The sequence below is a fragment of the Staurois parvus genome, unplaced genomic scaffold, assembly GCF_062004578.1.
Source record: "Staurois parvus isolate SC_StPar_1 unplaced genomic scaffold, SC_StPar_1.0 ptg001980l, whole genome shotgun sequence".
Taxonomy (NCBI): Eukaryota; Metazoa; Chordata; class Amphibia; order Anura; family Ranidae; genus Staurois; species Staurois parvus.
This window is the reverse complement of record NW_028319776.1, coordinates 105,209-157,085: the sequence shown is the minus strand read 5'-3', so window position 1 is coordinate 157,085 and position 51,877 is coordinate 105,209. Positions and strand designations below refer to the sequence as shown.

The 51,877-nt window shown below is 42.2% G+C and overlaps 1 protein-coding gene and 1 pseudogene across 1 annotated transcript; both read left to right on the top strand.

The window, feature by feature from the left end:
* Positions 1 to 12,028: 12,028 nt before the first annotated feature.
* LOC149433088 (uncharacterized) lies at positions 12,029 to 40,356 on the top strand. Its single transcript, XM_089664667.1, is given in 9 exon segments — positions 12,029 to 12,131; positions 14,290 to 14,502; positions 19,183 to 19,446; positions 22,096 to 22,181; positions 23,941 to 23,991; positions 34,325 to 35,146; positions 35,225 to 35,448; positions 35,512 to 38,699; positions 40,340 to 40,356. Coding segments are annotated over 9 exon segments (4,968 nt in total).
* An 18-nt stretch (positions 40,357 to 40,374) lies between these two features.
* Positions 40,375 to 44,952, top strand: LOC149433087 (uncharacterized; annotated as a pseudogene).
* The last annotated feature ends 6,925 nt before the right edge of the window (positions 44,953 to 51,877 follow it).

The window sequence follows — 51,877 nt, the reverse complement described above, 5'->3', positions numbered from 1 at the left end:
ACTCCTGTTGAACTTCACTGGTTTTTTTATGCTCAGAACACCTTAGATTGTAGTATGCTCCCACGTCCCCTTGTATGTGTCCCCTACGTGGGTGATGTGGAGCTTCCTACAAACACATAGGGCATATCATAATCATTGTCTCAGGGGTGTACTCTCCACATGGAATTATTTGTGCAGAACATTTAATACCTTTGTGTGGTTATCAATTTTTGAGGGTTTACTTCAACTCATTATGTTTTTCTGATCCAGTTGAGTGGTCTTCAAATCTGTTTGTTCCCTGTGGGAGGCCTGGGCCGGGATCTGCTTTATGTACCTTTCACATTACCCCACCGAGGCTTCTCGGTGCCACTGTTATGCACTGTTAGATGTTTAGACTGATCTTTGTCTTTTGGTTACCAGTTATATGTATTCCTTACGGGCACCTAGTGGCTCTCTCTTTTTATTTTTCTGGTGGATCCCATCTGTGTTACTGTTGCCATCCATGACCAACCCTGCACACAGTTGGTGGTCCTACCCTCTCTTTACTCTGTCTCTCTGTCCTTTGTTCCTTTTCTCTTCATCTGTTCTACTCATTTCTGATCTCTGCTCGGTCTGTATCTTTCTCTCCCTCCTTTTTTTTTTTGCATGAGAATCGGGACCGGGATTAGATGATGCTACATGAGACCCCTTCTCCCTCTTTTTCGTCTTGTCATGGTGGTTTATAGCCAAATAAGACTTTCCTCCAAAAACTGTAGGGGGTTCAACACCTCTGAGAAATGGAGCAAACGGAGCCAAATTTGGATATCCATTTATTTGTGAAGGTACTGGCGACTCGCTTATCCCCACTCCTACCCTCTCTCATTTACAAAGACCTGGTGGGCTTTGTTCCCTGGCAGGGAAGCCAGAGACAACACCACCAAAACTATTCATCTCAGCTCCTATATTCATCAACACAATTTAAAGGCATACCTTCTCTCATTTGACGGTGAGAAGGCTTTCAACTGAGTTGACTGGCGATTTCTATGTCTTATCTTAGAACAGGTAAGCCTGGGGCCTGGCTTTGTAGCTAAAATCATGTCCCTCTATTCCCAACCCACAGCCTCCATGCTGGTAAAAAGCACGTCCTCTTTGCCATTTTCCATATTGAATGGCACCAGGCAGGGATGCCCCCTCTCCCCACTGCTCTTCATTTTAGTTATGCAACACCTTGCCCATGCCATACAGAACAATGACTTCATCACTGGTATCCAAACCCCTCCTTTCCATCACACTTTCCCTCTATACGGACAATCGTTTAGTCTATATCCAACAACCACATACCTCACTCCCCTGTCTACTACTTGAATTCCGTAGGTTTGGAACTTATAGCAACTTTAAATTGAATATAGCTAAAACTGAGGCAGTGAATATTTCTTTTTCCGTAGCAACGATGTCACACTTACAATCCAAGTTTTTATTTCAATAGAAACCTAAGGGCATCTCTTACTAGGCGTTACCATGTCTTCTAATCTCTCATATTTATATACACTTAATTATACCGCATCTGCAAAGATTTACCATCCTGGAGCGCATTCTCCATACCCTTTTTTGGACATATTAACACCCTAAAAATGGACTTCCAAAATTGCTGTATGTTTTCCAGACTGTCCCTGTTTCAGTACCTAGGAGTGTCTTCCTCACGTTACGTTCCATGTCTATTCGTTTTATTTGGCACCATGATTTTTTGAGACTTAAACACAAATTACTTACCTATCCGAAACTTCAAAGGTGGACCAGACTTTTAATTTTACTATAAAGCCGCCTTCATGGTGCGCATGCTTGAATGGTTCCCCGACCCTTCAGCAAGGCAGATCTCTGTTGACCTCAGGGCCCTTCCATAGGGCTATAAGCAGGACTTGCACCGACTTCACTCCCTCTCGCCCTTAATGGTGGCTGCCCGTGGTATAAGCATGGACTTAATGCTATCTTGTCTTCAGACCTTGCCCCTTTTGACACCTTTTTTCAATAATTCGGCTTTCCAACAAGGCTTGGGGTCTTCTGCGATTGATCTCCTTTTGCGCATTACATGGCTGGTAGCTTGTTCTTTTATTCAATCTCATTCGGGTCTACCTAACCTTCCAGGTGATTCGGGTGACTGGCTTACTGCTCTTCATCTGTCATCGTTCTGTAGATAATCACACACTACTTCTCGAGTCCATCGGCTACTCACTGAATACGAGCGGATGTGCTCCCTTTCTGTGTTGCCCAGACATCTTGCCTCACCCTATACAGTATTGCATTCCTCAACACATGCTGATCTTACAATTTACACCAGAACGTGGTCCGTGGATGTGGGGAAAGGGTTGTCTGCTGCTGACTGGCAGACTTCCTTCCATTTTACACATAAATCCTCCATTTCCTGATATGCACAGGAGAAATATTTTTAGCTTCTCCCACAATAGTCCAGGAATCCCTCTCCTTACATAGGATATTTCCTTCCACATCCAACATTTGTTGGCGATGTGGCATTGCGGAGGATACTCACTTGCATATCTGCTGGGGTTGCGATCAAATCCAGCCCTTCTGGTCCCAAGTTTTTGATATATATAACAAAATCTATGATGAGTCCTCGACCCCCATCTCCAGATATTACTCTCCTGTCCATGCTCCTGGGCTCAATAACTGCCCAGAAAAAAATGCTTATTGTGTTTTTTTCCTTTCTGCTGCGTGACAACTGATACCGCTTTTTTGGAAAACAACTACCACCCCGCCCCTGTCTTTGTGGGTTTCCATGATGAATGATATTATGCGCATGGAAGAGATGTAAACACTTGATAATGATACTTATGAGAAATATAAAATGCTATGGTTTATTTGGCTCCATTTCTCCTCCTCCGCCGCTCTCAAGGAGATGCTACCATCTGAGGTAAGCTGTTGAGGCCTCGTCTTCATCAATAGATGAGCTAGTTGCAGACAGTGTTTTATAACTCTCATCGCCCCCTAAGTGGTTTCATCCTGTTCCATTCCCCTAACATCTGGTTTACATGTCCACGAGGAATGATATTATGCGCATGGAAGAGATGTTAACACTTGATAGTGATACTTATGAGAAATATAAAATGCTATGGTTTATTTGGCTCCGTTTCTCCTCCTCCGCCGCTCTCAAGGAGATGCTACCACCTGAGGTAAGCTGTTGAGGCCTCATCTTCATCAATAGATGACTAGTTACGGACAGTTTTTGGCACCTCTTATCACCCCCTAAGTGGTTTCATCCTGTTCCATTCCCCTAACATCTGGTTTACATGTCCACGAGGAATGATATTATGCACATGGGAGAGATGTTAACACTTGATAATGATACTTATGAGAAATATAAAATGCTATGGTTTATTTGGCTCAGTTTCTCCTCCTCCGCCACTCTCAAGGAGATGCTACCACCTGAGGTAAGCTGTTGAGGCCTCATCTTCATCAATAGATGACTAGTTACGGACAGTTTTTGGCACCTCTCATCGCCCCCTAAGTGGTTTCATCCTGTTCCATTCCCCTAACATCTGGTTTACATGTCCATGTATGCTCAAACCCTTTGTTTCGATTTTCCTCAATTTAGCACTTCTCGTATTGGTCCTGACTCTCGCCCCACCACCCCACTCCAACCCCCCCCACCCCCCTTTTATTTTTTCTTCTTTCTCCTCTTCTTTAGCCTTCTCTGACTAGCTCTCTTGTTCCTGCTTAGGTTTTTTCCCCTACAATCTCCTCTTTTGCTATTGTGCCATCTGATGTTCCCAGCCAGTGGACTCTTATGGGCGTTGTCTTGCTGTTTTTGGACACGGATCATCCACATGGACTTCATATGTTATACTCTCTGCTTTTGCCTCTGAGTCACGTAGATTTTAAATATACACATTGTTTGTGCTCTGTCACATTGGCATTGGCACAACATGTATGTATATTTTTCTTCTTTTATGATACATCTAATAAAAATACATATTTACCTCTAAATTCAGTCTCAGCCTGTGTTCAGACAAAACCCGGAGCTCATCCATATCCACCATTGGGTTGTGACCTCCATCGGCCAGATTTGTCCAGAGCGACCCATCATTTCACCCCTTCTAGGCAGAGCGGCAAGTATTGGACATCACAGAGGGCTTAGCATATAACACACAGATTAGTCTCAGGTATCTTGTCACAACTGTCGCCCCCTTTTGTACAGCACAGGTGTCATTATTTATGGGGTAACTCCACTTTTGTGGGAAAAAATAGCAAGTAAAAAAAATTGCTACACAAGCCATATTGTAATTGAAATAAAATTATTAAAAATTGACCTTTCCTTATCTAGTTGCAGCTGCCATAATCTTCTGTAAAGTTCAATGCAATATGGCTACCTGGAGGTCTGTACACAGCTGTCATTTCCTGCTTGTGTGATTGGTTCACTGAATTTCCCAGAAGTTTGCATTATGATACAAGTCAGATTTTGGGCATCCCCTGCAACAGAATGTTCAGTTTTGGTGAGATACTCCCAATAGGAAATCACATCCAAAGAGATGCAGACCCTGCCACTTTCCTCAATAGAACCCTGAAAGTGCAGCAGCTGATTGATAATTAGAAAGTCGCCCCCATTCACATTCACTCTGCACATGAATACAGACAAACAAATATTTCTTTAGAATAACAAAAGGTAGGAATCTGAAACAACATTTGTTAAAATCTCTGCAATGTACATCGATCACCCGGGGGGTGGGGGGTTCTCAACAAAAGTGGAGTTATTCTTTAATTTTGCTTTGACAAACAGAATGGTCGAAGAGAGGTCACCCCACTTTAGGGATGGGGACAATGCTGGAAACGTTTGTCTGCTCTCCGCTGTCTCGAATGCAAGTCTCATTGCACTTCCAACGATGACATTTCCCTTCATGTCTCTCTGCCATGAACTGAACTTTGGATTTATAAAAAGCATTTTATTGACTGCAGATGATAACCTACAAAGATATTCCTGTCATGTGAAAGATTCCAGACTTCCATGATAAACAAACTGCTGTGTTGCAGAATTGTATACATAGAATGTGGACATGGACACCAATACCCATCCAATGTCAGGCATAGGAGATGATAAAGTGAACCTGTCAGTCACAGCCATGTGATCACAATACAGTCGGAGTGCAGGCAATCTATGCTGTTCACATTTATATTCCTCCTGTCAGTGTCTGTAGGAAGGCAACGGAACCCTGGACCACACTATAGGCATCAACTGTCAGCTCATGGGGTTCCAAGCCACGCCCCCTGTCAGCACTATTCATACCTCTATGTTTTATGAAAGCAATGCTCAGGGATGTAGACATGGGGGGATAATGGGGGTCCCCTCAAAGTATCATTTTCTGCACCAGAGGAGCTTACACTCCAATTTCATTATTTTTGCTCAGCAGGTTTGATGCTGACATTTTCTTTTTGCAAGAGACCAGGTTGTCCAGTTTGGGGGATGTTCATATGGCGAAGAAGGAGTGGAGGCGCGGCCCCTCCTTCTGGTCTCTTGCGGCCGAGCCTTACACTGGAGTTGCGGTACTTTTTTCCGGCATGGTAACCTGTCGGCGGATTATTGAGGTAGAAATGGGGAGATGCATGGTCTTAGATGTCTCCATGGGGGGGCAGGACCTGCGCCTGATTAACATCTATGGGCCCCAGACAAAATGGGACAGGAAATGCCTCTTCATGAAGATCAAGCCTTTCCTTTTTACAGCCCAGCAAGTTGTCTTCGGTGGTGACTTTAACACCGTCACTAGGACTAAGGACAGGAGAGGGACCGGAGTCAGGCTGGACTGTGACGGGTTTTTTTTTTAAACAAAATAGCTAGAGAGGCAGGTCTGGTTGATGTGCACATTCATTGCTGCCCAGACGACACGGGATTCACTTTTCAGCGAGGTTCCAGTCAGAGTAGAATAGATAGGTTTTTTTTAAAGGGGAACTCCGCCTTCTCGGCACCAGTGTGTCAGGCGGTGGAGTTTTCCGATCACTGTATTCTGTCTGTGACTCTGAGTGGCCCCGATACACCACCTAAGGGGAGGGGTACCTGGAAGCTGAATTCGGCACTCCTGGACGATGAGAAGGTGAGTCAATCCTTTGAGGATTTTTTTCAGGCACAGGTATCAATCATGGACGTTTGCAGTAGTAAGTCCGAGTGGTGGGAGCTTACAAAACGAAGGATCGTTGGGTTTTTCAAGGCCATAGGAAGGAATAAACAGCTTGATAAGTATGTCACCTACCAGCGTCTGCGGAGGAAGCTCGATCGGCTTGTCTCGAATAATGGGGATCCAGAAACGATCTCTGAGGTCAAACTCTTGCTCAGGCAGTGTCAATATGACAGGCATGCCTCTTTGGTTCTGGAAAGGGATTATGGGAAATATCACTCGCCCGACCCTTACCAGAACTGCAAACAAGGTAGAGCAGTTAAGTCAGTTGTAGGCCTGGTTGACAGTACGGGTTCCCTGACAAAGTCCAAGTCAGGGATCCTGGAAACCTCCAGGTCATATTATGCTGACCTCCTGGGTAGGAGGGACCTCGATCGGGCGAGCATGTCGGGTTTTCTGGACTCTACTCCAGGACTGGGAAATGGCAGTTCTCTTGTGAGTTTGACAGAGGACATCACGGCAGATGAGGTGGTGAAAGCTATTGATCAGCTTGCCATGAAGAAGTCGCCTGGGCCAGACGGATTGACAGCCGAGTTTTATAAGCACTTTAAGGTGACTCTGGCCCCATATTTGGTGGAGGTGTTTAATGGCTGTCTGAGAGAGGGTTCGCTCTCTCCCTCCATGCGACAATCTGCAGTGATTCTTCTGTCAAAGGGTAAGGATTCCTCGAGAATTGAGAATTGGCGGCCCATTAGCCTTCTCAATGTTGATAGGAAGATATTGGCAAAAATTATTTTCTGGCGTTTATCGTCTGTTGCGGGCAATTTACTTTCTCGCCATCAGCACTGTTCGGTTCAGGGAAGAAGCACTTTTTCAGCGGTGTTAGCTGTCCGGGAGGCCCTGGAGCGGTGCAGGGCTGCAGGCTGGGGAAAGTTCCTGCTGGCATTGGATCAGGCCAAAGCTTTTGATCGAGTCAATCATGAGTATCTATGGCTGCTTCTTGGCAAGTATGGCCTGGAGGGGGGCTTTATCGATTGGCTAAAGACCTTATACAGAGGGGCTGAAAGCTTCATGCTTGTGAATGGTTGGATTGGACGACCCTTTGAGGTTGGCTCAGGTGTGCGTCAGGGGTGTCCTTTGAGTCCTCTGCTATATGCGTTTGTAATCGATCCCTTCATTCGGAGGTTAGAGAGCGGACCGTTGTGTGGAGTTCCTTTGGGCATTCCTGGGGAGCCCCCTCTGAGGGTCGTGGCCTATGCTGATGACGTGTCTGTTTTCATCTCCGGGACGCAGGAGGCGGAGGAGGTGGTCTCGGTGATGGAACAGTATGCTGAGGCATCTGGCTCAAAGATCAATCAGGATAAGAGTGAGGTTTTCTGGATGGGAGAGGAAGGCGAAGGCTTTACCCTTCCGGACGCCTTCCCAGAGCCCCAGCAGGAAATTAAAGTTTTAGGCATCAGATTTGGTCCCGGTGATTACGGCCTTGCAAATTGGGTAAGCAGGCTACAAGATGCCGATGACAAGGTGGCCAGCTGGAAGGATTGGAAACTCTCTTACAGGGAAAGGATTGACCTGATTAAAACTTACCTGATCCCGGTATTTCTGTATGTCAGCTTTGTCTGTGTTTTGCCAGTGTCTCTCTATGCGAGGATCTACAGTTGTTTCTTCCAGCTGTTATGGGGGCACAAACTGAACCTCATTAAGAGGTCTGTAACCTACCTTCCCAGGCGGATGGGTGGCCTAGGTATGGTCAACCCGGTGGTTTTCTTTTCTCTGATGTTTTTGAAACATAATTTTGGTAGCATGCTGGCAGAGGAACCGCCTGGGTGGGTTGGTATTTTTCAGTCCTGGTTTAGGCCTTTTCTACGGAGCTGGGAGAATGGTGGGCCAGTGAAAAGCCTGAGGGTCCAACATGGTAAGCTCCCGGCTTATGTTGCCCCGTGTCTGAAAATGCTTCGGCAATGGCGAGTGACGGCGGAGGAAATTAAATCTCTTCCTAGGAAGGCCCTGGAGAGGAGGGTTGTTGAATCTGCCTTTAGCGAGCCATTGGCCTTGAGGGATTGCCCAGGCCCGGTTATGAGGGAGGGTCTGCGTTTGATGAATCTGGAGAGAATCCCTTTAAAGTTTCGGGATTTGGCCTGGCTCTCGTTCCATGGCAGACTCTATGTGAAGGGCAACCTGAAGCATCGCTCTGCGGAGAACCGTGGTTGTCCAAGAGTGGAGTGCGGTGGGGTGGAGGAGACGATGGACCATTTCTTGCTTCAGTGCCCCTTCAATATAGAAGTCTACAAGCGGGTGGGTGGGGCTCTGGGGATCCCTTTCCTTTCCCGCTTGAGTTATGCGGAGTGGTCTTACGGAGCCTTTCAGACTCACCGGGATTTTGATTTTGAGACACTTTTTCTAGTTAGCTTAGTAGTCCGTTACCACACGTGGAATGCACGGTGTCAGGTTTCCATTCGCAAAAAAGTCCTTCCTGTCGAGGTGGTGGTGAACAACATTCTGGGTGAGGTTGGGAAGATTCGGGGTCTTGAGAAGGACAGGTGGCGGCCGGGAGCCTGGACAAAGGCGTGGAGGAATGTCAGGTCCCCGTAGCTGCTGTCTGTCAGTCTCTGGGGGCGTGGCTTCTCTTTCTGTCCTTTCACGTCCCCTAGATTTTGTAACATCAGATTTTTGAAGAAAGGCTGCATGCATGGGATTGATGTATGGGATCAATGTGTGGGATCAATGTATGGGGTGAATGTTTAATCGTTTCTTAGCCTGAGGGGGTGTTTAGGTGACGGTCAGGATTTGTTATTTTGCTGAAGTAAGCTGGTTTTGTTTAAAAATACATATTTTTATTCTGTATATATGTAAATATGATTTTTATGATGTTTTTTGTTTGCAAGATTTTAATAAACAAAAAATTTACACTCCAATTTCACACCACAGTCATGCAGTATGATTATTATACATTTATATAGCTCTGACATATACCGCAGTGCTGTACAGAGAACACTGAGCCAGTCACATCAGTCTCTGTACCAGAGGAGCTTACGCTCTAATGTCCCCTCCCCCGCAGTCACATCAGTCTCTGTACCAGAGGAGCTTACGCTCTAATGTCCCCTCCCCCGCAGTCACATCAGTCTCTGTACCAGAGGAGCTTACACTCTAAAGCCCCCTCCCCCACAGTCACATCAGTCTCTGTACCCGAGGAGCTTACGCTCTAATGTCCCCTCCCCCACAGTCACATCAGTCTTTGTACCAGAGGAGCTTACGCTCTAATGTCCCCTCCCCCACAGTCACATCAGTCTCTGAACCAGAGGAGCTTACGCTCTAATGTCCCCTCCCCCACAGTCACATCAGTCTCTGTACCAGAGGAGCTTACACTGTAATGTCCCCTCCTCCACAGTCCCATCAGTCTCTGTACCAGATGAGCTTACACTCTAATGTCCCCTCCCCCACAGTCACATCAGTCTCTGTACCAGAGGAGCTTACGCTCTAATGTCCCCTCCCCCACAGTCACATCAGTCTCTGTACCAGATGAGCTTACAGTCTAATGTCCCCTCCCCCACAGTCCTATCAGTCTCTGTACCAGAGGAGCTTACACTCTAGTGCCCCCTCCCCCACAGTCACACACTGTACATAATTAGCAGTGAGTGGTAATGAAGGTGGATTTCCCCATCCCTGCCTGATTGGTTCATCAGATTACTCTGGAAAGGACTTTGAGATGAAAAATTCCAGCGTTAGATAATGTCAGTTAGTCAGTAGTAAAGCTCCCCGCAGTGTGCGATGTGCGCCACAAGCCTGGTGAGTACAACACACCTTTTATTATTACTTTTATCCCAATATAATGTCACATCTGTCCTCCGGAATTGTGTTTGGTGAATCTATGAATGTGTCTGTCTGTCTCTGTGGAGTTCTGTGCCTGCGGAGTTCTGTCCCTGCGGAGTTCTGTCCCTGTGGAGTTCTGTGCCTGCGGAGTTCTGTCCCTGCGGAGTTCTGTCCCTGCTGAGTTCTGTCCCTGCGGAGTTCTGTCCCTGCGGAGTTCTGTCCCTGCGGAGTTCTGTCCCTGCAGAGTTCTGTCCCTGCGGAGTTTTGTCCCAGCGAAGTTCTGTCCCAGCGAAGTTCTGTCCCAGCGAAGTTCTGTCCCAGCGAAGTTCTGTCCCAGCGAAGTTCTGTCCCTGTGGAGTTCTGTGCCTGTGGAGTTCTGTCCCTGCGGAGTTCTGTCCCTGCGGAGTTCTGTCCCTGTGGAGTTCTGTCCCTGTGGAGTTCTGTCCCTGCGGAGTTCTGTCCCTGTGGAGTTCTGTCCCTGCGGTGTCACTATTGGAATATAGCAGTATAGGTAAGGTGGAGAGTGTCCTTTGCTACTTTGTGCACTAAACTTGGAATATCCCAAAACTCACCTTGCACCCCATCCATGTTCAACAAGCACTAGATCTTAAAAAGGTACATGCTGCCTGGCTATGGAGTTATGAGACTTGTTGTGCTCCTGTGTGCCTGGCTGCCTCAAACCCACACAGGGAGAGACCCTGGGACAGATTTATGGGGCTTGTCAGGGGTCTGCACTACATGTAGAAAGATCAGGCCCAAGCATAAGCCCCTCTTTAGCACAGCCTCCCAAGGCAGCACGCCTGGACAGTACAGGAACACACAGTACACGGCCTCATCCAGATGACGTCTGGAAGGGAAGAGAGCTCCCAGAAGATTCACCCACATACATATACACTTCTCGAGCCCCAACCCCCACCAATGTACCTCCTAGTGCTTAGCCAGAAATATTCATAACCCAGGCTCTTCCTTCTCCCACACTATTGCCAGGAACACTCCCCAACAGTACGCAGACGCTAACAATACCACAGAGATTAGGAAAAACTGGAAGAAAACGGGACTTTCAATTGGAGGTCAGACTGACTACAGCCAAGAAACTTGAATCAGAGACACCACTGCCCAGGGCAAGGCCCTCACAGCTCATTTCTAAATGTCTAATCATCTTCTTTCTTGCCTGCTTTCACCTGTGCTTGTGCTTTTTAAAGCAGACAGAATAAACTCTTATGAAATACTGCGCCGTAAATAAGTGAAATAAATGATATCTTCTGAGCTCCTCACCTACCTAATTCCAGGAAAAGTTTACAACACTTTGATAATTAACTTATTACTTATAATCACATCTAACAATATTTATTCCCTAAGAAAGTGAAAAACGTTATCAATTAATCAACTGCAATAGTAAGCGACAGGAATCTTTTATCAGCTGAAGAAAAGCTGCCTTCATTTTAAATTCTTAAAGGGGAACTAAGGTCTGCAATACTTGCCTCTGCCCCTCCCCAGCACTGCCATCTTCTTCTTGGTGTCTTTTTGGGTGCTGCTCTTCAGCCATCTTGATGTGCAGAAGTTTATTCATCCTGGCGCACACTAGTTCTACAGCTCAGTGTACCTTCTACCAGGGGCAGACTGACAACTCATGGGGCCCTTGGGCAATAGGGGATCATGGGGCCCCTGTGTCCTTGCCCACACTCAAAAAAGTCTATAAAAAAGGTACCAGGGGCATTTCATGGGGCCCCCTACGGACCCCGGGCCCTCGGGCAGTGCCCGAGTGCTTGAATGGTCAGTCCGCCCCTGCCTTCTACAGAGAGATGCACTCAGGTAGGTAGACTTATCTTATTGCACGTCTCTTCTGCAGTAAAGAACCTACCTGTTTGCAGTTTTGTAATTTGAGATTTTAGTTCCACTTTAAGCTGCCTGAGGACCACAAAATGACCAGAGGACCACATGTGACCCCCAAATATAGTTGTGATATTTTCTACATGCTCTTTTCTGTAGATGAAACATAAGACTTGGAGATCTTTCATGGGACAAAGACTAGTGGGTGATTTTTTACATGTTCTGTATTGTGGTGGAACATAAGAGCTAAAGCTCCATCCTGGGAAAAGAGACTGGTGTGAGATGTTCTACATGCTCTGTATTGTGGTCAGAACATGAGAGTGGAAGCTCCTTCATGGGACAGAGATGTGAGATGTTCTACATGCTCTGTATTGTGGTCAGAACATGATAGTGGAAGCTCCTTCATGGGACAGAGATGTGAGATGTTCTACATGCTCTGTACTCTGATAGGAACATGAGATTGAGAGCTTCTTCTTGGGACAGGCATGTGAGATATTCTACATGCTTGATATTGTGGTAGAAACGTGAGATTGGGAGCTACCTCCTGCAATACAGACTGGTGTGAAATGTTCTGCATGCTTTGTATTTTGGTGGGAACTGGAGCTCTTCCATGGATAAAGAACTGGTGTGAAACGTTTTACATGTTCTGTTCTATGCTGGGAACATAAGATTGGGGGCTTCTTCATGGGGCAGAGATTGTATGAGATATTCTACATGCTCTGGACTGTGGTTGGAACATGAGATTGGGATATCCATCCCTGGTGTGAGATGTCTACATGCTCTGTATTGTAGTCAGAACATGAGAGTGGAAGCTCCTTCATGGGACAGAGATGTGAGATGTTCTACATGCTCTGTACTATGGTGGGAACATGAGATTGAGAGCTTCTTCTTGGGACAGGCATGTGAGATATTCTACATGCTTTATATTGTGGTAGAAACATGAGATTGGGAGCTACCTCCTGCAATACATGTTCTGTTCTGTGCTGGGAACATAAGATTGGGGGCTTCTTCATGGGGCAGAGATTGTATGAGATATTCTACATGCTCTGGACTGTGGTTGGAACATGAGATTGGGATATCCATCCCTGGTGTGAGATGTTCTACATGCTCTGTATTGTGGTCAGAACATGAGAGTGGAAGCTCCTTCATGGGACAGAGATGTGAGATGTTCTACATGCTCTGTACTCTGATAGGAACATGAGATTGAGAGCTTCTTCTTGGGACAGGCATGTGAGATATTCTACATGCTTGATATTGTGCTGGAAACATGAGATTGGGAGCTACCTCCTGCAATACAGACTGGTGGGAAATGTTCTGCATGCTTTGTATTTTGGTTGGAACTGGAGCTCTTCCATGGATAAAGAACTGGTGTGAAACGTTTTACATGTTCTGTTCTGTGCTGGGAACATAAGATTGGGGGCTTCTTCATGGGGCAGAGATTGTATGAGATATTCTACATGCTCTAGACTGTGGTTGGAACATGAGATTGGGATATCCATCCCTGGTGTGAGATTTTTTTTTTTTAAGTCCGCAAACGTGCGAAATAACGAAAAACCCGTAAGTGTTCACAAAAAAAGTGCAAGTGCAAAACACCACACGAAAAAGTGCACTTAGGGGTGTGCTTTGTCCTTCCCCCGAAGGGGATGCACCACTACCCTGATCCCCCCGGGCACGAAGCTCCTGACAGGGACAAGGTTACCATTTGGTCCACCTGGCCAAAAGGCCTGGCGGACCACCGTTCCTTGTGGCCAGCCGAAGCCAGCCACCCAGTACTTGGTCAGGGGGCTCTCCCGAAGAGAAAACTCCCCAGGGACAGGCGAGGAAGGAACCAAAAGGCCACACATCCTCCCCCTAGACTTCAGGGCAGGCCCGAGGACCCACACCCTCCCTGGTGTGAGATGTCTACATGCTCTGTATTGTGGTCAGAACATGAGAGTGGAAGCTCCTTCATGGGACAGGGATGTGAGATAGTCTACATGCTCTGTGTTGTGGTGGGAACATAGGCTGGGAGCTCCTTCATGGGACAGGGATGTGAGATAGTCTACATGCTCTGTATTGTGGAGGGAACATAGGCTGGGAGCTCCTTCTTGGGACAGAGACTGATGTGAAATGTTCAACATACTCTGTAAATGACTGCACACTAGAAGAACCTTCAATTAGTACTTTTTTTTTCTTAATCAAATGTATTTTATATGTTGCATGATTTTGTTTTCCATTTTTTTTCCTCTTTTTATCATTTGAATGTTTGGAAATTTACCTCAAATTAACGAGAGAAAATCACCTCTTCCCTCGTGTTTTTAAACCAAACTTTAATGGAAAATGAAAGGCCTAAATATATTTCTTTTATTTATATTTATTTATATTATTTCTTTTCTGTTTGACAATGCGGTGTAGGCAGCTTGCAGACAATTATTTATGATACATTTGCTATATGAATTGATGCTGTGATTTTGAAAGCACATTTTCTTTATCTGTTTTTAGTTTCTGCTCTTGGGAAATGGTGCCTGTGAAGCCGGTAGTTGGGATCATTTCTAGAGAACTTCTAGAAACACTTTCCTGTCATCTCTACCTGAAGTGAAAGATGTCCTCTGCACTCACCTTCCTGGGAACAAATCCCCGCACTTCAGAGAAGAAGTGTCTCAGTACGACTTTGTAGTTTTCTACACATCAAAGGACATGGAAGAGGAGAGCAGAGAAGAGGAATTGCAGAGTGGACAGGACTTTGTCATTATCGCTGAGACCGATCCACCTTGTGATGAAGATCTGACACTTGTTTCAGACGTGATAGGTAGGATGAAAGAGGGACGTCCTAGCTGAGAATGAAACACTCCTCGTAGACCAGTGCCCCACTTTTTTTTTTCATTTAGTTTTTAACCATTAGCCGCCAGTCCAATGGCCGTTTGGCGGCTTCAAAAGTGCTTCGGCATTCCGGGTGCACGCCATTTGGCGTGCTCCCGCACATGCGCAGTTTGCGCTAATGCAGAGCCCCGCAGCGGCGCGATCTGTCACCGGCCGTGTACCTCGGACAGGGCCGATGACAGATCTGAGTACCGGCCCCTGTTGCTGGTACCATGTGACCTGCTGTGACCAATCACAGCAGGTCACATGACAGTTGTATACAATGGATGGCTTCATTCATGCCATCCATTGTATACAAGTGCCTAGCTGTGAATGGTCACAGCTAATCACATGCACATGTCATGTGATTAGCTGTGACCAAATCACAGCTAAGCACAAAAAAAAAAAAAACCTGAATGAATCGATGTCATTCAGGTAAATGCTTGCTTATAGCAAAGTAATTCTTTGCTATAAGCAAATTGTGTAAAAAAAAAAAAAAAATACTGATCACTTCCCCAAAGTAGTACAATGTTACTATGGTAACATTGTACTACTTTGGTCATAGTAAAATATGAAAAAAAAATCTTAAAAAAAAATAAAAAAATGTAATAAAAAATTTAAAATAATAAAAAAAATAAATAAAAAAAAAAAAAATATATATATTTTTTTTTTCATACTGTCACCAGTCAGTGTCCCTGTTCACCGCCATGCCAGTTATATGATGACGCTGTACTGCACTGGTGACAGTATGTAAAAAAAAAATAGTGAAAATACTTTTTTTTATTTTTTCATTTTCCGAAAAATTATGACAAACAAAATACAACTTCAAAAAACTCGCCATGCCTCTTATGAAGTACGTCGGACTGTCTACTCTGCAAAAAGGGGTCATTTGGGGATATCTGTCCTGTTCTGACATTTGGCGGATATCTGTACTGTCCTGACATTTGGGGGATATCTGTACTATCCTGACATTTGGGGGATATCTGTACTGTCCTGACATTTGGGGGATATCTGTACTGTCCTGACATTTGGGGGATATCTGTACCGTTCTGACATTTGGGGGATATCTGTACCGTCCTGACATTTGGGGGATATCTGTACTGTTCTGACATTTGGGGGATATCTGTACCGTCCTGACATTTGGGGGATATCTGTACTGTCCTGACATTTGGGGGATATCTGTACTGTCCTGACATTTGGGGGATATCTGTACTATCCTGACATTTGGGGGATATCTGTACCGTTCTGACATTTGGGGGATATCTGTACCGTCCTGACATTTGGGGGATATCTGTACCGTCCTGACATTTGGGGGATATCTGTACTGTCCTGACATTTGGGGGATATCTGTACTGTTCTGACATTGTTGGACCTCAAGAAATTAGATTGGCCGTCAGTACTTCAGGATTGATCAATATTCAGATCTATACCATAGTTTGTGAACTCTATAACTTTCCTACAAACTAAATATTACATCCTAATTTGGGTTATTTTCACCAAAGACATGTAGCAGAATACATCTCGGCCTAAATTTATGAAGAACAATTATTTATTTGTAAACTTTTATAACAGAAAGAAAGAAAAATTTGTTTTTTTTTCAAAATTTTTGGTCTTTTTTTGTTAATTTAGCAAAAAATAAAAACCCTGGTGGTGATTAAATACCACCAAAAGAAAGCTCTAGTTGTGTGAAGAAAATGATAAAATTTTAGTTTGGGTACAATGTTGTATGACCGCGCAATTGTCATTCAAAGTGTGAGAGCGCTGAAACGTGATAAATGGCCTGGGCAGGAAGGGGTAAAATTGCCCGGTATTGAAATGGTTAACTGGGTCCAATCCCTTTCTAGGCATTAGTTACAGTATTTATATCAGGAAATCTTTGATTTTTCTGGGGATAAACCTTTCATTGGCCTAGTTATGAACAGCTAGTATGGACTTACTGTGGCCATACTGCTGGTATAAAAAAAGTACATTTAGAATGCACAGCGGTCTTTACAGATTTCCTTAGGACTTTTCTTTCTACAGATTCTGAAACAAGCCTGTATCTTTTTTTATTTTAACTAATCGAAGTTAAAATACTCCTAAAATGCATGTATATGAAAAAACAAAAAAGCATGCATATTTCTCATGATTTATCCCTTTAAAGACTCTGAAAGTACAGAAAAATACCCGTGGATCTGTGAGCTTCCAAGCCCTTTTCTGGGCTGACAACATACAGCTTTTCTGTGGACTAAGTGGTGTCATCCTCAGTCCTCTTTTGCTCCCATGTTCCGATCTCTGCAACATAAAGGCTTATCGTTCTGTAGTCCAAAAACTAACAGGGATCTCCAGATATCACAGGACGTGAGCAGAGAACAAAGGCCATAGCTTGTGCCCCAACCTTCAAACACATTTACTCTGGCACTCTTCAGAGCAAGGATACCCATGTGCCTGAGTGCCGGATTGTTTGGAGCACACACGTATCCCTGGCAAACAGTCTCTGACCAGCTTCCATATTTGTGGTTCTGACTAGCCCCCTCCTGCTTCTCCACCTTACAATTGGCTATTGGAGCTTCCAATCAAAGCCATTAGGCTGGTAGAAGAAATAGAGGGTATGGACCAGTATATGAAGCGATAGACTCCAAATAATGGTTACATTACAGAGTAGAAAATCTGGAAAATTTAAACTTTGACCTTCATAAATAAATTCCTTCTATTATTTAAAAATCTGGAAAATTAAAATTTTGACCTTCATAAATAAATTCCTTCTATTATATAGAAATCTGGAAAATGTAAACTTTGACCTTCATAAATAAATTCCTTCTATTATATAGAAATCTGGAAGATTTAAACTTTGACCTTCATAAATAAATTCCTTCTATTATATAGAAATCTGGAAAATGTAAACTTTGACCTTCATAAATAAATTCCTTCTATTATATAAAAATCTGGAAAATTTAAACTTTGACCTTCATAAATTCCTTCCATTATTTAAAAATCTGGAAAATTTAAACTTTGACCTTCATAAATAAATTCCTTCTATTATATAAAAATCTGGAAAATTTAAACTTTGACCTTCATAAATAAATTCCTTCTATTATATAGAAATCTGGAAGATTTAAACTTTGACCTTCATAAATAAATTCCTTATATTATATACAAATCTGGAAAATTTAAACTTTGACCTTCATAAATAAATTCCTTCTATTATATATAAATCTGGAAAATTTAAACTTTGACCTTCATAAATAAATTCCTTATATTATATAAAAATCTGGAAAATTTAAACTTTGACCTTCATAAATAAATTCCTTCTATTATATAAAATCTGGAAAATTTAAACTTTGACCTTCATAAATTCCTTCTATTATTTAAAAATCTGGAAAATTTAAACTTTGACCTTCATAAATAAATTCCTTCTATTATATAAAAATCTGGAAAATTTAAACTTTGACCTTCATAAATAAATTCCTTCTATTATATAAAAATCTGGAAAATTTAAACTTTGACCTTCATAAATAAATTCCTTCTATTATATATAAATCTGGAAAATTTAAACTTTGACCTTCATAAATTCCTTCTATTATATAAAAATCTGGAAGATTTCAACTTTGACCTTCATAAATAAATTCCTTCTATTATATAAAAATCTGGAAAATTTAAACTTTGACCTTCATAAATAAATTCCTTCTATTATATAAAAATCTGAAAAATTTAAACTTTGACCTTCATAAATTCCTTCCATTATTTAAAAATCTGGAAAATTTAAACTTTGACCTTCATAAATAAATTCCTTCTATTATATAAAAATCTGGAAAATTTAAACTTTGACCTTCATAAATAAATTCCTTCTATTATATAAAAATCTGGAAAATTTAAACTTTGACCTTCATAAATAAATTCCTTATATTATATAAAAATCTGGAAAATTTAAACTTTGACCTTCATAAATTCCTTCTATTATATAAAAATCTGGAAGATTTAAACTTTGACCTTCATAAATAAATTCCTTATATTATATAAAAATCTGGAAAATTTAAACTTTGACCTTCATAAATTCCTTCTATTATATAAAAATCTGGAAGATTTCAACTTTGACCTTCATAAATAAATTCCTTCTATTATATAAAAATCTGGAAAATTTAAACTTTGACCTTCATAAATAAATTCCTTCTATTATATAAAAATCTGGAAAATTTAAACTTTGACCTTCATAAATAAATTCCTTCTATTATATAAAAATCTGAAAAATTTAAACTTTGACCTTCATAAATTCCTTCTATTATTTAAAAATCTGGAAAATTTAAACTTTGACCTTCATAAATAAATTCCTTCTATTATATAGAAATCTGGAAGATTTAAACTTTGACCTTCATAAATAAATTCCTTCTATTATATAAAAATCTGGAAAATGTAAACTTTGACCTTCATAAATTCCTTCTATTATATATAAATCTGGAAAATTTAAACTTTGACCTTCTATTTTCTCAGTCCTTGCAGGCCTTACTCTTCTCACTGATGTTTTTTTATATAAGGTTAGCTGGGCTCACATCAATATTACTCAGTAATTTGGTTATTGGGCAGACGAGGACGTGAAAAAAGAGCATTCATAAATCCTAAAACCAATACAAGTTCTGTCTTGGCCCGCTTCTAGGAAAGAAAGATATTCTGATGACCGATGACCCGGAGAGGAGAACCTCTGAGGAGAAGATCCAGAACCTCCAGAACCAGGACAATTATAAACATGGGGCGCAAGAACTCTTCCAAATCACTGGACCAGATACAACGTCTTTCCTTGATTCAAGGCACTCTAATGGGATGCCGACAACTGATCCACAAAACAAAGATCTGTCCGGAATACAAATCCCAAATGAATCATTAAAGGACGATGGGGGTGACATGGATTCCGTTGTAAAAGGTCCGTAGTCGACACGTGCAATTCCTTTAGTTTTAAAATTGAAATTTGGATGACATTTTTCATTATTTTTTATTATTCAGATGTATCCAAATTTCCGAATAACAATAGTAATACATTTCAACAAATCCTAAATACATTTTAGGAAAACGCTTTTTTTTTCAGATTTGAAAATGAATTTGAATTTGAAAAGGAATTTGAAATTAATTTGAATTTAAAAATTACTTTGAGTTTGAAATGGAAACATATTGCTATAGATACAGTAAGGTATAAATGTGAAATGAGATGATGATTTCTTAGGCTGCGTTATAGAATAAAATAGGAAAAAATAGAAAAGAACAAAACAGAAAAGAATAGAAATATAAGAATCGAATAGACCAGATAAGAATAAACCAAAATAGAAAAGAATAGAATAAAAAATAAAGGAATAGAATAGAAATAAAGTAAAAAAGAATAGAATAAAATAGAATAGAAAAATTAGAATAGAATAAAATAGAATAGAAAAATTAGAATAGAATAAAATAGAATAGAATAATTATAGCAGTCTTTTGAAAATTCAGATTTTGAAAATAAAAAATATATGAAACAAATCCAAATATACAAAGCTAATCCTGAAAACGAATCATTCTAATGCAGGCCATATATGGGTTTAAATATCAACAAATTAATTTTGAATTCTGACCAACCAATTCTTCATATTTACCCTATGTTGCAACTAAAAAGAATTTTCATGGCTGGAAATCGTCTTTTCTTTCCAGCTCATGCTCATTTCTTTTTCGATTATATTTTAAAAAATTTCCATCATGTCCAATCACTCAAATCTGAAGGCCGCAAGAAATTGCTGCAGCCCACTGCAAAATTCAAATGAAAATTCCTAGTAAGCGCTGAGCAAACTGTTGGCGCTATATAAATCCTGTATTATAATAATAATATATAAATCCTGTATTATAATAATAATATATAAATCCTGTATTATAATAATATATAAATCCTGTATTATAATAATATATAAATCCTGTATTATAATAATAATATATAAATCCTGTATTATAATAATATATAAATCCTGTATAATAATAATAATAATATATAAATCCTGTATTATAATAATAATAATATATAAATCCTGTATTATAATAATATATAAATCCTGTATTATAATAATAATAATATATAAATCCTGTATTATAATAATAATATATAAATCCTGTATTATAATATTATATAAATCCTGTATTATAATAATAATATATAAATCCTGTATTATAATAATATATAAATCCTGTATTATTATAATAATAATATATAAATCCTGTATTATAATAATAATATATAAATCCTGTATTATTATAATAATAATATATAAATCCTGTATTATAATATTATATAAATCCTGTATTATAATAATAATAATATATAAATCCTGTATTATAATAATAATATATAAATCCTGTATTATAATAATATATAAATCCTGTATTATAATAATAATAATATGTAAATCCTGTATTATAATATTATATAAATCCTGTATTATAATAATATATAAATCCTGTATTATAATAATAATAATATATAAATCCTGTATTATAATAATAATATATAAATCCTGTATTATAATAATATATAAATCCTGTATTATAATAATATATAAATCCTGTATTATAATAATAATATATAAATCCTGTATTATAATAATAATATATAAATCCTGTATTATAATAATAATAATAATATATAAATCCTGTATTATAATAATATATAAATCCTGTATCATAATAATAATAATAATATATAAATCCTGTATTATAATAATAATAATAATATATAAATCCTGTATTATAATAATATATAAATCCTGTATTATAATAATAATATATAAATCCTATATTAAAATAATAATATATAAATCCTGTATAATAATAATATATAAATCCTGTATTATAATAATAATATATAAATCCTGTATTATAATAATATATAAATCCTGTATTATAATAATATATAAATCCTGTATTATAATAATAATAATATATAAATCCTGTATTATAATAATAATATATAAATTCTGTATTATAATAATAATAATATATAAATCCTGTATTATAATAATATATAAATCCTGTATTATAATAATATATAAATCCTGTATTATAATAATAATAATATATAAATCCTGTATTATAATAATATATAAATCCTGTATTATAATAATAATATATAAATCCTGTATTATAATAATATATAAATCCTGTATTATAATAATAATATATAAATCCTGTAATATAATAATAATAATAATAATAATATATAAATCCTGTATTATAATAATAATATATAAATCCTGTATTATAATAATAATAATAATAATAATAGTTCTGATTTTTGAAAGAAAATTCTTTTAGAATGCGTGTGGCCTTCACAACACAACAAACAGGATGAAACAAAATGATTAGCTTGACATCTCCAGTCTGCAGTGAATATTGTTTCAGCTTTAGTGGATGGATACATAGAAGCAATGTTAGATACAAAAGAATTACAAATATATCTACTATATAAAATTGACCCCCAAAAAACAGAGTTGACCAGCTATTACATTTTCCATGTAAACCCCTTGCATGTATGAAGTTTTATTTCTATTTCTCTGGACAGGTGATGGTGAAGGTACTTCAAGTTCATCGGGAGATGTTGAGACAATATGGAGCAGCAGGGGGCGCCCTGACACCACCACAACGAATGTAAATCTGATCTGTGCAGCTGATACATATACATTATTATATACATTATATTATCTACGTTCCTTGTATTCCCAATCAAAGGGCTACACATACCGCACTCAAAATGCCTTATAAACCTTATTTTATTTATGATTTATTGGTTTGGACCAGCAAATAAAAAATGCTGTTTGAGGTTTTTATCTCAATCACCTATTGAGACTCAGAAAAAAAAAAAATTCACAGGAGAACAAAGAATATCGTGACAGAAAAACTTGGGTTCCTGGGTTTGGGCAGGGTTCTGTGAACATGAGAAAAGTTCAGGTGTAGCATCTGAATCCCATCAAATTCAATGGGGATACAAATGGTTAAAATAAATTCTGGCCATTTTGTACACTAATAGGCAAGGGGTAGACAAATAAATAGCATGGGGGGGGGGGGGGGCAAATGCATTAAAAAAATAAATAAATGACATTTTAGTATGGCTTAAAGCGAACCTTTAAAAATGCAAAAAATCCATTAAAGACCATGCCTGGGGGATGCCCTGACCCTGCCTGTGAAGTGGTGTATCTGTACGATGTACACAGTCTACTACAGTAGCATGACAGCCATGAATTACCATAATCTTACCAATGACTAAGTTTGGTGGGCGGAGTGAAATGTATTGGGGGTGTGGCCTGGTTGGAACCACACCTTCTTACAGGGTTTTGCACGACTTGTGTGACTTCCAGGTCTTTTCCCTTTTCCATGACCTTAATCTATACCAGACTCTTATCTTCGATGAGGGTCTGATACAGATGTCAATAGGGAAATCCACTCCAGAAAAAAGTAGTATGGGGGTTCCCCAATAGGTCCTTTAGGCCTGGTATGAACTTTAAGGAGGAACCCATGCAAAAAAACTGGTCCCCCTCAAGTTCCATACCAGCTCTGCAAGCTGTCATCAGCTTAGAAAAGGCCAGGACAGTGGTGATATTATTCACCAAATATGACCTTTGGCCATATTTGGGAAGTGATGTCACCACTGCCCCGGCCCTTTTACATACCTGGCTGGGGATTCCCAGCAATGTAAGTCAATGTGCTTTTGATGGCGGTTGCTATGGAAGGTGTGCTTTTGATGGTGGTTGCTGGGGGAGCAGTGGGTGCCAGCACCCCGCTGCTTCCTTAGGAGCCATTGACAGCAGGAAGCTGTCATATATACAAGCAGTAGAAATACCACCAGCTATGATCTCCCTGCATTGCATAGTGAAGAGCAGAGATCACTGGGTCTAAAAAAAGGTATGTAATGAGAATAGAAAGGCTGTATCTAAAATGGTCATTAGCATGTCAATAAGGAGGAACCTGGGATGGCAAATTAAACTTCAGCTTTATGTCTTCCATCTGGAGCAGTGACTTCAGTCAAATTGCTATACACTGTTAACAGTTGCACTGACTGAGCATGCTCAGAAGTGAAGATCTCGCGCCCTCACACCCGTAATGCCTCCTCAAGCTTTGACGTCCACCAGATCCCTCTGCTGGTGCAGAGTATCTACAAGGACTAATGAATGCTTTATCTATTGTGGTAAGAAAGCAAAAAGGTGCAACTTGAGATTTTTTTTCAATATATCAGAAAAATCTACTGAAAATATAGAGGGCGGAGCCAAAGGGGAGAGGGGGGGGTCAGAATCAACAAAATAAATAGACAACGATTAAATCTGTAATATTTTATTTTTTCTTTTCTCTTTCCTTTTATGTAAACCATAAATCAGTCCTTTGCAGCTCCTGACACTTCTGTTGTATTTTTCAGGAGGACAGTGAAGGCTTTTCTGAGAATACCGGCAAGAAGAGTACATTCCAGGTTGGTGATCCCCTTAAGAGGACCAGTTGTGATCTAATACCAGAAGCTGAAGGTTCAGTCTGACTTTATAACAGTGGCCAGTGGAGATTTAAAGCCCCACTCCAGGCTTACCCTTGTAGTGTTGTCTGATATGGGCTTTGGGAGGGACCCCATGACCCCTTTTTGTTTTTTGCCCGGGGTCCCTCTCAAAATCCTTACAAGACCCTTATCAAGACCTCACACTGTTTTCTTTCTTGTTTTACTTTAGGGCATGTGGTCTGGTATTGTTCAGAATGTGCTGCTTCCCCTCCTTTCCTGGCCACCAAGACTGTATATCTAGATAAGGGTTCGGTATAGATTTTCAGGGTCCCCCATAAAAGCTAATTTAAAAAAAAAAAGTGTGGGGTCCCCCTTATAATCTATAGCATACCCTTAAAGTAGAAATATAGGCAATTTATTTTTTTTGGATAGAGAAAGAAAGGGTTATAACCCTGGTCAATTGTTATCGCCATCTGGGTCCCATTGCAGAGATTTCCCTTCACTTCCTGTCTCATAGCCAAACAGGAAGTTAAAAAAAATCCCTGCAAATTAAGGGAATTTTTTGGGGACTTCCAGGTCCCCAGAACTAGCGTCCCCATTGGAAGATTTGCCCTCTATTACTTTTCTGAGGACAACCCAAAATTTTTAATTTTCATTTACTTTCACTTTAAATGAAATTGGTAAACAGGACTAATAGAGATGGTGAATCTCTCTAATGGGGACTAACCGGTGTTCTAATCCCCCTCCACTGTATCCAAAAATAAAAAACAAATGTATTCCCGTTAGTTATACTTTTAGATAGGGAAGTTAAATGACATGGGTTCCCTTCAAAATCCATACCCTCCCCCTTCCCAACATGGCACTTTACCCCATTTAGAAGGGACAAGAACCTCTTTCCCATAAGCCTGGCTCATGGATCTTGTGGTCTCTGAGGTGGACCTATCAGAATCTGGAAATACCCTTTAGAACAAAGGGGCGCTCAGATATCTGAAAGCCCCCCCTTACCTGAAGACAAGGTACATATTATCCTTTGTATCATAAAAATAATCTGTGCCACTGACCACTCAATACTTCGAGGTGTGTATGAAGGTGCAGCTGCTATCGGTAAGATGTATGAAAAACACCCAAGAATAACCAAATGTCTAAACCAGCAATGGGCAAACTACGGCCCGGCGGACCTTTTAATCCGGCCCGCGGAGCGTGATACTGTCAGGATGGCTGTCAGGATGTGTGTAGGCGGGGCAGCGTGACGAACGCGAGGGGAGCTAGGCTCCTCTCACAGTCCGCCCTGAAGACCGGTGTAGCATGAAAATCTGTCTCCTATGAGGATCTGTCCCCCTCGACGTATCTGCGCATGTGCCGGAGATCGCCGATCGGCTGCTAATGCCTGAAACTGGCACATGCGCAGATACGTCGAGGGGGACAGATCCTCATAGGAGACAGATTTTCATGCTACACCGGAACGGCGCGGGCACACGGCGAGAGGAACGCACGGAGCAACGGTAAGTGAATTGACACAGGGGGGACTTAATATGGGGGATGAATTACTATATGGGGGATGAATTACTATGGGGGATGAATTACTATGGGGGATGAATTACTATAGGGGGGATGAATTACTATATGGGGGATGAATTACTATAGGGGGGATGAATTACTATATGGGGGATGAATTACTATGGGGGATGAATTACTATATGGGGGATGAATTACTATGGGGGATGAATTACTATATGGAAGATGAATTACTATATGGGGGATGAATTACTATATGGAAGATGAATTACTATATGGGGGATGAATTACTATATGGAGGATGAATTACTATGGGGGATGAATTACTATGGGGGATTAATTACTATATGGGGGATGAATTACTATGGGGGATGAATTACTATATGGGGGATGAATTACTATATGGGGGATGAATTACTATATGGGGGATGAATTACTATATGGGGGATGAATTACTATATGGGGGATGAATTACTATGGGGGATTAATTACTATATGGGGGATTAATTACTATGCTTACTATGGGGGAATATTACTATACTTACTATGGATGACACATACACATCATTCATCTACTCTTGGTCCGGCCCCCGGGTCCAATATATGAACCCATTGCGGCCCTCAAGTCAAAAAGTTTGCCCACCCCTGGTCTAAACAGTGCTATCACCAAGAGATATACACAATAACTAATAATGCATCACAATGAACAAATAATATGTCTTCAAAAAATTCATCCAAAATAATGCTGTGTCAAGTAATAAATATTATAAAACATATAAGAAATGAACAATTAAATTGTCCAATACATAATGTGCATATTCCGAAGGGGCCCTTTGAAGATGTCAGGAGATAAAACGCGTGGGAAGGGCTTCTGTGAACGTGAGGTCAACATGCACACAAAATTCGAGCTCGCAGTAGGAAGTGCAGCTGAAACTTGATTAAAGAGAGATTTTTTGTGTGTGTCGGTTGCAGCCGAGGAATATGAAGCAATGTGAGCATTTCCTGAGGTTGCTGTTGTGAGGTTGTGATGTTCTTAAGAAGGCAATAGTGGCTCCAAAAAGTGGCTTTTCCAGTGATGTTTCTTGAGGATGCTCTTTAGCTAGTGTTCCACGCTTCCAGCAAATAATTCCGGTGAATGATTATATTTAGAGATGAGCGAATTTCTCAAAAATTCGATTCGGCTGATTCGGCGAATTCCAGTGTGAAATTCGATTCGATGCGAATTTCTTCGCTACGAAGATGACTTATAAAAAGGGTTTCTAGGCTTCAGAGAGCCTTTAAATTAGTGCAGAACACTGTACCTTTAATTTAAATGCCCTTGGAGATGAGGAAAGAGAAGGAGAAGGAGAAGGAGAAGGATGAGGAGAAGGAGAAGGAGAAGGATGAGGAGAAGGAGAAGGAGAAGGATGAGGAGAAGGAGAAGGAGAAGGATGAGAAGAAGGAGAAGGAGAAGGATGAGAAGAAGGAGAAGGAGAAGGATGAGAAGAAGGAGAAGGAGAAGGATGAGAAGAAGGAGAAGGAGAAGGATGAGAAGAAGGAGAAGGATGAGAAGAAGGAGAAGGAGAAGGATGAGAAGATGGAGAAGGAGAAGGATGAGAAGAAGGAGAAGGATGAGGAGAAGGAGAAGGATGAGAAGAAGAAGGAGAAGGATGAGAAGAAGAAGGAGAAGGATGAGAAGAAGGAGAAGGAGAAGGATGAGAAGAAGGAGAAGGATGAGAAGAAGGAGAAGGATGAGAAGAAGGAGAAGGATGAGAAGAAGGAGAAGGATGAGAAGAAGGAGAAGGAGAAGGAGAAGCAGAAGGAGAAGGATGAGAAGAAGGAAAAGGAGAAGGATGAGAAGATGGAGAAGGAGAAGGATGAGAAGAAGGAGAAGGATGAGAAGATGGAGAAGGAGAAGGATGAGAAGAAGGAGAAGGATGAGAAGAAGGAGAAGGAGAAGGATGAGAAGAAGGAGAAGGAGAAGGATGAGAAGAAGGAGAAGGAGAAGGATGAGAAGAAGGAGAAGGAGAAGGATGAGAAGAAGGAGAAGGAGAAGGATGAGAAGAAGGAGAAGGATGAGAAGAAGGAGAAGGAGAAGGATGAGAAGAAGGAGAAGGAGAAGGATGAGAAGAAGGAGAAGGATGAGAAGAAGGAGAAGGATGAGAAGAAGGATGAGAAGAAGGATGAGAAGAAGGAGAAGGATGAGAAGAAGGATGAGAAGAAGGATGAGAAGAAGGAGAAGGATGAGAAGAAGGACAGTTCTGTGACAGTTTCTGTCTATTTCTGACAGTTCTGGGACATTCACTCCATACAGCTGTTTCAACCGCTGTATGGAGGGAATGTCATAGAACTGTCAGAAATAGACTATTTATGACAGTTCTGGGACTGTCCTTCCATACAGCGGTTGAAACATTGTATGTATTTGTTTCCATAAATGGATCCAGGAACTCTGCACATACACTTTTTGCCGGCTTGGAATTATTCTTCTTTTCATCCTACTTCTTCTTCTTCTTCTTCATCCTCATCCTCATCCTCTTCTTCTGAGGATGAAGATGAAGAAGAAGAAGAAGTAGGATGAAAAGAAGAATAATTCCAAGCCGGCAAAAAGTGTATGTGCAGAGTTCCTCTATTTCTGACAGTTCTCTCACAGCTTCTTCACATGTACAGCGGTTGAAACATCTGTATCCTAAATGTAAACTAATAGATACAATGTTTCAACCGCTAAACATGTGTTCCTTCTGTCAGAGAACTGTCAGAAATAGCGGAGCTCATTGCAGGGACACTTTTGCCGGCTGATCGGGAAATGTTCGATTCGCGCACCCGAAGTAGGCAAAATTTCGGTTTCGCCGCGAATCGAATATTTCCTGAAATTCGACTCGAATTCCGGTTCGCCTGGTTCGATTCGCTCATCTCTAATTATATTGATTGTTGTTGGATGGCACATCTGTGGTGGACACTGAAATCATTTGTGGATTGTGGGAGCTCATGCACTTATCAAGCTTTTAAAGTTTCATTTTTCTGCATTGGACACTGTTCTGAGGGAAAATTCATACTGGCACAGGGAAGATTCTTTTAGCACAATTGTCTGGGACGTTTGTAGAAATATCTCTAGCATGGGGCACTTTAACCTCCCTGGCACTCTGATTATGTCACTATATTTAAATGTTAAAACAGTACATTGTTTTTCATGGAAATTTGTTGTTTTTTATTGTCGGCCTGTAATTTTTAGGAATAACTCATTGAAATCTGTCTGAACAAGAGTCTAGTAAACATCGCGGGGAGGATAAAGTTTGAAACACGAAATCATAAATTATAATATAATAAATATTTATAAAAAATAATAATATAATAATAATAAATGTAATTCAATAATATAATCAAACCAAAAACACTGAAATGTGAAATATAGCGCCAAGTTCGCACATCGCTGAGCTCAGTCGCAGAATCATTTTCAGTGTCTGATGAGGAATTTCCCCCACCAATCATTATCACTCAATTCTGCAAGTGGTTCTGATTTACTATCGCTGTTCTCTAGCCGGTCTAAAACCGCTTTTGACCTAAAGGGACGCTTTTTGGATGCCATGGACGTTTCTCAGTTTCCAGGCAAAAAGAACAGTAAAAATGCAGGCAGGGCTCAGAACAATGCACTCGGGACAAAACTGAGGGGAAATGGTTTGATACAGTAATGTCATCCTAACAGATTACAATGTATTGTGTGTAGGTTATGTTTTTACTTTTTTTGAATCTCCCACCGCTTCTTCCACCCTGCATCGAGATGCTCGCAGGGAAGGGAACCCGGAAGACGAATGCCAGAGGACATCAGCCGGAGGACATCAGCCGGAGGACATCAGCCGGAGGACATCAGCCGGAGGACAACAGCGGGAGGACACAGCGGGAGGACACAGCAGGAAGACATCGGCTGGAGGACACAGTGGGAAGGCACAACGAGATGACATCGGCAGGAGGACACAGTGGGAAATCATCGTCCGGAGGACACAGCAGGAGGACATTGACCGTTGGACACAGCAGGAGGACACAGCGGGAAGACATTGGCCGGAGGACACAGCCGGAACACATCAGCCAGAGGACACAGCGGGAGGACACAGCAGGAAGACATCGGCCGGAGGACACAGCGGGAGGACACAGCAGGAAGACATCGGCTGGAGGACACAACGGGAGGACACAGCAGGAAGACATCGGCTGGAGGACACAGTGGGAGGACACAGCGAGAAGACATCGGCAGGAGGACACAGTGGGAAATCATCGTCCGGAGGACACAGCAGGAGGACATTGACCGTTGGACACAGCAGGAGGACACAGCGGGAAGACATTGGCCGGAGGACACAGCGGGAAGACATCGGCCAGAGGACACAGCGGGAAGACATCTGCAGGAGGACACAGCGGGAAGACATCGGCAGGAGGACACAGTGGGAAGACATCGGCAGGAGGACACAGTGGGAAGACATCGGCTGGAGGACACAGCGGGAGGACATTGACCGGAAGACACAGCAGGAGGACACAGCAGGAAGACATCGGCCAGAGGACACAGCTGGAGGACACAGCGGGAAGACATCGGCCAGAGGACACAGCAGGAGGACATTGACCGGAGGACACAGCGGGAAGACATCGGCCGGAGGACACAGCAGGAGGACATTGACCGGAAGACACAGCAGGAGGACACAGAGGGAAGACATCGGCCAGAGGACACAGCAGGAAGACATCGGCCGGAGGACACAGCGGGAAGACATTGGCCGGAGGACACAGCGGGAAGACATCGGCCGGAGGACACAGCGGGAAGACATCGGCCGGAAGACACAGCAGGAAGGCATTGACCGGAAGACACAGCAGGAGGACACAGAGGGAAGACATCGGCCAGAGGACACAGCAGGAGGACATTGACTGGAAGACACAGCAGGAGGACACAGCGGGAAGACATTGGCCGGAGGACACAGCAGGAAGACATCGGCCGGAGGACACAGCGGGAAGACATCGGCCGGAGGACACAGCGGGAAGACATCGGCCGGAGGACACAGCAGGAGGACATCGGGGGATCTCAGGACAAAGTAAGTTACACTACAGTGTAATCCTGAGGGTTACCACTTTTGGTACTGAAAACTAACCTCAAGCCACACTCGGGAGTACCGCCAGGGAGGATAATTTAGTTTTTCTCTTTACTTTGCAGCTTTGGAATTTGCACATTATGTATTGAACACTTTATTTATTTAATATGTTTTACATTATTTATTACAATACTTTGATGAATTGACACAGCATATTGTAGATTAATTTTTTTTTTAAGAAGTATTGTTTTTTCGTTGTGATACATTATCATTTATTGTATGTATCTCTTGGTGAAAGCGCTGTCTAGACAATTGGTTACATATTACCCGTGTTACCTGTTCATAAAAAAAAGAAAAAAAAAAATCACATTGTACATAAACACAGAGACACTGTTGTAAAACTCATTTAGCAAATAAATAAATACATAAATAAATAAATAAATAAATAAATGTCACTCAATGACTAAAATTGATAAAGAACATGAGCTACTTTTGAAGCAGTATGAGGCATTTTTGGCTCCATTGACTTCAACAGAAATGGGAAAAATGCACAAAAGTTTTCATTTTGTGCATTTTTTTCAGAGGCTCTCTAGCCTCCCTTGGGCCCAAAACGTATGATCCTACCCCAAATAAGCTCTTGAATGGGACTTTACACTTAAATAAATGTGCAAAAAAGGCCTCAAGATCGCTTACATACACAACGCTTAAATGTGAATGGAGGTTCAATACAATGTCAAGGACACAATTGGGTAATATGGATTATTATTATTATACAGGATTTATATAGCACCAACAGGTTGCACATCGCTTTACAAAATGAAGGGAGACAATACAATTACAACACAATTTGGTACAGGAAGAAACAGAGGGCTTTCATTATCAAACACGATGATTGACTCCCCAATGGGCCCCAAATACGATGACCACTGCTATAACTAACCTTGCCCACCATTACGACTATTGCAAATGAGCTGCCATCTTTGATCATACAGAGTCAATGACTTCTCTGGAATCTCCACTTCTTTGCTTACAATGTGATACAAGCCGGCAGGAAGCTGTCATTTACTGCCTTTAGTGATATTGCCTCTAAATGAATGACTTGGCTTCTGGAGGTTTGGGTGGACTAATCCAGATATATTCCAGATATATACTTTATATGTTACTAAAGTATAACTAAAAGCAAAACTTTATTTTTTTTTAGTTTTGTATTCAATGGAAATGGATTAGAACACCTATCAGGTTTCTATTGCTGTCTGTGTCTCCGTTAGGTAGATTCACCCTCTATTTGTCCTGTTTACCATTATCATTGAAAGTGAAAGTAAAAGAAAACCCCCAAAGTTTGGGTTCTCCCCAGAAAAGTGTCAATGGGGACACTGGTTCTGGTGGCCTGGGGGTCCCCAAGGTATTCCATGAATTTGCAGGGATGTTCCCTCATTTCCTGTTGGCTATGAGACTAGGATGTAAAGGGAAATCTCCCCAATGGGACACAGATGACAACAAATAATCTGAGAGGGGTTATAACCTTCCCTTATGCTATACAAAATGACAACAAAAAACAAGTTTTGCCTGTAGTTCTACTTTCAGTTTGTTGTATATTGGTGGATAGTGTGATATACAAAGCCAACCCTAATGAAAATCCTAAAGTTGGTAATCTCACCCCTTTGCTTACCAACAAAGCCGTGTAGATTAGTGTTATACTATATGTATGCAGGCCATATGTCAGGAATGGACTCGCCAATAGTAGTGGGACTCACCTGCCTTGTGGGCTGCAGTACCAGGGCTGGCCAGCAGGTGCTCTCAGCAACCAGAAGCTCACTCCTGCAATCAGCCAAACACCTGAGGCTGATTGCAGGAGGTGTATTTAAGGAATGGCCAGACCTGCAGTCAGTGCTTGGTGTATGTTTCCCATGAGCCCCTGTACCTGCATCCTGTCTGCTTCCTGCCTGATCCAGATTCTGCTTTGATCCCTGACTCTGAATGAACTCCGCCTGTCCTGACCTCGGCTATTCCTGACTACTCTTCCGCCTGCTCCTTGTGCCCTGCCTGCCCGTTTGCTACCGACCCGGCCCACCCGACTACGCTTAGTATTGTTCCTATTGTTATCTGTTGGAGGTTTGGTTTCTTTGCACTGTGTTTATGTTTAGTCTTGCACTGCGTTTATGTTTTGTTTAGTCTTAATAAATTGTCTTATTCACGCTATACCTGAAGTCTGCGTTTCCCTGTGTCAGTCCACACATTTCTGGTCATACCCAGAGCCCTGACACCATAGACGAGTCGAAAAACAAACAAAGATTTTTAGTTGTTTGTTTTCTACATCATTAGTGTGCCAGCTGCAACACGGAATCTTCTTGTCGCAATCAAAAGTGCCTCATCTAATCCAGCTGGATTTTGTTTCGAGAAATTAAAAAAATTATGGCACAATCGTATGCAACATTTTCATCTTTTGATCGACAGAACATTTGGTTTTCGACTCGTCTATGACCTGCCTTAGAGCTAGCTTTAGGTTTAGTGTTAGGCCAGACATAGATGGATCTACATTTGTCTGGTTCAGAATGAACAGGATGAATTAAAATCCATCTATGGCCAGGCTGGGTGTATTGACCTTCAGGGCTGCTGGTAGAAACCAAGGGGCCCCATACAGCCAACATGACAGGCCCTCCTTCAAATGAATACAGTTTACTATGCTTCCGTTATGAATGAACACAGTGAGTGATCGGTACCGATCACTCATTGTATTCATTCAGGAAAGAAAGGGGCTGGTAAATATACAAATTTACGGGACCCTTCACCCACTCTACATCCTGAAGGATCTTATTGTGTGCTTGCAGCTGCCGGTGGGAAGGAGAGGAGGGAAGCCGGCAGGACTACAGGACTGGGGCACTGAGTGGGGGCCTGGGCACAATCGTTGGGAAATGTATGGTGCACAGGGACCGTGATGAGATTGGTGGTGGTGGGGTGCAGTCACTGGAACCAGTCCCTTGTATGGCTCTCCCTGCAGCAGCTGAAAGCCAGCCAGAGGGAGAGGAGAAGAATCCAGCTTTCAGTTGCTTCAGAGAGAGGCATATAGGGGATTGGTTCCAGGAATTACCCCCTCTGCCTTCCTATGCGATCACCCTCCCTGCCCATATTCGATTCACCCAGCTGCTTGGGCCCACCTGCTGTCCTGGGCCCTGTACAGGAGGACTGGTGGTCCCCCATTATGCACAGCCCTGCTGACACTGATCTATCAATCGACTTCAGTGCAGCCAGCCTGTTGTTTTTTGTTTTTTTCGCTATAGTCGGCAGCAGTAATCATTGTATTCTGATGGTGGGGAACCTCCCGCTATCAGAATACAATAGCTCAGGGGGAAGGATTCCCCCATCAACACTGGCTGTGATGATGGGGGAATAAAATTATTCTGCATAATTGCATAATCTATGGACAGCCTTAGGCATTCTGTGTTCTGTAATATTTTACCTGATGTTCCTGAGAGGCTTATTTTGGCACAAGATCAGGTTTGGCATGGCTGAAAGAAGCCTCCTCTACCCTAAGGAGAGATGAAAAGCACAGAATCCCTAAAAGTAAAAACCACCAACATTAATTTACCCTTCCCCATTGACTTTTGAATTTTGCCAAATGCTTTGATTTTTTTTAATGAAACTTCAATGAAGTTCTCAATGTTTCAGATTTATATTGCTTTTATGGTCTCTTAGTATTACACAATGAGGAATGCCATCATCTCTGTATAACAGATTCGTCAAATGCTCTTTATGTCTTTCAGAAATACTTCTATTGGATAACTATCTCTGTTCTTTTAATTATTATGATTGTTATCATCGGACTGGGAATAAATGAAGCAAACAAAGAAAATCCAAAAAACACCACAGCCACGCCCGAAAATCTCACCTACACCACCATAGCAACTTCAATGGATATTGTAACCAGAACTACTGCTTCTCTTTCTTTATATACAACGCAAAATGCCACTTCTCCAAGGAACTATACTACAGAATATACAACACATAATGCCACAACGACAAAAGGTTACACTAGTGATTATATCACAAAAAATACCACAGCGTTACCAACTAACACGACTACTCCTCTAAACACAACAACGAGCCCAGGAATCTCTACTGACTATCCAGGAGAGACCACCATTGCAACATCAGGGAACAACATAAATGAAAGTTCCACCTCTCCTGTATATACAACACCAAAGAATGATACTACAGAGTATACAACATATAATATCACAGCCACGGGAGGCTATAGTGATAATGTCACAGACATTACCACAACACCAACCACTAACACAACTACTCTTGGAGCCATCACCACAACAAGCCCAGGAATCTCTACTGACTATCCAGATGTTCCCACCGAAACAACATTGGGGAGCAGCATGAATGAAAGTACCACCTCAACTTTTGTAGATATTACATCAAAGAATTATACTACAGAATATATAACGTATAATGTCACAACCACGGGAGGCTACACTAGTGATAATGTCACAAGCATTACCACAGAAACTACTCTTCTAAACACAACCACGACGAGCCCAGGAATCTCTACTGGCTATCCAGAAGACACCACCAATGTAACATCAGGGAGCAGCATAAATGAAAGTTCTACCTCTCCTTCTGTATATACAACACCAAAGAATGATACTACAGAGTATACAACATATAATGTCACAACCACGGGAGGCTACACTAGTGATAATGCCACAAGCATTACCACAGAAACTACTCTTCTAAACACAACCACAATGAGCCCAGGAATCTCTACTGGCTATCCAGAAGACACCACCAATGTAACATCAGGGAGCAGCATAAATGAAAGTTCTACCTCTCCTTCAGTAGATACAACACCAAAGAATGATACTACAGAGTATACAACATATAATGTCACAACCACAGGAGGCTACACTAGTGATAATGCCACAAGCAATACTACAGAAACTGCTCTTCTAAACACAACCACAACGAGCCAAGGAATCTCTACTGGCTATCCAGAAGACAACACCAATGCAACATCAGGGAGCAGCATAAATGAAAGTTCTACCTCTCCTTCTGTATATACAACACCAAAGAATGATACTACAGAGTATACAACATATAATATCACAGCCACGGGAGGCTATAGTGATAATGTCACAGACATCACCACAACACCGACCACAAACACAACTACTCTTGCAGCCATCACCACAACAAGCCCAGGAATCTCTACTGACTATCCAGATGTTCCCACCGGAACAACATTGGGGAGCAGCATGAATGAAAGTACCACCTCAACTTTTGTAGATATTACATCAAAGAATTATACTTCAGAATATATAACGTATAATGTCACAACCACAGGAGGCTACACTAGTGATAATGCCACAAGCATTACCACAGAAACTACTCTTCTAAACACAACCATGACGAGCCCAGGAATCTCTACTGACTATCCAGAAGACACCACCAATGCAACATCAGGGAGCAGCATAAATGAAAGTTCTACCACTGCTTCTTTAGATGCAACAAAGAATTACACTACAGAATATACAACATATATAACCACAGAAGGCTACACTAGTGGTAATGTCACAAACATTACTACAACACCAACCACTAACACAATTACTTTTCCAACCATGGCTGCAGCAAGCCCAGGAATCTCTACTGACTATCCAGAAGACACCACCAATACAACATTGGGGAACAACATAAATGAAAGTACCATCTCTCCTTCAGTAGATACAACACCAAAGAATTATACTACAGAGTATACAACATATAATGTCACAACCACAGGAGGCTACACTAGTCATAATGCCACAAGCATTACCACAGAAACTGCTCTTCTAAACACAACCACAACGAGCCCAGGAATCTCTACTGACTATCCAGAAGACACCACCAATGCAACATCAGGGAGCAGCATAAATGAAAGTTCTACCACTCCTTTAGATGCACCAACGAATCACACTATTGAGTATACAACATATATAACCACAGGAGGCTACACTAGTGATAATGCCACAAGCATTACCACAGCAACTGCTGTTCTAAACACAACCACAATGAGCCCAGGAATCTCTACTGACTATCCAGAAGACACCACCAATGCAACATCAGGGAGCAGCATAAATGAAAGTTCTACCTCTCCTTCTTTAGATACACCAACAAATTACACTACAGAATATACAACATATATAACCACAGAAAGCAACACTAGTGATAATGTCACAAGCATTACTACAAAAACTGCTCTTCTAAACACAACCACAATGAGCCCAGGAATCTCTACTGACTATCCAGAAGACACCACCAATGAAACATCAGGGAGCAGCATAAATGAAAGTTCTACCTCTCCTTCTTTAGATACACCAACAAATTACACTACAGAATATACAACATATATAACCACAGAAGGCTACACTAGTGATAATGTCACAAACATTACTACAACACCAACCACTAACACAACTACCTTTCCAACCATGACTGCAGCAAGTCCAGGAATCTCTACTGACTATCCAGAAGACACCACCAATACAACATTGGGGAACGATATAAATGAAAATATCACCTCTCCTTCCGTAGATACAACACCAAAGAATTATACTACAGAGTATACAACATATAATATCACAACCACAGGAGGCTACACTAGTGATAATGTCACAAGCATTACCACAGCAACTGCTCTTCTAAACATAACCACAGCAAGCCCAGGAATCTCTACTGGCTATCCAGAAGACACCACCAATGCAACACCAGGGAGCAGCATAAATGAAAGTTCTACCTCTCCTTCTTTAGATGCACCAACAAATTACACTACAGAATATACAACATATATAACCACAGAAGGCTACACTAGTGATAATGTCACAAACATTACTACAACACCAACCAACACAACTACCTTTCCAACCATGGCTGCAGCAAGTCCAGGACTCTCTACTGACTATCCAGAAGACACCACCAATACAACATTGGGGAACAACATAAATGAAAGTACCACCTCTCCTTCAGTAGATACAACACCAAAGAATGATACTACAGAGTATACAAGATATAATGTCACAACCACAGGAGGCTACACTAGTGATAATGACACAAGCATTACCACAGCAACTGCTCTTCTAAACACAACCACAATGAGCCCAGGAATCTCTACTGACTATCCAGAAGACACCACCAATGCAACATCAGGGAGTAGCATACATGAAAGTTCTACCTCTCCTTCTTTAGATACATCAACAAGTTACACTACAGAATATACAACATATATAACCACAGAAGGCTACACTAGTGATAATTTCACAAACATTACTACAACACCAACCACTAACACAACTACCTATCCAACCATGACTGCAGCAAGTCCAGGACTCTCTACTGACTATCCAGAAGACACCACCAATACAACATTGGGGAGTGACATAAATGAAAGTACCACCTCTCCTTCAGTAGATACAACACCAAAGAATGATACTACAGAGTATACAACATATAATGTCACAACCACAGGAGGCTACACTAGTGATAATTTCACAAGCATTACCACAGCAACTGCTCTTCTAAACACAACCACAACGAGCCCAGGAATCTCTACTGGCTATCCAGAAGACACCACCAATACAACATTGAGGAACAACATAAATGAAAGCACCATCTCTCCTTCTATGCATTCAACACAGAATGCTGCCACACCGAGGAATTATACTGCAGAATATACAACATATATAACCACAGAAGGCTACACTAGTGATAATGTCACAAACATTACTACAACACCAACCACTAACACAACTACCTATCCAACCATGACTGCAGCAAGTCCAGGACTCTCTACTGACTATCCAGAAGACACCACCAATACAACATTGGGGAACAACATAAATTAAAGTACCACCTCTCCTTTGGTAGATACAACACTAAAGAATTATACTACAGAGTATACAACATATAATGTCACAACCACAGGAGGCTATACTAGTGATAATGTCACAACCACAGGAGGCTACACTAGCGATAATGCCACAAGCATTACCACAGCAACTACTCTTCTAAGCACAACCACAACGAGCCCAGGAATCTCTACTGGCTATCCAGAAGACACCACCAATCCAACATCAGGGAGCAGCATAAATGAAAGTTCTACCTCTCCTTTAGATACACCAACAAATTACACTACAGAATATACAACATACAGTTGTGTCCAAAATTATTCAACCCCCACTGAAATTGAGTGTTTTGGCCAGTTTGACATTGCTTTTGATCATTCAGTCATCTTGCTTACATTTACATTAAAGAGGCACTTGTAGGTCAGACAAATATAACATAACAGTTATAATGAAATAACCACAAATGTCTTTTCTGTGCTCACAGCATTATCAGTTTTATTCAACCCCCAAGTGACATTCAATCTTAGTACTTAGTACAGCATCCTTTTACAGTTATAACAGCTTTTAAACGTGAAGCATAGCTTGACACAAGTGTCTTGCAGCGATCTACGGGTATCTTCGCCCATTCTTCATGGGCAAAGGCCTCCAGTTCAGTCACATTCTTAGGCTTGCGCACTGCAACTGCTTTCTTTAAGTCCCACCAGAGGTTCTCAATCGGATTTAAGTCTGGTGACTGCGATGGCCACTCCAAAATGTTCCAGCCTTTCCTCTGCAACCATGCTCTAGTGGACTTGGAGGTATGCTTGGGATCATTGTCCTGTTGAAAGGTCCAACGTCTCCCAAGCCTCAGGTGTGTGACGGACTGCATCACGTTTCCATCCAATATCTCCTGGTACTGAAGAGAATTCATGGTACCTTGCACACGCTGAAGCTTCCCTGTACCTGCAGAAGCAAAACAGCCCCAAAGCATGATTGACCCTCCACCATGCTTCACAGTAGGCAAGGTGTTCTTTTCATCATAGGCCTTGTTCTTCCTCCTCCAAACATAGCGTTGATCCATGGGCCCAAACAGTTCTAATTTTGTTTCATCAGTCCACAGAACACTATCCCACAACTTTTGTGGTTTGTCCACATGGCTTTTGGCATACTGCAGTCGACTCTTCTTATTCTTTGGAGACAGCAAGGGGGTACGCCTGGGAGTTCTGGCACGGAGGCCTTCATTACGCAGTGTGCGTCTTATTGTCTGGGCTGAAACTTCTGTACCCACATCTGACAAATCTTTTCTCAGTTCCTCAGCAGTCACACGGGGACTTCTCTCCACTCTACGCTTCAGGTAGCGCACAGCAGTCGAAGTCAGCATCTTCTTTCTGCCACGACCAGGTAGCGTTTCAACAGTGCCCTTTGCCTTGAATTTGCGAATGATGCTTCCTAAGGTGTCTCTTGGTATGTTTAACATCTTTGCAATCTTCTTATAGCCATTGCCCTTCCTGTGAAGAGAAATCACCTCTTCTCTTGTCTTCCTGGACCATTCTCTTGCCTTCACCATGTTTGTAACCACACCAGTAAATGTCTAGAAGGAGCTGAGTATCACAGTCATTTTAAAGCTGCCTAATTGGTGCTTATTATGCTTGATTGCTGCTCGGTGACATCCACAGGTGTTTTCAATACCTGATGGAAAGCACCTGTATGAACCTCTGTTCTTCAGAGTGGTAGTCTTTAAGGGGTTGAATAATTGTGGCAATGAAGAAACCACATAAGAACCATTTACTACTGTATTACATAAACAATTGATGTCATTTTAGTTGCATTTGGGTAGTTACAACGTCCTTGTAGGATTTGATTCTGAATACAATTCCAAATGTACACTATAGTCCCTAAACCCCTTTACAGCATTGGGGGTTGAATAATTTTGGACACAACTGTATATAACCACAGAAGGCTACACTAGTGATAATGTCACAAACATTACTACAACACCAACCACTAACACAACTACCTATCCAACCATGACTGCAGCAAGTCCAGGACTCTCTACTGACTATCCAGAAGACACCACCAATACAACATTAGGGAACAACATAAATGAGAGCACCATCTCTCCTTCAATGCATACAACACAGAATGCTACAACACCAAGGAATTATATTACAGATGACACTACAGATAATGCCAGAACATCAGGAGGCTACACTAGTGATAATGTCACAAACATTACCCCAACACTAACCACTAACACAACTACTCTTCCAACCATGACTGCAGCAAGTCCAGGAATCTCTACTGACTATCCAGAAGACACAAACAATGCAACATCGGGGAACAACATAAATTAAAGTTCCACCTCCATGTCTATACATACAGCACAAAATGCCACAATGCCAAGCAGTTATATTACAAGAGGATACACAAGTGATAAAGTCATAAGCATTATTACAACTCCAACTACTAACACAACTGCTCTTCTAAACACAACCACAACAAGCTCAGGACTTTCTATCAACTATCTAGAAGACACCACCAATACAAAATAGGGAAGCAGCACAAATGAAAGCACCACCTCTCCTTCTGTATATACAACACCACATAATGATACTACAGAGTACACAACATATAATGTCACAACCACAGGAGGTTATAGTGATAATATCACAAACGTTACCACAACACCAACTGCTAACACGATTACTCTTCCAACCTAGAGCCACAACAAGTCCAGCAATCTCTACTGACTATCAAGAAGACAACGCCAATGCAACATCAGGGAACAACATAGATAAAAGTACCACCTCCCCTTCTATGCATACAACACAGAATTTAATAACACCAAGCAAATATACTACAGAATATACAACATATAATACCACAATGACAAGTGAATACACTAGCGATAAAGTCACAAACATTATCACAAAATCAACAACTAACACAACTACTCTTCTAAACACAACCACAATCCCAAGAATCTCTACTGACTATCCAAAAGACACCACCAATACAACATTGAGGAACAACATACAGTAAATGAGAGCACCAGCTCTCCAATGCATACAACACCGAATGCTGCCACACCGAGGAATTATACTGCAGAATATACAACATATAATGTCACAATGCTCTTAGGTTCCACTAGTGATAAAGTCACAAACATTATCACAACGCTAACAACTAACACAACTATTCTTCTAAACACAAACACAAGTCCAGAAATCTCTACTGACTATCCAAGGGACACCACCAATGCAAGATTAGAGAACAACATAGATAAAAGTACCACCTCCCCTTCTGCACATATGTAATGACAATGCTGGGTGCAAAAACTAAAAGCAAATCATATAAACACACACACACACAATCGACAGGTAGTCACACGGGTACTTTTAATCAGCATTTACACCATTACATATTCTATGCATGTAAAGGACCCTCTACCAAATGAATACCTGCCGTGGCACATCATAGCATTCACTCGGCACTCCAAGAAATAACAGGATCCAACTGCAATATTCTTGCACTGTCAAAACCTCCACTTTTATTATCACATGACACACAGGAGGATATATCTTATAGTCATCACAATCTGCATAATTACACACCAATAATAATGTGAGCATTACAGCATGAAATAGACACATTGTTTGATAGCGTCACAGCATAGAATTAATACATTACCAAAGCTATGTGAAGGGCGGAAGGAACAGATCCCATCTAAACCATACTGCACATGGGGTCATGGGGAAGTTGTAAACGTGACCAATCGATGAGCCCATATAGGCTTGGCAAGAGTCCCAGCATCAGTGTCCCCTGTCACTAGGAGGCTTTCCAATCGATCCCGTTCAGACTCCCAGCTTTTAAACCATTTTCCTGGCAGCTTTTCCGAAGTGGGCGGGCACCACACCCACTATAGGAGGAGCTAGCAGAAAGGTTCCGTGAGGATAACAGAGTTGCGCCCAGCCACCATATTGAGTCTACATCTTTATCTAGAAAGTCACACTTTTCTTCAGATCAGCTTCTTATCTACCCTAAACGTCTTCTCATCTACCCTAAATTTAAATATTTCTAACTTCTCAAGCAAATAGACATCTTTAAACAGGTTCTTATTTTCTAATGTGACATTACTACATGTTAGAAACACGTTTAATTCCATAAACAAGTTCATATCTTGCTATAAGCAGAATATCTCGTGACTCTGTTCCTTCAGCTTAAAGAAATTACATCAGTCACCTCTCATGCTCCTGGCATTTGGGAATCAATGCTTTATTGTAAAAATTACCCAAGAAACAAAGGGTCCAAGGCCAACACATTTCATAGACATTATAACATACAACACAGAATACCACAACACAAAGCAATTATACTACAGAGTATACAATATATAGTATCACAATGACAAGAGGATACAGCAACAATAATGTCGCAGGCATTATCACAACACTAACAACTAACACATCTACTCTTCAAGTCACGAGCACAACAAGCCCAGGAATCTCTTCTGACTATCCAGAAGATACCACCAATACAACATTGAGGAAAAACATAAAAGTACCACCTCCCCTTCTGTACATGCAACACAGAATACCACAATGCCAAGCAAATATACAAAAGGATATACAACATATAATGCCACTAGCAATAATGTTACAAATTTTATCACAGCACTAAAAACTAACACAACTACTCTTCCAGTCATGGTCACAACAAGCCCAGGAATCTCTACTGACTATCCACAAGACACCACCAATTAGGAAATAACATAAATAAAAGCATCACCTCCCCTTCTGAATACAGAATACCACAATGCCAACTAATGACTCAATTGATTACAGCACTCATGTTATCACTACTCTGGGAAATGTCACCAAGGGTACAACACCTGGAACATTTACTCCAGCTATAACCAGTTCTAACATATGCACCCTAATTTTAGGAAATATTCCCCACATCTCAACTACACCACCTAGGAATCCCTCTTAATTGATCCTGAATCAAAAGCAGGACTGACGGTTCCCACAGCCACAATGACAAGTCTTGGACCTCCTTCATGCGTTCCAGTACAAACAATCCTTTATAGCATAGTGACATCATAAAATATTGCACCAACCACAAAGGACACATCCCTCCAATCAGAAAACACTACAGAATACACTGTAACCTTCACACCAGCTACAAGCTCAGTTCCAGGATATTTACGCTCACCGGCCACTTTATTAGGTCCACCTGTTCAATTACTTGGTAACACAAACTGATAATCAGCAAATCACATGGCAGCAACTCAATGCATTTAGGCATGTAGATGTAGTGAAGACAACTTGCTGAAGTTCAAACTGAGCATCAGAATGGGGAAAAAAAGGGGATTTAAGTGACTTTGAATGTGGCATGGTTGTTAGTGCCAGACAGTCTGGTCTGAGTATTTCAAAAACTGCTGATCTACTGGGATTTTCACACACAACCAGGGGCAGACTGACCATTTGAGAACTCGGGCACTGCCCGAGGGCCTGGGGTTAGTAGGGGCCCCATGAGATGTCCCTGGTATCTTTCATAGGCTTTTTTGGGTGTGGTTTGAGTGTGAGTGAGGACACAGGGGCCCCATGATCCCCTATTGCCCGGGGGCCCCATGAGTTGTCATTCCGCCCCTGCATAAAACCATCTCTAGGGTTTGAATGGTCAAAAAAAGAGAAAATATCCAGTAAGCGGCAGTTGTGTGGAGGAAAATGCCTTGTAGATATCAGAGGAGAATGGGCAGACTGATTGCCATGACATTCAGATTGTAGGATCAGAATTTGGTGTAAACAACATTAAAGCATGGATCCATCTTGCCTTGTATCAACAGTTCAAGCTGGTGGTGGTGGTATCATGGTGTGGGGATATTTTCTTGGCACTAGCAAGGTGTGACCAATAAAGTGGCCGGCGAGTGTAAGTCTTAATACTGCTAACAAATTCTGATATACCTACACCTTGAGAGACATCTCTATCAACAGAAGACCCCATCTTGCCTAATTCTGAAGCTATACTGACAGTTCCTGTACATGTCTCCACCATGACAGCCACAGAAATAACTAATATTTTGTTTATAGTGGATATACTGTATCTGCAGATGTGGAGCTTACTAATTAAGAGGACATTGACAGCAATACTGCAATAGTACCTTCAATTCCAGGCCATGAACCTGACCTGGAAACTAGTTGGACTTTACTTATGTGGACTATAGGTTGGACTTACTAAAAACTGTATTTTATCACCTTTTTATAATTTTCTTACACATTGTTTAACTGAACCCCCCTCAGTGCACCACATTTCCCTGTTGTAAAAAGGCAGTTCTGAAAGGCTCACCTCTGAACACACAGACCCATCTACAACCATAACTAGTTGTAAGATAACCACATTAACTCCCACTTCACCGTATTCATAGTGCAGTGTAAGCTCAGCTGCCCTATCTGGTTGTATAATGACTACCCTATTTCCACCATTTGTGAAAGACAGTACCACAAATAAAGCAATTCTTACCAGTTCTGAGAAAGACATATTCTTTGATTATATAGTAAGAACAACACCCAGTCCGGGAGCTGAAAACCAAGAGTCCACTACAACACTTCAAATAATCACAATAAATGCTTCCGAAACACTTGGCCTTGAGGATGTCACCTCTGATCCCCAGACTGGAACACTTGGACTTGAGGATGTCACCTCTGAACCCCAGACTGGAACACTTGGCCCTGAAGATGTCACCTCTGATACCCAGACTGGGACTCTTGTAACTGAAGATTTCACCTCTGATACCCGGACTGGGACTCTTGTCCCTGAAGATGTCACCTCTGATTCCCAGACTGTAATTAGTCTTCACCCTATTAATGTGACTTCAGTCCTCCAGACTGGAACACTTGACCTTGAATATGGCACCTCAGTTCTTCAGACTGGAACACCTCACCCTGAAGATGCCACCTCTGATACCCAGACTGGGACTCTTGTCCCTGAAGATGTCATCTCTGATCCCCAGACTGGAACACTTGTAACTGAAGATGTCACCTCTAATACCCAGACTGGGACTCTTGTCCCTGAAGATGTCACCTCTGATTCCCAGACTGGAATTAGTCTTGACCCTATTAATGTGACTTCAGTCCTCCAGACTGGAACACTTGACCTTGAATATGGCACCTCAGGTCTTCAGACTGGAACACCTCACCCTGAAGATGCCACCTCTGATACCCAGACTGGGACTCTTGTCCCTGAAGATGTCACCTCTGATCCCCAGACTGGAACACTTGTAACTGAAGATGTCACCTCTAATACCCGGACTGGGACTCTTGTCCCTGAAGATGTCACCTCTGATTCCCAGACTGGAATTAGTCTTGACCCTATTAATGTGACTTCAGTCCTCCAGACTGGAACACTTGACCTTGAATATGGCACCTCAGGTCTTCAGACTGGAACACCTCACCCTGAAGATGTCACCTCTGATACCCGGACTAGAACTCTTCACCCTGAAGATGTTACCTTTGATCTCCAGACTGAAAGTCTTGACCCAGAAGATATCATGTAACTTCTGATCCCCAAGAAACATTCAATTACTCCAAGACAATCACTTGTTCTAACAGACTCCATGATGCAACAACATCACATTATAAAAGACTAATGCTACATAAAGCAGATAAAACTTCTGAATCAGAAGATGCAAAACAACTCGTACAATATTATATTGAATTGAGTAGATAATTTCTTCGAAATGTTATATAAGTTGGATAATAAAATGAGCTTTATAAGCTTTACTAATGGACTTACTTGATGGTCAGCAAGGTTTAAGCTAAATGAGTGCACTACTTTAATGTCTTAAAGAATACAGTTCAGAATAAAGGAGTATTTTCAAAACAATGCTAACTAATCTAAAATGTATATTTAAATTGAAATAAAAGTAAATTATTAAACTTTAGACTTTCTATTCTAAGATTAATTACTAATCCTGTCAATACTTTTCAGATTGAAAGCAACTTTCAGGGAATGCTTGGGTAATCTTCCTGTAATGTCGGATCCAAATCACATCAATATATATGAGTATAGGACTTGGAATTGATTTCCATTAAAATCTATGGGCACAAGTTGGATAGAAGTCACCTTGAAATAGTACAGGAACCTTTTCTAACGTCGGAGCGACTTCAGTGGTGCTTTAGACAGCTCTCATTGACTAACATGGGATTTCACATTTCATACGACTTGGAGTCTCACAAGTTGGATCCCAAGCCGCAGCGGTGTGAACCGAGCCCTAATGATTACACTTTACTTTGTAGCAAGTAAAGTCAGGTTTTCTCAGAATTTGCACTTGAGAGCATCTCAATGTCAGGGCAGGAACGATGAAATGGGCAGGCAGGCAGGCCTATGGTAAGTTCACGCAGCGACTGACGATAGCCGCTACCCACAGACCAGAGTCCCTCAGGGCGCGGAGTCTAAGCCCCAGGCTGCCCTTCACCAGGGCCCCTGATGGTGGGGATGGACTTGACACAGCCTGAGACCAGGTCGTGTAATCCCAGCTGCAGTAACGACTGCCGCCAATGGCGTACAGCTGGTGGGAGCTAGATGGGAACACGTGTAGCGTAGTCAAACAGGCCGGGTCTATAACAAAGGAGCAGACAGTACTAGACGGTAGGCAAAGAATACTCAGGTCGGGTTCAGCAACGGGAGGTCAGGTAAAGGGTTAAAACAGCGAATAGTCTTGTCCAAACCGAGTCGGTTACCAGGAGAGCAAGGAGAACAGCACAAGAGCTTGCAACAAGGAAACATACAGGACACGAATGCAGAGAGCACTTGCAGACAGCAGGCTTAAATGTGATCAGCCACACCCTTCTGAGGAGGAGCCGCAGAGGCCTGAAAGCATAAAGGTTCCCACCATGCTTTGCAGAAACCTAAGATGAAAGCCAGCACATGGAGATGCACAAGCTCTGAGGAAAGGTAGGACCTTGACACTCATGTACTAAATGCACAAGGAAAGCAGTGTGTTTTGTCCTGAAAATTGTATACATTTTTCTGACTAGTTTTAAGTTTAGTTTAAAAAAACAAAAAACAAATCTGTAGCATTGTTTCTTTTTATTGGGCTGTGTGTGCCGAGCCAAAGCCAATGTGACACTAGCCAATACAAATGCCTAGCATTGGCCATATTAAGAACAACAGAATAAAAGATTGTAATCCAATACATCAAGGGTATATAACATATCTAAATTCCATCATGTATCGATATCTCCAGTAACAATCTGTCAATGATATTGAACCTCAGCACATTTCAACTCATAGAGAGTCTTCATCATGGAATAGTTGTAGGTGATATTTACAATCTATAATTTTGGTGGCAAACAGAATAAGTTATTTTATACCTCAGCTGGTCATAGAACTTGTTACCTCCCCTCTGTTCAAAGTTTTGTCATAGCTCCCAACTGTTCTTCATTTGGAAGGACTGTTCCTTATTGTATGGTGTATATTTGCACCATATGCTCTGAGTAGATCCATTTATTAGTCATGTGATATCACTTCTGGGTGGACAGTGGCTTAGGATATGATGTTACTTCTACGTGGGTAGTGGCTGTACTTAGACAGTTACCAGCTTCTGGCTATCAGCCAAATGGTGAGAATGGTGCCAACATTTACTTTAAGCACTTTGAGGACCATTTTGACCCTTTTGTTGGTCTATGTCGCCTGTGGGGCTTTGAAGGCTTTAATAAGGGCAACCTCTCCATCTGTGAAGTTGGGCATAATAGTGATCAATGAGACAAGTTTTTGTGTGCCATTTATGTCAAGGTGGGCTCAGTGTTTATTGGTGGTGTCTTTGTCTTAATGGCCCTTTGCACTATATTCTGTATTTTTGCGTGTACCACTTTACGTTCCTGTTCGCCTAATGAAGGAGCTGTTGTAGGCATTCCAAAACATTACGCTGCTTGTTCTGTGACTAATAAAAGGGTTTACTCCAAACATGTGATTTGCTGGTGATACTCTACAATTGAAGATTCTTGTTAATGGTACCATCCACTTGCATCATTGAAGCACTCTCTTCTGATTGGCTGGTAAACTGTTTGGAGGCCACCATATTCTGCTTTACTTTGTCCCTTTTTTGGAACCATTTTGAACAGAAACATGGAATTGGACTTTCTATAGGCACCCAGAGCAATAAAAAAATTGATAAAACATATAATTCTTTATTTAATACAGATAAAAAAGCTGTGGACACAGAATAAAACATTGCAATACAATACATCAAGGCTATATAACATATACTGTCAGGGATCGCGGCTCCGTGCACCTCGATCGCGGCTCCGTCCCCCGCGCATGCGCATTGGCGGCAGATCGCGCCGGGACACAGGCACTAGGTCCCGGCGAGCCGCGGCTGACAGGACGTCGCGCATGCGCAGTAGGTGCCGGGGGCGCACCTCAGGCGCCCAATGACAGCCGGGGGCGCGTCCTAGCCGGCCAATGACAGTGCAGGGCGCACTATTTAAAGATGCCCTGCACTGTCACAGATTGCCGCAAGGTCTTCCTGTGATCCTGAGTTCCTGCACCTGTCTAGTGACCCTGATTGACCCTGACTACGCTGTCTGCCCCTGTGATTGACCCGGATTGCCCTGACTTTTCTGCCTTCTCCTGCGTTTGACCCGGATTGTCCTGACCATTCTGCCTGCTCCTGCTTTTGACCCGGATTGCCCTGACCATTCTACGGATAGACTTCCCTGCTGACCCTGCGTGTGACCCGACTACTCTTCGCCTACCTATTCTGTACCCCGCTTACCCTCACGGGCCCACGAGCCGTTACTACCCTGCTGGGGCCGCCATTCTCTTCATATCTGGCTCTCCCGGTACCTGTCCCCAAAGGTCTCCTCAGCCACTGGCGGGCCTGCTCGGAGGTCGTGACCTGGCCCGGGACTGTTTCAAGTCCATCCCCACCATCAGGGGCTCTGGTGAAAGCACAGCCCAGGCTTAGACCCCACGCTCTGAGTAGGTCTGTCAGTTGGCAGCCTGAGACACCACCTGGCGGATCATAACAGTACCTTGCGGCCATGACAGAGCCAGGAAGTGGACCGGCGTCCCTAGAGGATATTTGTCAGCACCTGGCAACCTTGACCCAGGCTTTTCAGAACTTCCACAGTCGCTGCGCCCGACTGGAGGACCGCATGGAGTCATTAGCCCCCCTGACTCCCCCTGCTCAGAGTCCTCCACCTGCAGAACCTCCCGCTAACCCGGTATCCGGAGCGGTTGCCACACCCCTAGCTCCTGAACCCCGCGTTCCTCTGCCGGAACGATTCCGTGGTGACCGGAGCCGCTTCCGAGCCTTCCGGAATGCCTGCACCCTATACTTTGACTTACAACCCCGCACGTTCACCACCGAGACCGTCAAGGTGGGGTTTATAGTCTCCCTCCTTCAGGATGAGCCCCAGGATTGGGCTCACCGTCTGATGGAGAAGCACGACCCCCATCTTGACTCCGTGACCGAGTTCTTTCGGGCCATGGCCGTCTTGTATGACGACCCTCAGCGAGCTGCTTCCGCTGAAGCGACTCTATACTCCCTGCGGCAGGGCCGCCGGACAGCCGAAGAATACGCGTCCGATTTTAGGCGTTGCATGGGAGACACCAGATGGAACGATGCGGCCTTATGTCACCAGTTCCGCATCAGGCTGTCTGAGTCTCTCAAGGACGAACTAGCGCGAGTAGGCCTACCTGACTCCCTGGAAAAACTGATTGAGTTGGCCATTCAAATTGACCGTAGACTAAGGGAACGTCGGCTGGAAAGGAGCAGCCAGGGTCAAAGGGTGGCATGGATTCCATCCAGAGATACAGCTCCAACCCCAGGGAACCATCCGCGAAGCACGGAAACAGGAGACAACCCGGAACCCATGCAGCTGGGATTGGCCCGTTCCCACTTATCGGTCGAGGAACGTCAGAGGAGACTATCACAGAACCTATGTCTGTACTGCGGGGAAGCTGGTCATCAGGTGCGCTCCTGTCCTGCTAAAATGAGTAAGTCCACGCCCGTTTCTTTTACTTTACCTGCAGGAAGGGATGATCAGTCGAGTTACCTGGCCATTCCTGTGTCTTTACAGCTCCCCGGAGGAACATTGTCGGTGACCGCAATCGTTGACTCAGGAGCCTGTAGTTGCTTCATCGATCTGACTTTTGCCCACCGGCAAAAAATCCCTCTCCAGACCAAAGAAAGGGGGTTCAACATCTTCTTGGCAGATGGGTCCCGTATAAAATCAGGGGTGGTGGACCAGGAGACACCACCCATTTTCACCACAATGGCAGACCATCACCAGGAGTTCCTCCGTTTGGATGCCATCGCATCCCCCCTTTTTCCAGTCATTCTGGGCCTCCCTTGGCTGAGGGCCCATAACCCCCAGATTGACTGGGAAAAGGGAACAATTCAATTTTGCTCACCCTATTGTTTGAGTCACTGCCACGTCACAGGATCCGTGGTTCCCCGGTTCCTCCTGTGCTTGGATGGTGACACCGATCTATCCCACGTTATTCCTCCGGCCTACCATGACTTCTTAGACGTCTTTAGTAAGCGAGGAGCTGACGTTCTCCCTCCGCACCGTTCCTACGACTGCCCCATAGACCTCCTACCCGGATCTGAAATCTCATTCGGCCGTATCTTTCCCTTGTCCGAAACAGAATCAGGAGTACTGAGGGAATACATTGATGAAAACCTTCGGAAGGGATTTATTCGTCCATCCACATCCCCAGCCGGGGCCGGGTTATTCTTCATAGAGAAGAAGGACAAATCGTTACGGCCCTGCATAGACTACCGTGACCTGAACAAAATAACGGTAAAGAATCGTTATCCCTTACCCCTAGTCCCCGAGCTCCTCCAGAGATTGAGATCAGCAACGATATTCACTAAATTAGACCTGCGGGGGGCCTATAACCTTGTCCGTATCAGGGAGGGGGATGAGTGGAAGACGGCGTTCCGTACGAGATTCGGTCACTATGAATATTTGGTGATGCCGTTCAGGCTCTGTAATGCTCCGGCGACCTTTCAGCACTTTATTAACGATGTTTTTCGTGACTTTCTCGATATTTTCGTGGTGGTTTATTTGGATGACATCTTAATTTTTTCCCCCTCACTGGAGGGTCATCGGGGTCACGTGATACGGGTATTAGAACGGTTGCGTCAACACGGGCTATACGCAAAGGCAGAAAAGTGCTGTTTCGAACAGCACGAAATCACGTTCTTGGGACTGGTTCTCTCTCCCGCGGGGGTCGCGATGGATCCCCAGAAAGTCACGGCGATCTTAGATTGGCCAATACCCGCCGACAAAAAGGGGGTACAGCGTTTCATCGGTTTTTCCAACTTTTACAGGAAGTTTATTAGGAACTTCTCCGGTCTGGTCTCGCCGATCACGCAACTGACGAAACAAGGGGTCCGCTTTAAGTGGACTCCCGAAGCGCAGACAGCCTTCGAAA